The sequence below is a fragment of the Notolabrus celidotus genome, chromosome 20 (genome assembly GCF_009762535.1).
Source record: "Notolabrus celidotus isolate fNotCel1 chromosome 20, fNotCel1.pri, whole genome shotgun sequence".
In the NCBI taxonomy this organism is placed as follows: domain Eukaryota; kingdom Metazoa; phylum Chordata; class Actinopteri; order Labriformes; family Labridae; genus Notolabrus; species Notolabrus celidotus.
Genome location: NC_048291.1, coordinates 10301191 through 10361213, shown reverse-complemented (window position 1 = coordinate 10361213; position 60023 = coordinate 10301191). Strand labels below are relative to the sequence as shown.

Here is a 60023-nt window from a genome sequence, read left to right as displayed (position 1 = left end):
GACAAGCTCAAACTTTAACAAGCTAACGGTGACATTAACTTCTGAAGTGACTCACCCACTGAGTCCAAGATGTTTAGAGAGCTAACATTCTGATTCATAGCAGGTGGGCTGCAGGTATTTTTGAGTTTATTCAACACCTGCAGTGATCGCACTGCAGCAGAATTATCAAGTGCTTTTACGCATTAATAAGAGAGACGTGGTGTGCATTAACACACAGCTATCTAACTTCATTGATAGTTTAAAATTCCAGACGAGCAGACAGGATCAGTTGGAATCTAATGTGAATAAATCAGAGGTGTCAAAAGTATTCACATTCATTACTCAAGTAGAAGTATAGATACTAGGGTTTAAAAAGACTTCTGTAGAAGTTGAAGTATCAACTCAAGCCTTTTACTGAAGTAAAAGTGTAAAAGTACTGGTTTCAAAACTACTTAAAGTATAAAAGTAAAAGTAATGAAGGGGGTAAAAATGTCATTAAGGACAAAAGCTTAGGCTTCGCCACAGGGGCCTATAGTGCACTACCCCCCCCCCCCCCAAAAAAAAATGTCGATGCTCATTGAAAATGAAGGCATTTTTGTACAATGCAAATACATTAAAGAACCATACATGTGTACTACTGAGCAGGTTATTTTTAAAATTTAAGGGGTAGAAAGTACAGATAATTGCGTGAAAATGTAAGGAGTAGAAGTAAAAAGTCGGCCGAAAAATAATGACTCCATTAAAGTATAGATACCCAAAATATTACTTAAGTAAGGTAACAAAGTATTTGTACTTTTTTACTTGACGCCTCTGGCATAAAGCAAATGTGTTTTCTACACATTCAAAAGGTCCAACACAGTCAGTTCAGGTTCAAACAGTTAATAGTTTGAAGTCAAACAGTGCCCTGTCTTATGATACACAATAATATTAATAAAAAGGACTCGACCCAGACTCAGTCTCAGGTAATAGGGACTCCATTTGTACTCAGCTTGGACTCTGACCCAGACTTGACTTGGACTTACATCGTACTTCCACCAGATCAATGTCCGGTCTGTTTCCAATCCGCTGTGGTCTGGCTCCGTGCTCTTTTGTCTGTCAACACCCACCGGAGGGGGTGTGACGAGTTAACAAATAAGCAGGGTGGAGAGTTTCAAAGAAGTTGACGTGGAAAACTACAAAAAATGGAAAGTACAAGAGAAACATATTCACCATTGCACTGACAAGCTCTTTTTTCCGTTGCTTAGTGCCGCTCGAGTGGCTGCTTGTTGCAGCAGCTCTCTCTTCGTTTTTCTTTTTCGACTCTTTTTTCATATCTGTTTAATTATCTTTGTATTTGGAGCCTGTCATGACTTTTTATAGCTCATTTGCTGGCCATAGACACCAAACTGGCTACGTTTGCAGTGTTTTTTTTTGCTATTTTTGTTCCTGTGTGTGTCTGGAGATCCTGCGTGCATCCATGGTAACATTGTTTACATACGAGATCAGCTGTTAACAGCCCGTAGCGTGTTGATGCTAGACGATGTTAAACAATGCTAGGCCCGTTGTTCCCTGCGAGCTGAGGAGAAGGAGGCAAGGACGACGTGCTGGTATTGAGGTGCAAGCTAGAAGGGACAACATCGACCTGTCTTTCCACCCACCGTTATGGGGACTGTTGGATCTGTCCACAATGAGGTGGACGAGCTAACCCAGCACCAGAGTAGCATCATGCTAACAGAGCTAACACCGGACACAAACGCCACATTGGAAGGATTTCACCTGCTGTGGGCGGACAGGATAGGGGAGCAAGACTGAACTAACTGGTGAAAAAGGCCAGCCCAGTCCTGGACCCTGTGGAGGTGGTGGCTGACAGGAGAATTATGACCAAGCTGTCGTAAATATATATATATATATATATATATATATATATATATATATATATATATATATATATATATATATATATATATATATATATATATTCTTGTTAAATTCTTATACTGTACACCTTTTGTTTGCTGCTGTAACTCCATGAATTTCCCCATTGTGGGACGAATAAAGGAGTATCTTATCTTATCTTGATTTAGGGGGCCTTAAATACCACCCTATGTTGGGCAATCTGATTTGAAGGACAGTCCCCTGCCACCCCAAGTCACCCCCCCTGGACACAGCCCCTGCTGATAATAAATAATCAGAGCAGTAATATATTTTATAATGGCATTCCATGGTCTGACCTCTGAGTCCTGACGCCACATCACTTCAGCTGCATGAGAGTCTGACTCAGTGTCGTCTCAGGACGAGCCACAAGCCTCTCCAGCCTCGGAGTCTCTGCATTGTTTGGCAAAGAAATAAATCAGCCTGGTGGCAGCGCTCTTACATCAAACCTTAAAAGGCTGTCAGAGACACCATGAGAGATGCCACCAGATGAGATAAAACATTTTTGATATCTCAAGAGTCATCCTGCTTATTCAGTTGGTGAGCAGAGTGAAACTGTCTTTTCTTAATGTGTATGAATCATATAAAAATACCCAGTTCAAATGTACTTCTCAAGGCTGGATGAAGGCTTCTAGATGTTGCAGAGGTGGTTTATTGTTATTATGGTACTGCTTTTAAAAGTCTCAGGCAGTTTAACAGTAGAGAAAAGCAGAATATGACATGTTGTAGTTGCTGTTTAAATGGTTAAAAAATCCTGGACACAAAGCAATCCATTTCAGGTACCTCTAGTTATATAAGTATACAGTATGCGGAGGGGTAGAGTGTGCTTAACGTGAGAAAATGAATCAGCCCATCTGATTTCTTATGTCATCCTTGTAAGATTTCATTTCGGTTAAAAAAAAAGAGTAAGAGATTTATGGGGTGCCGTTTGTAAAGTTGTGCACACTGAAAATAACAGCAACATTTCTCCACATTTAGCTCCAGAACATCATAACAACGTAGAGTGAATTTTTAAAAGTCACTTTTTTTAAATCAAATTTAGAGGAATATTTGTGATCTTCTTCACATTTAATTTTCTTGGGAAAAATATATTAAGTTAAAATCATTGTTAAATCCAAACGGCGCCCCATAGAGCTTGGGGAACAATCCTTAACAACAAAATGTATTTTTGTTTGTAGCCCCTCAGTTATTCCTTATAATTTCTTATTTTCCCCACAACGTCCGCCCATAAACCCACATTTGACTGTCCCACATCACCTTACCTCTTTTTTGTAGATAGACGGTTGAAGCTTTGCTACAGCAGGTGTAATGAGTGCATGCAGCGTCTCTGAGGCTCATATGTACAGTTTCAGATCCTGTTGTTTTAGAGAAGAATATTAACGTGACCCTCATATAAATGGCTTCAGGGTACGGGTAATCTAATTCAGCTTGAGTAATGTTGCCTGTCATTAGTGAATGAATACAGTCGGGCCTCTCTGAAGGCCATGCAATCTATCTGTTATGGGTAAAATTAGCCACAAGTCAAGGTTGTTTTTCATCCTGGATTAGAAATCTGAACTGAGATGATGGCAGGCGTATTTGAAGCTGGTGGCTGCTGAGTTTAGACCTGTCATTCCTGATTTCAGCATGTCTTTCTTTCATTGCTCTTACAGTGCTGGTACAAAGGGTAATGTTGAAAACAGTGTATTGAGCGGCACTCACAGGTGAGTCACAGATGCTGTTTTCGCTGATGTTGTTTTCCTCTCTACTCTGTTAAACTGAGGTGAACCTGAGGCTGGTATGTCCAATAGGCAATCTCCAGAGTGGAAAAATGAGGTTAATCTGAAGGTGCAAACACGGCAGTTCCTGGAGTGGCCACATGAGGCTGGCTCCAAAAGCCTCATAGAGAAATATCAAACCTGACAGCAGGATAAAACATGTGTAAAGCTTGGTGCAAAAACAGTCGAGGTCTCTCGCTTTTATAGGGATCACTTTGTATATATCAGTCATTAAATTCAATGAAAGCTTAAATGTACGAATAGATAGGGGTGCAGATAAACTACCTGTCAGTGTCACCTCAGCTCATATATATAGGCGTTTTTCCACCGCAGGAACTTTACCCCGGAACTAGGGACTTTACCCCAGAACTATGTGCGTTTCGACCAGAGGAACCAGGGTCTAAATTTAGTTCAGGGGTAGATAATCTCCCCCCTGAAAAGCCCCTGCTTGGGGGGTAGTACTTTTCAAATGTCCTGCGACTTTCGATTGAACGTAATGGTGTTTGTGGAGTTGACACAGTTGTTGAAACACAGGGAGTTCCTGGGAATGCATACTAGTTTAGTTTTTTGTTAAGATTTCAAAATATTATTTAATATAAATTTTCATTCTCCATATGTCACTGGTCTGATTTGCACAATCTACCCGGGACTTCAGCCCGCGGTCGAAACGAAGACAACGATGGGGGCACAGGAACCTTTTAGTTCCGGGGAAAGTAGTTCTGGGGGCTAAAAGACCCCGGAACACTTGGTCGAAATGCACCTTAACCTAATCTTAAACTCTCAAACGTTTTTTGTTTTGTTTTTCTGTGGAAAAAAATAGACAAAGTATTCCTCTTCCAGCACAATTTTTATTGCACAACTTCAAAATCTAAAAGCATTGCGAAGGTATTTGACTTAATTCTTTTTAGAAATACTGCACTAGACTTAACAGTAGCCACATTCACACAGCATGTCCAGATAGACATCTTATGTCAAGGTACTTGAGGCAGAAGTTCAAGGCCTGAATTGCTTGAAATGAGTAGAAATGTCTGCCATGCAGTAAGCAAAGTTTACTTGTGAGATTATTCATGCAGTGATAAAAGGCTGTCCTAAAGATCTATGCTCCTGTTTTTCTGTGGATGAAATTCTCACATTACTTTATTGTTATACTAACAAAATTGGGGGACTGAGATCCCTATACGTGGGTTGTTACCTCATTCAGTGTTTACCATAGAACGATATTTGAACAATGGCCATTTCGTAAGAATTAGGATCATTTTCCGCTATCCCTCCTATGAGGAGACAGATGGGCAAACGATGAGTAGAGCTGTTCTTTTGAGTTAGGCTACCTAATTAATCCAGTAATTTATCCTCCACTCGCTCTCAAACCAAAGATGTGAGACAGTGAGAGGCTATTCTGCTTAACTTCCCTAAATAAACCAATCTGGTCAGCTACTTCCACATACAGGGTACTTCTCATTACATCAATTTATGCAGCTTTGAGTCCTTGTATCCTCAGGGGAACAGGATCGAGAAGAGTGGGGGCTTCTGGAGGAGCTTAGAGTGAGTACACACGGGTGAATCCATGGTAAGTCTTTTCACCAATAAGCCTGTCACATTTACACGTTAGTTTTACAGTTCTGATCTGCTGAGTAGGGTGTGTGTGCAGACTGAAGCTGCAAATTCAGGACCACATATCTGGGACCCTTGTTGTTAGCGACGGCACCTGGTGCATTGGATTGGATTGCATTTTTAGTGTCTAACTGTAATCAAAACTCTAACCCTACACTGCAAAAACTGAAATCTAAGTAAGATTGAATATCTCAGATAAGGGTGAAATTTGCTTATTTTTTGCCTGATAAGATAGTTTTTCTCTCTAAGCAGTTTTTATGTTCCAGTGTCTCACTTGTTTTGAGTGTTTTGGTCCTAAATTATCTCAGTAAGATATTACAGCTTGTTACTGAGATTTTATGACCTATATTGAGTAATACATGCTTGAAACTAGAATGTCAACTGTTACAAAGCTGTTTCATCAACACTCACACATATAAAACTGCTTTAAATCAAAGTAATAATTTCTTATTTCAAGCATGAAATAAGAAATCATGACTTTGACACAATTGTATCTCTTCACACAATTAAAACAAATGACAGCCAAATGTAATCTCCTGTTTTATTTTCAATGAAACAATAGAAAATATGTGCTACAATATATTAGTACAGTTGGCACAGGACTGAAAACTGACACTTAATATTTAAACATTTAACATTTCAAACCGTTTCAATCTGAAATAATTACAGTCAGATAAGTTCTTCCAAATTACAAGGCAACCTATTCTTAACTTTTGTCTTTCCATCAAGAAAAGTAAATACGTTTTTAGTATAATTTTGCTGGTTTCAAGAAATGTAATGCCTAGTGCATGTCATGTCAAGACAATGGCATTAGTGCTCGGACTTAGCCTAATGGTTAAGTTGCGCGCCCATGAAGCGGTTGGCCCGGGCCCGAACCCAGTCTGTGGCCTCTTTCCCGCATGTCATTCCCCCACTCTCTCCAACCTTCCAGCACTATCTACTGTCCTCGACTCTACAAATAAAAAGTGTTACAGCCCAAAAAAAAAAAGATAATAGCATTACTATTTACTTAATTTAAGAATATATAACATATAGAGAAAAGAAGTCTCATATTTTTTATTTCCATCAAGAAAAATGCACTTGTTATTAGTAAAAATAAAAAAAATTCTGGGTTCACTGTGGTTAGATATTTTTACTTGTTTTGGAAAGTCTTGACAAGCCACATTTTCTTGTTCTGTTGGCAGATAATTTTGCTTAGTTTAAGTAATATACCCCACATTTTTGTATATTTTTGTATTGTGTTTGAAGGCGGGCTTTTTGCAGTGTTGCAAAAAAAAAAAACACAAGGGTCCTTGCCCCAGAAATGCAGTCCTGAAACTGCAGACTCCGGCTCTGCAGAAACATGACATTTTATCTGTGACAGTGATACACATCTCAGATATATACAGAATAATTTCATCACATTAGGTTGTGGCATCACATAAGCAGGAGGTTTGTTTTATATTTCTTTCTAACTATATTTAACAATAAAATGGACATAAACTTAAAGAAATACATTCTTTTGCATTTTATTTGTAATGGTTTGTACCAAAGCTTTCCATCATGTTAGAAGATTTAAAACAATGAAATTAATAGAATTAACAACTCACAACTATTTGAAAAGAGGGTTTCTTGTATAATACCTCTTATGACTATGAGATATCCATCCATCTATATGAGATATAAATTAAAAGGTTTAAAAATAGTCTTTTAATGAGAGGTTTCTGTACATTTGTACCTGTAGGTTTGACAGATGAGCCAGCTGTGCAGTTTGTCATCAGTACCTGACATTGCTTCAGTCTGACGCTGAAGAATGAAGGATTTCTCATTTGACAAATTGGCCTCCTCTGTCCTTGTAGCTCTCTTTCAATTCCTCACAGGTGCCAAGCTAAGGTGCTAAGAATCAACGTGAGTGAGGGATGCAAGAGGATACATTAGTGAATTGCAATGTGTCTATACAATCTGATTCTAAACAAAGCATTAATGTAGTAAACTGAACATAACCCCCAAAAATAAAAAAGGAGAGGCCAAAAGCGCCACCTGCACCCCCTGAGGTACACCAACATCTCTCCCCTGTAATGCCACCTCCTCATCCAAATCGACACCATGATGGAAACTAAGCTAAACTCAGCTATGGATCGAATCAAAAGGAGACGCAGGAGATGCCAATCATAAGTTCAGCAGAAGTGATCTGATATCTCCCTGTGATTGCTCTCACAGTTCTGGTACTTGTGTCTTTGTCACTGATATTTCAGATAACGCTAATGTCAGTGCAGTGAGTGGCACGCACAGGTGACTCAGACAAGCCTCCCTGCCAGATGTCACTTTATGTCTCTCATCCTGTCTTCCTTGAATGACACACTCACCTCGTCTATGTCATCTTTTCTATAGTAGTCCTCCCTGCTGCCTGTTGCTTGGAGACTGCAGCTCTGAGGTGTTCTGGTCTCTCTCTGTAGTCTCCAGGGGACAGTGAGGAAATGAAGCAGGTCAGAGGGTCACCCAGTGAGACGGGGCTGTACCAAAAGACACCGTTATTACACACTTAGAGATGAGCGGTCGCCCTCACCGCCTCAGCGAGGTCCTCGGGGAGAACAGGCAGTTTTGCAAAACGAGCATCCAGGTGGAACGTGATAAACGGTCTCTCATCTCCTCTGAAACCTGCACAGTGGGAACCTTTCTTTTAAAAAAAAAGGTAGTGAGTGAGCTGATTTAAGTTTAATGATCAATTTCCTGGTTCAGTTGGCTGCTGATGGTGTTTACAGAAAGCACTTTGGACCCCTCACATTCCGTTCTTTAAGAAGTGTCAAACGTCAAACTCACTGTGCTGTTTCAAGTATTGACACACAGAAGAGAGGAATATTCTTGGAATAATTAAGTATGAAACGTACAAACAATCTCCTTCTTCTACTGTTTTTCACACTAACATGAGCACCAAACTTACAACTTCCCCCTTTACTTCTTTAAGGTCTTGGCATTTAGCGTGTTAAAAACCCAGAGCTGTGTGAGCGTTGTCAGGGCTGAAAATGGGCCAGAGTCCTGTTTAAAGTGGGGCACAGAGGTTTATAAAAAGCATGCCCATTTACTGAAGGATTACATTTGGAGAAGGTTGATTGTGCCTTTGAGATGTTTCAGGCGTTTACAGTTTTTTCATCCTCAAAGTGAGTGCTGTCATTTTCATTTAAAGCCACCAAAAGTGAAATTTCAAGTTGAATCAAAACTGATATTTCTGTGCAATATCAGCCACCTGTAGAATACTTTTTAAAGCTTGCTCAGCATACAATAAGTGAACCCAGAACACCCAGGCCGGGATTTCATCAATAACAGGGATATGTAAAGCTCTGAAAATTGAGAACTCTCTCTCTGCTGCCAGGCGTAGTAAAACTTCAACTGACATTTCTGATGTCTTGTGTTGAACCTTTTTTTCTGTCTTTCTGAATCTGGATCAGCTGCTGGGATCAGGTGGGACCTTTGTCTCAGAGCTAAACCGCTGATTGGCTGAATAAGTAGATCAGACGACAACTAATAAAGGAAATCTCCCTCCTCGGAGTCCCCTGGCACACGGCGCCCGAGAGACACAGAGCTGAAAACAGATCAAACTGAATAAAGAAATGAGAGATGTGACAAAGTGTTACTCATTACTGATAGTTTGGTAATGTCATTATTTGGCATGCCCATGAAATATTGAAAAAAAACTGTCAAGGTGGCTGGAAGTTCTCCTGAGATTTTCTTTGATGTTGTAGTTAGAGTGAATCTTTGGTCAGAGTCTAGACTTCAAATAAAAGAGCCTGAATCAACATCAGAATGGCCAATATTAGCCGTAATAGATGTTAACACATCGCAATACATCTTCATCCAGAAGGTAAACGGTCTAAGTTTACCAAAGGCAACCAGGGAGGGAGAGGAGGAGAGGAGCGACTAGGAAACTAGGGCACTGTTATCTGGCCCCTTTTTACTAACCACCAGGCACCAGGCAGAGAAAGAGACAGAAAGAGCTGAGGACAGGAGAGACGAGAGGACATCAGAGGTGTAGTGAAGCTGGAGATAAGACAGGGGAACATCTGGAGTCAACACACCTCGTCAAGGAGCTGAAGACAAACATCAAAAGGGAACTTGAGTGTCTCAGGTGTTTTTTCACTCTTTCTATAGACAGCCAAACACACACTGAACACACACACGCACGCACACACAGACACTACTTTGGAGCAGCAGCATGTTTGAGGAGCAGGCGACAAAGGTGAAGCTCACGTCCGTGGTGATCGTGGTGGGCATGTCAGCGATGCTGGCGGCGGTGGTGACCGACCACTGGGCCGTGCTCAGCCCACGGGTGGAGAAGCTCAACGCCACCTGTGAGGCAGCCCACTTTGGCCTCTGGAGGCTCTGCAAGAAGAGCATCTTCATCGTGGAGGCGGACCCTCAGGGCAAAGGCTGCGGCCCCATCAGTTTACCTGGAGGTATGGAGACTTTTGATTCTTGATTCTTCTGTGCTCGTGGCTAAGGTGATTAAGCACTTAATGTATTCTGACTTTGAGGAAAAATGCAAGGGCTTAAAACCTTGATGTATTATCACCCTGAGGAGTGTTTATTTTGTGAGAATAAGGACAAAACTGACCGTGGTCATAATCAGTGTAGCATGGAGGTCACAGCGGACCAAAACAACGACAAAAACGACTTTAGAGCTAGAAACAGTGTTTTTTTTCTGCAGCCACTCCCTTTTATTTTAGCTTAAATGAAGCCTTGAATTTGACGTTTTTTTTTTACAACAACAGAGAATCACCCTTTTAACAATATTTGTTCTATGTGCACAAGAAAAATCTAACCTTGAGGCACACACACACACAGAAAAATTATTTTAATGGCTATCAGATTGGTAGAAAAAATAGACCTGTAACAGTCATGTGTGTTTTGTGCAATTGACAGGTGCTATATAGATACACATTGTTATTATAATCAAATGTAAAGGAAGAGAAAGTGAGCTTTTTTCTGTTCACTCTTCTTTTTGTCCTCTCATGTGTCTGTCCCTTCCTGTTTTTTCTGTCCTACTGTTATGTGCATGTTTGTTGCATTCACACACATGAAAAAATACAGTAAGACAAAAAACGTGTCTTTGAACTAATTTTGAAACAGTTCTGTGGCCATTTTCTCACTGTACCATCATTATGTACCACAGAGATGGATAATTAATCCAATTAAGCGCAGTCAAACAGCTGAAGTGGGTGCGTAATGGAGAAGCGTTGCTATTCTTCACAGTTAATGTGACAGAAACACAAAGATGCTCTGTCTAAGCTGATGGATACTCAGTGTAAGATGAGAAATGAAATCCATTTTACCTCACATCAACTAAATCTCCTGCAACATTTACGGAAAGCACTTCCTCCCTGATCATCGTACTGTCCGACTCTATGTATTCATATTTTACATTATAAGATGCTTTTAATCTTTTATTTCTCTGGCTCAGTCTGACAGTCATATATTACATTTTTTTTCCTCTCAAAAAACACTAATATGCCAGCATTACTATCAAAGCTTCTGTGAAGAGTTTTTAGCTTTAATGAAACAAGATGAGACCAATATTGATGCCTCATTATGCCCTAAAAAAAGCAAATCAGCGCATCAACAACAAAAGTGCCTATTTCTATTTACTTATTTTTAAAGCCTGGATCTTCTGATTAAGCGTTGGTGTCAAACCAAGAGATTAATTTTACACTTTGGATACAGTGTTTCAAGGCTACAGACTCTGGGAGAGAGAAACATTGAGTGTAAAAAGACACTAATTACACATGTACAAGACAAAATCAGCGAACGCTTTGTCCACAGGGGGCGTTAAAATCAACACAAACTGAACATTTCTCACGCTTTATAGATAGATCTTACCGAGTGCTGGTTTGATTAAAAAGATTCCTCGATTTGAGATGACAAGTGATCAGCAAGGGGTGGTGCTACATGTTGTAGTAAATCAGTTTTCAGTCTGTATACCTTATAAAACTTAAAGCAACAGTTTGCAGAGCTAAGCTTCATTAGCAGGACCACAAACTCCACATAGTGTAAACCAGGGGTTCCCAAAGTGTGGGTTGGGACCCCCTGGGGGGGTCCTCGCCAGACACAAATGGGGGGTCGTGTGATGTCTTCTGGAATGTTAATTTTTTTAAAGTTATCTAAAAATAGTACATTTTGCCTACTATAGTAAAAAATATCAACAAAACTAGTAAATACATTTCAATTAAACCTTGAAATAGATAATATAATGAGTTTTCTGCCTTTCTTTTTTGCCACATGACTCCTAAGTTTAGAGCTGGTGAACAGTTAATTAACAAAGGCATAAGTAGTAGCAGGTTCATTCATAACAGCACAGGAAACACAGACACATGCTAATATAGGTAGGGTAATTTTCTGCAGACCAGCGAAATGTAGTCACATTAAATCACATTTTGAGGGACAGTGGGGGTTGCGAGTCTTTGGCACCTATATTTTGGGGGTTGTGGATATGGGACTCCACACCTCACTCTTACATACTCACAATTGTCACTATTTACTCAATCACATTCATTTACTTAATCATATTATATCATATTAATTTTACTCATATAGCCAAATATACTAATCATCACGAGTGTTTAGATACAAATATAGCGTGTACTGAAACCATGCAGCTTGGCACCACGGAGAACTGAGACCTGTACAGTATTGAGGCCTCTGTCACCCTGAACATCTGAGAGAGTGGAAAAGTACTGAGAACCAAAGAACGCCATGACTGCATGTCTGATAGCGAAAAACCATAACAACAAGAAGGACCTGAAGGTCGTAGTCACAACGACATATCAAAAGTAAGACGTAATGTAGCCAAAAACAGGAACCAGGGCCTTGGGAGAATTCCATGCATCAGCAGACATAGGTTCAGTATCCCAGGAATTAAGAGGGGCAGGTGGCAGACCACACGTAGCTGATGTGCATTGGTGAATGATGAGAGAACGTTATCCTTGAGGGTAGACAGGAATGTGTGTGCGCTAACTTTCACGTTTCAGGACAACTTCTCAGGCCTTGAGGAGTATGATGGGAGTCAGAACGAGGAGGACGTGGACGCGCCTCGGGCCAATGAGGGGGAGGCAACGCCCTCAAATTATGCACAATTCAAATTCATCCTATGTGTTAATAAATACTGGGTCAGGGAAAAAGTAGTCAGTTCAGACTTCGCGAACTGAACAGCACTGTTGTTGATCAGGGACACGATAGTCAGACCCAGAGCTCTGTACACTTTGCAATTTCTACTGGTGTTTAGAATAAAGCTGATTTTTGAAACTTCAATACCTCCTCCTATTTTCTTCATCAAACGAACACGCGAGGACCAGGCATTCAGAGAGGTCCTCCAACAATTGGTGACCCCGACGTGATGGAGAAGGAGGAGTGAGAAGTGCAGACTGAGATTTACCACACAACGGGCACGTGAGACGAGTGACGGCAAAACCAGGGTAGCTACCACAAAAAAAGAGGTAAGCAGACACCTGTTATAACAAAGTCCTGCATTTTGGCCACTCTAAATTTACTTTTGCAGTCACTCAAACCCACTCGTCCTAGTTTAATTGAAAAAGAAAACCAGTATAAGCTGCAACATAGGCTAACTCCCTTAAGGAGGAGAGCAAAAGGGGGGCCTGCTGTTGAAGGCGCTACAGCTGGCTACGCCCGAAAGGTGGGAACCTGGGTTAGGTGAGAGTCCTAGCACGTTAAACCAACGGTTTAGAAGCCGTCCCGACTCTGTTGAAAAGAAAAAGTTAAAAAATAAAAAAAGTAGAGCAGAGTAAAACAAAGGTGTGGATTAAAGAAGCACCAAGGCCGCCGGTTCCTTGATACCGGAAGTGGGAACCACCGAGAGGGAAATATTGGTATCCGGGGTGTCCCAAAGGTTGAAATCCCTGGGGCAGGTGCCACTCCTGCACGAAACATGCTGTATTAGCGAGAAGTCAGCGCCGATTGATACAGCAAGTACGAGGCTAGTTTAATTACTGTGTAAGTGTGACCGGCCAATAGCATTGAGAATTGGTATATTCTTACCCTGCTAAAAGTACTAATTAAGGGGTTGTTGTAACGTGGGAGGCTTCGAAGGATCAAGCACATTTGAAGTGAGTCTCTTCACTGCTGATCCTGGTTTCTGTGGGTGAAAGGGTGGTTTGGATACAGGAACCGTGTTGTCTAAAAGGCATCTGTCGCTTGGGAATTGACCCCCAGAGTGAAACCGGACTGAACCAGTTCAGCCTAGAAGTTTGTTTCACTGAAGCGCAGGTGCTGGTCAATGAGCTATTCACACGAGACCTGTATGTGTTCGTAACCATAACAGTATAGAGTGTTGTAGTACATTTACAGTGTATGAACGTGAGTTGAATTATAAAATATATAGTGTTGTAGTACATTTACAGTGTATAAACGTGAGCTGAATTATAAAATATATAGTGCGGTAGTACATTTGCTGCGTGTAAACCGTACCCTAATTATAAACTATATAAGTAATAGAATATATATTTGTAGGGTTTGAGAGAGATGGAGGGAAAATTTGATAGGGAGTGTGAAGAATACGGGGGGTGTGGAGCAAGCTCAGTCGGAGAACAGTGGAAGTTAATTAGACTCCAATTGGCTAATGGGCTTCCCAAAAAAGGCAGAGAGAAGCAGCTGAAGGGTTATGATGACACATGGCTATGGCTCCAGGAGCAGGGTCATGTCCCAAATGATGAGGAACCGGTTGAGCTTTTACCACACCTCGCCAAGGCTGAGAGAGTACTGGTAGGACAGCTCCAGAAAACCCAGGCCGAAGAGGATAAAGGGGGATGGAAGATTAGGAGAAAGTGGAAGGCAGAATTAGCAGCCCAAGAGGAGAGAAAAGCGGCAGTACACATGATGACACTGACTTGTGCGGCGGTAGTAAACAGTCACACCCCCACACAGACTCTGACACAGACGGAGACAAAAACAGGGGCGGTGGGAGGTGCTCCTCACGTGGGGCCGCAGCCCGCGCCGCGCTCGGCGGGGGCGGTGCCGGGTGCTCCCCCTGCAGGAGCACAGCCCCCACCGCTCTACCCCGACCTAACGTTACGACAGACGGAGCCAGATCATAGATGGGCTCCTGCCTCTCCCCCGCGTTACACAGAGAGCACACAGAGAATCATGCAGGCTCCTGCAATGAGAATAAAGGGGGGGGATCATAGATTTAGAGCAGGACATAGAGGCAGGGGGACGCCTCCAAGAACTGCAGACTTTATGGAATCTGCAGCAGGAATGTATACGGGAAACTACACTGGCCATACAGGAGCGTCAAGCAGAGCTGTCAGAACAAATACAGCAGATAGAACAAGTGCAGGATGAGCTGAGGGATAGCGGTCCCACACAAAAGCCAAAAGGGGAGGACATTCCTCCCATAAAGCCAGCATACCAGTCCACGCCACGCGTGCCTGGGTTACCTCAAGTCACAGGGGATGGTGTTGCCCCCGCGCCCTCCACTAGCAATCCATTTATAGATAGAGCTTTGAGGGAGACAGGAGTTCAAGCTGGTACATGCAGGAATCTGAGAGCACTTCCCCGTGACAGGGAGGAAGATCAGAATACAGAGAGCGAAGATCAGGACTATGAGTTAGATGGTTGCTACATCGACGATGACGAACAAACATACGATGCTGAGTTTGTGGGCCGATTGGTTATGTACAATCCAACTGACCCGCCGCGACGACCAAACAGGGGACTAAGTGAACGCACACCTTGCAATGCTCCTGCACAACATGACAATGAAACAGAGAGACGCCCGACCCCACCGTTACCGGTGGCGAGTCACACTCGGAAATCTAAACCCTGTTTAGCTCCAGGTCTCGCTCTCCCCATATTAACTGCGAACAATGGCAGCTCCGCCTATAAACCTTTTTCCTTCACGGACATGAATTGCATTTCTGAAAAAATGCCTACACCCACTGAAGGGGGACAGGGGTGGATGACTAAATTCTGTCAGCTGACAAACGGCTGGACAATAGCGATGGGGGACTGGAGAGCATTAATTGGCCGACAGCTTCCCCTGCATGATCAACAAAAAATTGAAGCTCAAGCTAAAACAGCAATAGTGCCAGATGATGCATTATTCACGACCTATGCTACAGCCATAGGCACTGCCATGCGTACCATATATCCAGTGCTCGAGGGAGCATTACACTCTTTAACCTTAAACAGAAGAGATAAAGAGAGCATGCCTGAATTTTTCATTCGGTGTAAAGACACTTGGATCAGTGTAGCTGGAACTCATCCCAGCTCGGACAGGCTGCAGACAGCTATGTTCCGGAGAGCCATTTTAGAAGGAATGCCAAGGTCAGTGCAGGCACAAATGCAAGCTAACCCTGATTTACTAGGATGTGATGGAGACAAGTGGGAGAAGCATTTAGCTCACTATGTGCGGCAAGTGGAAGAAAAACAAAAAGTCCATGATGCTGAGGTGTCAAACAACACAGCACAATTGCTTAAGATGCAACTGGACAGCGAGAGGCGTAAATTATAGGATGATAAAAAGGCCAATAAACCAACCACTCATATGATGCAGCAACCAGTGGCTCCTGTGCCCACACAGGGTCAACATGCTCCTCAGCAGCTGGTTGCTCCTCCTGCAACTGCGCCGGCGTATCCGCCTATGCAGCCCATGTGCAGACAGCCTCAGCGGCCGATGGGGTTCGCGAGGGGTGGTTACAGGCAAGGGGGACGCGGACGGGGTGCACCTGGGGGTCAGCCAATGCATTGCTTTACCTGTGGCGTGATCGGACATATCTCCAGATTCTGCCCTATGACACCGTGGCACACACAGCAGGGGTATGCGCCTGGACAGAGACCCTCAAAAGAACAACAGTATCAGCCGCCCATGCCCCAAGCACCCTATGCAGCAGCCCCTGCACAGCATCTATTTTGTGCAGCCCAGACGGTATGGTTGTGACTTTTCCAAATGGACAATCTTTCAACTGCTCTGTTAGCAGAATTTCCTCGCAGTCCCAGATGTTTCTGGGTCAGGACAATTCACCTGGTGCAGAGCCTCAGTGGGCTGACATCTATTGGGGGCTGGTGCAACCTGAGACAACGAAAGGGGGCGGAGTTTCGTCTTTGTACACTGCTTGGAAGCCCTGGCTCCACATGTTGCATCCCTATGCTCCTCCACCTGACCCGCTCCACGTGACTCTGTTTTATGACCGTGACGAGGACTTGGTGTATCGTGAGGCTTTTGAGGTAATGGAGGGCAGGGTAGAACCGGTACACTCAGCGTGCTTGTATGCGGGTGCAGAGGGAATAGTTGCAGCAGTAAATTTGAGTCCTGAATTGTCACAATATTATGAAATGGCTGAAGTCTCCTCGCCACACATCACTCTCGCTGTACATACTGAGCATCAGGCCAAAGAACTGGGTCCCATGACCAAAAGGCTGTTAAAAGCTTCGGACTGGGAACCCACTCAACTCCCACACGTGTCTTATTCTCCATCAGAAAAAGCATACTGAATCTCACAGACGACAGAGGACACCGTCCTTTTGGAACACCAACAAATTGAGAGATTTCATGGCAGAGAAAAAACTGATCATCCAGATGCTGCCGGTATGCTAAACGCCATTCCTACCTCTCTTTGGTCTTCGGGCCCGACAGATGTAGGTTTTTGTTCCACTGTCGCTCCCATAACGTTTGATCTAATTTCTACTCCTGATTCTAGACCAATCTGGCAGAGGCAGTATCCACACAAAGCTGTGGCAGAGGAAGGCATTGCAGACACCATTAATGGCTTATTAGCTGCTGGTGTCCTGATTGATAACCAGAGCAATTGGAATACGCCTATCCTGCCTGTCCAAAAACAAGATTCAGGAAAATATCGCATGGCACATGATTTGAGGGCAATTAATCGCATTGTAGCGACCCCTACACTGTCAGTACCCAACCCATATACAGCACTGTCTGCTGTCGCCCCTGAGCACAAATGGTTCAGTTGTATAGATCTGGCTAATACATTTTTCTGTCTTCCGCTCGATCCCTCGCTGCGTGACATTTTTTCTTTCACGTATGCGGGTCGTCAGCTGACATACACGAGGATGCCGCAGGGGTTTGTGTTGTCACCCGGCATTTTTAATCATGTACTCAGAAACTTGCTGACCGATCTTCCCCTACCACTGGGCTCGGTGTTGGTGCAGTATGTTGATGATTTGTTAATTGCGTCCCCCACAGCACAAGATTGCCTCGCTGCTACGGATGTAGTATTGCGCAGATTGCTAGAAGTCGGTTTCAAAGTTTCACAGAAAAAGCTACAATGCTGCAGACAAGTTGTGTCTTTCCTGGGCAGGGTAGTCTCTCACAAAGGAACAGGGGTGTCTCCTGCCCACAAGGATGCTATCTTGCATCATACTAAGCCACAAACCGTGAAGCAAATGCTTTCATTTCTGGGCCTTACAGGCTACAGTCGTCATTTTGTGCCGGAGTATGCGGAGCTTACAGCCCCTTTGCGTGCTATGGTTAATGAGCAAGGCATGCGTAATCTCGCTGCATCATTAATTTGGGACGTGGTCGCTGAACAAAGTTTCATCACACTAAAGCAGGTTCTCTCGCACACAGCCACCTTGGCAGTTCCTGATTGCACCTTACCCTTCTTTTTGGATGTTTCTGAAAAACCACACTCAGTCAATGCGGTGCTTTTTCAAAAAAAGGGGGGGGAGAGACAGGTGTGGTCATATGTGAGTGTAACATTAGACGCAACAGAGAACAGACATGATTGATCGGGTGAAAGGGTACAGATACCTCTTGGTGGCGGTGGATGCATACACCGGCTGGCCTGAGGCTGTACCCGCTAAAAAAGAGGATGCACAAACAGTAGTGAAGTTTTTGATTAACCACTACATTCCCACACATGGTTTCCCTAAAAAGATTCGATCTGATAATGGCACACATATTAAAAATAGACATCTACAAGCAGTAGAAGCCCAGCTGGGTCTAAAACATGCCTTTGGAACTGTGTATCACCCACAGTCTCAGGGAAAGGTAGAAAGAATGAATCAGACCCTAAAAGGTAAAATCAGCAAAGTGTGTGCACAAAACAAACTTAGCTGGGTGGATGCTCTCCCACTGGCTTTGATGTCAGTAAGGAGCTCAGTTAGTTTGCGGACAGGATTCACACCATATGAACTTAGATGTGGACAGCAGTTTCCTGGACCAGGAGCTGGTGTTGTTATAGCACAGGAAACTCCTTTCTTGGCCTATAAGCCATATTATGATCAGCTCACGGCCCTTGTTTCAGCATTTTCCGCCCAGATCGCAGAGATCAGAGGGGGTGAGGAGAAGCCGCTTCCCCCGACCGACGCTGAGTGGGTGCTCCTGAAGGTCATCAAACGGAAGTGGACGGAACCTAGATGGACAGGGCCCTTTCAGGTGACGGAGAGGACAACTCACGCAGTTCGACTTAAGGGGAAAGGAAACACCTGGTTTCATTGGTCATTGTGTGCTGCAGCAGACCCTCCTGCGAGAACCCGAGCAGACATTCGCAGGGTTCTGAAAGAACAAGCATAAACTGTTCCTGGGTAGTAGAAAAAGGAGACATTTTATTATTTAGCTTCGCTAACACTAAGAGTGTAGAGTCATTAGGTGTGAAGGCATAAAACAACTTACGTTGAGAGAAGTTCTGCTCAGCTACATGGAAGGTAACGGACTACACTAGATGGCGCTATTTTGGCTTAATATTCATTAATTCTCACTATTATGATTGTTATGTCGTGTTGTTGTTGTTGTATTCCCTCCCCTGAAATATCTTGCAGTGACGACAAGTCCGTGGAACCTCACCAAGTGACCACGAGAGATTCCAGAAAAGACACCTAGGTGGTTGGGTAAGTGAAAAGGTGTGCTCGTCTCGATGGGTGTTTCCCTGGCTGGTATGTTGTGTGTGGTGGTGTTGGTTGGATGCTGTTGTATTCCCTGTATTAGGTCTCTCTGTAACCATGCCATCGTGGCCGCATTTGAGAAGCAGGGACCCCACGCTCGCTACCAGATGGTTGCGCTACCAGAACTTGGGCATTGTCGCAGAGGTGCCTACACCCTGGCAGTGGCTCCGCATGGGGATTCCGTGTGAAGTCCTGGTTTGTTGGTCTCAGGGAGCTGAGACCAAGAGGGGGACTTGTGGATATGGGACTCCACACCTCACTCTTACATACTCACAATTGTCACTATTTACTCAATCACATTCATTTACTTAATCATATTATATCATATTAATTTTACTCATATAGCCAAATATACTAATCATCACGAGTGTTTAGATACAAATATAGCGTGTACTGAAACCATGCAGCTTGGCACCACGGAGAACTGAGACCTGTACAGTATTGAGGCCTCTGTCACCCTGAACATCTGAGAGAGTGGAAAAGTACTGAGAACCAAAGAACGCCATGACTGCATGTCTGATAGCGAAAAACCATAACAACAAGAAGGACCTGAAGGTCGTAGTCACAACGACATATCAAAAGTAAGACGTAATGTAGCCAAAAACAGGAACCAGGGCCTTGGGAGAATTCCATGCATCAGCAGACATAGGTTCAGTATCCCAGGAATTAAGAGGGGCAGGTGGCAGACCACACGTAGCTGATGTGCATTGGTGAATGATGAGAGAACGTTATCCTTGAGGGTAGACAGGAATGTGTGTGCGCTAACTTTCACGTTTCAGGACAACTTCTCAGGCCTTGAGGAGTATGATGGGAGTCAGAACGAGGAGGACGTGGACGCGCCTCGGGCCAATGAGGGGGAGGCAACGCCCTCAAATTATGCACAATTCAAATTCATCCTATGTGTTAATAAATACTGGGTCAGGGAAAAAGTAGTCAGTTCAGACTTCGCGAACTGAACAGCACTGTTGTTGATCAGGGACACGATAGTCAGACCCAGAGCTCTGTACACTTTGCAATTTCTACTGGTGTTTAGAATAAAGCTGATTTTTGAAACTTCAATACCTCCTCCTATTTTCTTCATCAAACGAACACGCGAGGACCAGGCATTCAGAGAGGTCCTCCAACAGGGTCACGGGCTGAAAAGTTTGGGAACCCCTGGTGTAAACCAATGGTACCACACAGAGGTACACAGCTGCACAGAAACTGCATATGCATTTTGTCGACCAATCAGGAAGACAGAATATCAGCCTTTTTCCCTCTGAGAGACCCCCCAAAAACAGACTGTATTTGATATACTGCTGTGAATTATATCCCTGGTTTATTGTCAATTTTAGCTATCAATGGAAAATTAACAATGGAGAGAGCACGGTAAGACAGAACTGTGCAATTCATACAGCAAAGCTTCATAACGCATGACTTCGAGACGCTTTCCAGACTATCATGCTCGGAAATTTTGCAGACTTGTCCTTTCACATATATATCCCTCAAAGCAGGAGACAGAAAGTTTACGCAGGAAGAGGAGGAGGAGGTGGAGTCTTCAATAATGGTGACTGTTTTTTTGGTTAATATCCTTACAAAATGTGTAAATATGCTTCTGCAATACAAATATAGCAATAGAAAACATGCAAAAAAAACTGAAGTGGGCAGTAAAGAATATATATATAGAAATGTCAGCCCTCCTGGACATTGTTGGGAGATTTTAAGGAGTACAGTGCATGTGTGAAAGCATCTGTAAGTCTTACGCGTTAGGTTTTGCATTTAAAGCAAACATCTCCCAAATATCCTTGTAGCTTTAATTATCATCATTGTTTAAACAGAGCCAGCAGTGGGATGAAGAGCGTTTTCCTGGCCTCTGGCTGTGTGCGCGTGCCTCGCGGCCTCGCAGACAGATTTCACTGCGACTCCATCATTGACATAGCCTCCAGCTCCCACACCTAAGGATCAGTACAAGTCTTAATGAAGTGTGGCTTCCTGCTCCAGCTTGTGAGTTAGAGTACACCTGACAGGGGACTCAGCGGGGGATGTGGAGAGGATTGGGGAAGAAAACCAAAGTCTGCTTGGTGTGATAGAGGCAGGGATGCCTCCGTTGACAAGCACTTTTATAATGTATGAAGAAGAAAGGGCTTTCAAAGAGAGGGATGACTGGGGAGAGTTGTGACAGCTGCCTGTCATAAAAATGTGCTAGAACACCTGCTTGGTCTACGTGGCGACAGAAATGTTTATCTGTTAAGACCAGTAGCTGAAGATTTCATTCCTCCGTGGATGAGTCAATCACCTGTGGAGTGAGCAGAAGGGCATATTGGGGCTGACAGACTCAGCAACAATCCAGCTATAACCTCCACAAGCTGACAGAAACGCTAAAGAAGTGCATATCAGTGCAGAGTCCCAGCTGCCCCTGTGAAAAGCAGGATTAAATAGAACTGGAAAGCCTGTTTTCATTCTCAAGTAGTCAAATACAGAAGCTTGATCGGAGCACCATTGCTTCAAAATATGATGCTGACTAACATCATTTCTTGCTGTTTTCTTGCTAAGATTTGAAGTGGAATTAAGGTGGTGAAAAGCATGAAGGTCTGAGATGGTTGGAGGTCACAGGTGTTATATGGGTCAAACAGACACAGGAAGTTCATTAAGGAGACTGGTGTTTTACTCCCAAGACAAAAAACCAAATGTAAATAAGGATTTCTTTACGTTACATAACATCTCATCTCAAAACCCATCGGCAATCATCAGCTGTCAGGGTTTAGGGTTTAGCCAGTGGTTAGGGATGAACGACTTCCAGCCAAGACATCCTTTACCATGGGGTATTCACATCTGCAATGTAAATGCTGTCATTTATGGTCCATTAATTCCTACAGAGTAGTTCAGTCTGTTTCAAGTTGGCCTCACTTCAATGGCAGAAGCCCTTTCATTTTACCAGGATGAGATGAGATGAGATGAAATGAGATGAGATAAGATGAGATGAGATATTGATCCCCTTTGTGGGAATTGCTCTGGTTCTAGCAGCTTAGAACAAGGGACAAGGGAATATGACGATATACTTACAGAGTTAAAATACAAAAATATTGTAACGTGAGACTTTGATGTGTGGTGGTTGGATCATTGACGATGGCTAACTTTCTCAAGACCACTTTACCGAAGCCACACTTGATCGGCATCACAAAAACACTTCCTTGTCACTCAATCACTTGTCACAGAACTGACCAATCCGAGGCTAGGAGGGCAAAGCTCCAGGTAAACGTAATGAGAACCATAGTAGTACATTCAACATGTTATGGTCACAGCTACAAGAAGCTGTAGAAAATATTCTAACCTGGTACATACAAAAATAATGACTTTTGTTAAAGTTTATCTGAATATTTCACTGTATAGATCATTTAAACATATTTTAAAGGGGACATATCACGCTTTTTTCATAATTATATATTGGTCTAAGAGGTCCCCAAAACATGTCTTTAAAGTTTATGCTCAAAAAAACACTTTGAAATCAGATTTTGGCATGCCTGAAAAGTCCTCTTCTTCATTCCTCATCAGAACACTCTGTTTTCCCTCTGACCACGCCCCCTCCGGAAGTGGATGTGCCTCGGCTCTCCAGCACGTTGATCTAATGTTTACATGTTGGCTGAATATACACGGCTGCTCAGAGATCGCGTTACTTCAACCATCTGAATCTGATCCTGACGGAGAGGCGCCTGTAGCAGGGCCTTTCTGAACGATTGGTCATAGATTTAGTGTTTCTTGTTGTTTTATTTATCAGTATGTAGACGTGTGTCTTGGTACACAGCTACGAACATGTAGCTATGTGGCTGTGCTAACTAGCGCTAGCACTTATCCATGATAAATAAAAATCATCCACTAGATCTTCAAATCTGCAGACGTGGGGAGTAAAACCGACCTCTGCCAGAAAGGCAGCAGGACCTTTTATGAAGGATTGGTCACAGATTTAGTGTTTCTTGTTGTTTTATTTGTCAGTATGTCGACGTGTGTCTTGGTACACAGCTACAGCTACAGCTACAGCTACAGCTACAGCTACAGCTACAGCTACAGCTACAGCTACAGCTACAGCTACAAACATATAGCTATGTGGCTATGCTAATTAGCGCTAGCACTTATCCATGACAAATAAAAATCATCCACTATATCTTCAAATCTGCAGACGTGGGGAGTAAAACCGACCTTTGTGTTTAGTAAGACAGCCTACAACTAGCACGCCTCCCTCCGAAGCTCATTGTTATCACACATTTGTGCAGGTAATGAAAAACGGAGGAGGGATTCAGTAATATTTTATACAGTCTATGGGCTGAACAAGCTCCGAGCTCTGACTCCGTGACAGACCGGATATTGTTGTTACGTAACAAAAACACGGAAGTCTGAAACGTCTCGTTTCACACACATTTACAGAAAGGTGTAGAAATCAAAACGGGCAGAATGGATTTTTATCATTCTCGGGGGGTTTGTAGACATGCCAGGGACACATATTTCAGGTAAAGAACCATTAAAAAGTCAATTTTGCATGATATGTCACCTTTAACCTTAACTTAAATACATGAATTAACCCAAATTATTAATTGACATACGCTTTTTTTTTACATATGAATAGCTCACTCCTATTACCTAACCAATCAGTTATGGTGTCTAAAACTTATCAAATAGTCAGCATATTGCACTGTAACACATCGTATTATGCTTGTTGCACTTTTTTCACTTTTACTGAGAGATGGCACATGTGACTTAAGTGCGTGTGTCAAACTGCCCCTAAAGAAGTACCAAGATCTTCATGTTCTTAAATTTAGGGCCATGCACAGAGCTGTAGGTTTTCAACAGCTGGGTAGAGGAATGCTTTTCTGATCATATGGTAGAATCTTCTGACAGGCACATCTTGTAATCACTTATAGCAGCAAAACCTCTTCAGTCAAGTGCTGTTTTCTCAGACACCCATATTTGCTTACGTAATTTCAACCACAACATTGTTCCTGAAAGTGAGTCATTCTCTCATATTACCTGAAAATGTCAAGTGATTTGGCATGTGAGGACACAGCTCTGCTGTTTGCTCACATTACAGGCTCAAAAGATTTGATTATAACAAGCTTGTTTCTCTCCATTTGTAGCCCTGGTGTCCGCCAGAAATGGATCCGTAAATACGATGGTGTGTCCCTAAAGTCCTCTTTGCTGTGTTTGGCATATAATATGACGATGACATTCATTGGATTTAAACTGGTCATTTTCTTGTCCAACATCACAGAGTGGTTTTCGGTGATGTATGATATTCTGTGACTTCGATAGAGCTGACCATCCCCTTTCTGTGGCCAAAAAAGGAGACAGAAGGTCAACAAGCTTCACTATAACCAGGGATTCCACTACTGGCACCGAGCTGGACATTCTGTGTAGTTTAGTTTGACAGAAAAATGAACCAGAGAGAAATGTGGGTGTACTTTAATTTGCTTTCCACTGAAGGGTTGGCTGCATACAGGACTGTGGGGCAAATGATCAAAAAGACTGGGCAGCAAAGAAACCTCATAATTAAAGCACCAGCATGGGGTGAAAAGGACCCTGACTGCACTGCAAAGCAAATAGCGTCTTGGCCCTCTGGTGTTGTTTGCACATATTTAAATCAGCTCGCAAAATTGGCCTATTTCTATTCAAATGAGCCTCATCGTAAATAACATCAATTTCACAAATAATGCACCAACAACCACAACCAGTTTGAGTGAAAATATTTGGGATTTAGGGTCAGTTGTAACAGCAGCAGTATTCTGAATTAGCTCTCCAGGCGTGAAAATCAACTCTGTGTGAACACTCCCTGGTATTGTAAAATTTCAAATGTGTTGTAGTATAAAAATAAAAAATAAAAAATCCAGATTTTTAAGGATGTCAGTCTTTTATGGTCAACAAAACAGCAAACCGTGAACAATGCAAGCTCACAAAGGCTTAATAACAGGATAATTCTGACTGTTACAATGTATATCCTGTAAGCTAAAACAGATTTATCAGTCATATTTAAAAGGAATCGGATGTGATCATGTGTGCAATCCTTTAAAATTACAATAACATGCAGCCTATTGGGTCAGCTTTAGAGAAACATGTTAAGATGCTCTTTTCATGTTCGCCCTCTTCGTGACACCATATTTCTTGGCGGTCCGACAGTTGTTTAATGTCTCTGCTGCATTTAAAACAGTTTATTTTTAAAAGGCATCATAATGCTGCCACAGTTTAACTTGTCCAGCAATTGAGCAATTGTTTTACTGTGTCTCTTTATCTTTAAATACCCCTGGCATCGTAGTGGTGAGTGATGGCTGGCCTCAGTTATGAGGCGTACAGTCATGGCCAAAAGTTTTGAGAATGACACAAATATTGCATTTTCACAAAGTCTGCTGCTTCAGGGTTTTTAGGTGTTTTTGTCAGATGTTTCTATGGCATAATGAAATACAATTAGAAGCATTTCATAAGTATCAAAAGCTTTTATTGAGAATTACACAGAATTCATGCAATAAGTAAATATTTGCAGTGTTGACCCTTCTTTTTCAAGACCTCTGCAATTCTCCCTGGCATGCTGTCAATCAACTTCTGGACCAAATCCTGACTGATGGCAGTCCATTCTTGCATAATCAATGCTTGGAGTTTGTCAGAATTTGTGGGGTTTTGATTGTCCACCCGCCTCTTGAGGATTGACCACAAGTTCTCAATGGGATTAAGATCTGGGGAGTTTCCTGGCCAAGGGCCCAAAATTGTAATGTTTTGTTCCCCGAGCCATTTTGTTATGACTTTTGCTTTATGGCAAGGTGCTCCATCATGCTGGAAAAGGCATTCTTCATCACCAAACTGCCCTTGGATGGTTGGGAGAAGTTGCTCTCGGAGGACGTTCTGGTACCATTCTTTATTCATGGCTGTGTTTTTAGGCAAGGTTGTGAGAGAGCCCACTCCCTTGACCGAAAAGCAACCCCACACATGAATGGTCTCAGGATGCTTCACTGCTGGCAAGAGACAGGACTGATGGTAGCGCTCACCTCGTCTTCTCCGAACAAGCCTTCCTCCAGATGCCCCAAACATTCGGAAAGGGGATTCATCAGAGAAAATGACTTTAACCCAGTCCTCAGCAGTCCAGTCCCTGTACCTTCTGCAGAATATCAATCTGTCCCTGATGTTTTTACTGGAGAGAAGTGGCTTCTTTGCTGCCCTCCTTGACACCAGGCCTTCCTCCAAAAGTCTTCGCCTCACTGTGCGTGCAGATGCATTCACACCTGCCTGCTGCCATTCCTGAGCAAGCTCTGCACTGGTGGTGGCCCGATCCCGCAGCTGTAACACCTTCAGGAGACGGTCCTGGCGCTTGCTGGACTTTCTTGGGCGCCCTGGAGCCTGTTTGGCAACAATTGAACCTCTCTCCTTGAAGCTCTTGATAATTGGATAGACGGTTGACTGAGGTGCAATCTTACTCGCTGCTATAAACTTCCCTGTTAGGCCCTTTTTGTGCAATGCAATGATGGCTGCACGTGTTTCCTTGCAGGTAACCATGGCTAACAGATGAGGAACAATGGTGTCATGCACCATCTTCCTTTTAAAGTGTCCAGTCACTCAATCATGACAGATTGATCACCAGCCTTGTCCTCATCAACACCCACACCTGTGTTAATGTGTGTGACACCTGTGTGTCATTGAAATGATGTTAGCTGGTCCTTTTGTGGCAGGGCTGAAATGCAGTGGAAATGTGTTTTTGGTGATAAAGTTCATTTTCAAGGTAAAGAGGGACTTTGCAATTAATTGCAGTTGAGCTGATCACTCCTCATAACATTCTGGAGTATATGCGAATTGCCATTATAAAAACTGAAACAGCAGACTTTGTGAAAATGAATAATAGTGTCATTCTCAAAACTTTTGGCCATGACTGTACACTCGCTTTACAGTTACATGGCTCCATCCAAAATATTGCCCCATTAATCACTAAACCCTAAATATACGACGATCCCACTTTTTTCAGATGTATCTTGAGGAGAAAAATGTCTTATATTACGGTCAATGCAGTTAAAAGATCATTTTGGCTCAATGTCCAACAAGTCTGTGGGGCAAAATAAACTCAAGATTTATTTGGATATGTATTTAGAGAATCAATCAGTCTTTCTTTCTTTCTTTTTTTTTCTTTTCTTTTTTAAAGTTGTATTTTTGGGCTTTTTTTCGCCTTTATTTGATAGGACAGCTGAAGAGAGACAGGGAATGTGGGGAGAGAGCGGAGGAAGACATGCAGGAAATGTTTGTGGCCGGGAATCAAACCGGCGAACCCTGCAATGAGGACTATAGCCTCTGTATGTGGGCCGCTTAGACCGCTAGGCCACCAGCGCCCCCAGTCTTACTCTTTTAAGTTACAGTGGCAAAGTAAAACTTCCTTTTCACAGGCAGAAACTTTGAGCGGAGCCAGACTCGGAATAAGCTTGCATGATTTTTGAATCAAAGAGAAACCTTGGTAGCTGGTCACTGAGTTTCTGGCCTAATGAATTGACGAACTATGCCTCACCAGGGTCACTTCTTTCTCTATTGGTGTATGTTGAAGGTCAAATGTTTTGCACGTAAGCAACACACGGCGGTGTAAAAAAAACCTTGATGTTGCAAAGTGCACTATAACAGATTCTTTATGAACAGAATACCCAAGCAAGCAGCGGTGATTGGACCTAATAACATATATTTGCATTTTCCCAAACAGAGGGGGAGTAATTCGTCAGGAGGCATGTACACAAACACTGTTTCATACACAGCACAATTACACTGCCTTAGTAAAGAGGTTGTATAACAACAGAAGCAAAGCGGTGAACCCAAATGACTTTGGAAATTAGCTTCCCACAAAATGACGCATGACAGCTTGAGTGCTGTAAAATAAGGTGAACCCTTTGAGAATCCCATTGCGCTGCTCGGCTGGGAAACAGAGCACATAAATGATGCTTTTGTGTGCTCAGTCATGTATGTGCACAAAAAAGACAGAATTATACGAGATGTTTTAGAGAATCCAAATGGTCAAGCAACATATTTTCTGATTTTAGAGTGGAGCGATTTCACAACCAGAGCATTCACACTTTCAAAATAAATCCTCCTCCTCTGTATCTCTTGGTGACATGATGCCTGGCCCAATGCCTCCAAATTGATAACCTTAAAAACCTTGAGCCACCGAATTCAGATTCTCTACAACGAAAATGTTTCTCTCCTGTCTGCCCGGTTCTTGCTTCGGCTGCAGAGTTGAAACTGTGGAGGTGTGTGGCTTATTTAGTATTCTGAAAACAAGTTGAAAATTTGAATGAATCACTCTACATTATGTAAATTTGAAAGAAAATACACATTCAGAGAACTACTGCCTTCACTTCCAGATTGAGAAGCTAGATGCGGTGTGTGTGCGGACTAAGATGGTGCCAATCAGACTTGTTAATATTTTGATTTAATCTTGAAGACCTGGCCACTCACGCACATAAACACACTTACGCTTGCATACACATGCATGTTCATGTAGGACCAAGCTGCGATGACTCTCCTGTGCTGATGTGTCCCAGTTATCACAGCTCCTGGTGGAATAGAAATTTCACTCCCACCATCACCACCACCAGTGCCGCCACCCGTCCTCTTCAGATTGACCCAGAATTAGTCGGTCATTCTGCTAGAAAAAGAACAGCCATCACCTAAAAAAACCTGTTCTCTATCGCGAAAGATACAGACACCATTTTCAAGATCAAATTTGAAATGTCTGCACAGTTGCCATCATCATTGAGAAAAACACAACTTTGGAAAAGTAGGTTGGTTTAAGGTAGAAAAGGTTGAAGGAGGAAGAAAAACACTAAAGAAATGAGGACAAAGCAAAGATGGTGAAAGAAGATGGACCGGTATGATGACAGTTGGAAAGGATGGCGAGGGAGGAAAGGGTAGAGGCGAACCTGCATATCAAAGCGAGGAGGTGGCAGGAGAGTTTAATGGAAAGAGGCGAAACTAAAATGACAGGCGATACCTTGTTCTAATCACTCTACCCCCTGGAACTAAATCTGCCCATTAGCCAAACTGCAAGGTCGATTATACACACCTTCATCTCCTCCTCCACTGTGGATGTCCACCAAAGTTATGATACAAGCCAGATTTTACTTTCAGAAATATAAAATGTCTGCACTCATTTTGTATTTTGACTTAAAGTTCAAAGAAAAATGTGTCATGAAGATAGGACTTGGCAGCTAAAGTTTTTAAATTCTCTGCTCTGTGAAACTGAGGCTGAGACAAAAACAATGTGAGGTGGCTGCATCCTGATGAAGCGAAGCTCTGTTTCAGCATTAAGATAAAGAACTGAGGAAAGAAGAGATTTGTTTTTCTGACAATCCAGTTTTGGAGAAGTTTTGAGCTGCTCCTGCCATTTGGATTAAATTTAGTCAATTAAATTACTTGTTTGCTTGCTTGTTTGTTGGTCGTGCCATGCAGCCCCTCAAATTGCAGTGAAACAATGGAACAATACAACACCGCTGTTTTGCACCTTTTGAGAACAATGCACCAAACAATTCTGCAAAAAAGCCCAAATAATGTGGTTCCACGTTATTTCCAGCAGTTATGATGGCAAGTAAAGCTTTCTTCTTCCCCTTAAGAGTAAATAATTCAAATCTCTTTGGTACATTTTTTTCTCATGATGTCAAGCAAACATAAATGAATCTATGAAGCAAAAATCATCTGCAATTAAACAACAAATATAGAGCACACATAGACTTACCTTTCATAAGTAGACACTGGGAGGTGAAGTGAGTTGATCTAAACTGGTGTCAAAGGCCTGGCTACTCCAGGTTCCTGGTGGGAGGCTGGTGCAGGTGTAAACTGGTTGACACAATCCTTGGCAGTCAACTGTGCCCAAAGAACGTGACAGCCCGGCCTTCAGTTTGTTACGCCTACAATTTGTCTGGAAATAATTCTTGGGAAGTGTGTCCTAGTTTTGCCAATGCACTGCCAAAGCATGCCTTGTTCTTCTTCATGGACACACTGCCTGTGTTGCTATTTAAAAATTGATAAAAATTCTGGGGTGCCAGTTTGGCTCATTTAGTAGCCCACGTGCCCAATGTACAGAGGCTACGGTCTTGTTAGCAATGGTCATGGGATCGATTCTTTATTCCTGCATTGTTTGGTGAGGCTATATATTTTAAATCTCAGATTTGTCATTAGTAGGTGCATTTTTTTTAACAATAACATCCTTGGTTCAAGCTAGTTCATTATGCGCTCTCCTGCTTGGCACCAAACAGCCAATAGACACATTTTAACTTTTAAAGACACAGAGACAATTTTACATGCTTTTATCTCACCACGCCTGGACTACTGTAACAGTCTTTTTAGCTGCTTGCACAACAAATCCCTTGATCATCTCCAACCTGTACAGAACTCAGCTGCCAGGGTTTTAACCAGAACCAGAAAATGTGACCACATCTCTCCAGTTTTAGCTTCCTTGCACTGGCTCCCTGTATGTTTTAGAATTGATTTTAAAATGTTACTGATTACTTTTAAAGCTCTACAAGGACTTGCTCCGAGCTATATAGCAGACCTTTTAATACCCTACGAGCCAACGCTTGCACTGAGATCCTCGGGCAGAGGTTTACTGTGCATTCCAAATTCTAAAATGAAAACGAAAGGGGACAGGTCATTCACAGTGAGGAGTCCGACACTCTGGAACCATCTGCCCGAGGTGATCCGGTCTGCTGAGTCAGTGAGCTCTTTTAAATCCCTTCTTAAAACATACTTTTAACACAGAGCCTTCCCAGATTTTATCTGAATTTTATTTGACTTTATTTTATTTAAGCAGTCTTAAGAAATATATTTTAAAATAATTGTATTATTTTATAGTTATTTTAGGGGAATTTATGTCTTTTAAAAAAATGTTTTATTTCTTTATCTTGATTTCTGTGTTTTTATGTTCTGCCTGTTTTATTTTGCTGCCCATGTAAAGCACTTTGTAACTCGTTTTTTGAAAAGTGCTCTGGAAATAAAATCATTATTATTATTACTTAGTGTTAGCATGTAGAAGCTAAGGGGTCGGGTATTTCCTCTAGAAGATGTTGAAGACAGCATCAGAGACAAAAAACTGCTAAAAAAAACAAACATTGGCCTTATGTTTAGAAATATGCTGTAAAAATGTGAGGTAACATTGTTCTGTAAATGTCAGATGTGTAATTTAACAACAATTAGCTGACTATGCCAACTTGGAGGCAATGCTATGTCGGTGCTGTGAACACAACTTGTTTTTCTTCCATCAAATATTCTAAAATCAGGAAAAACTAGATAGAAATAGTAGAAATGTGACACCTACTGTAGGCTACATCTGACTCAACTTTTCTGTAAACAACTTAAAAGCCAAGCTCAATCTGACAGCTTGGCAGGCGAGCAACAGTAACTTTCTGTTGCCTGGTCTTGTTTCATACTCCTCATTTCATCATTACAGAGCAGATAACTGGAGGCCTTTTTAAAGCTTCCTTCCTCAAAGGTCTCTCTACTCTGTCTTTGTGTGGTGGGCAGATAATTGGCTTCATAGCGGCTGGAGAAACACACATTAGCTTTGATTAGCTTAGCCCCAGAGGTGGGCACACCTAATGAGAGGAGACTAATGAAAATAATATATTTACAGATCCAGGATGCACTGCGATCCTGTCTCCTATTCCCCTTCTCCCTCTCTCCAGCCTGTCAACCCCCTCACACACACAAGCACATGCTAGCATACTACTACACACACTCACACATAAGTATGCATGCTCTCCTCTTGATTTGCCTTTACATGGGTAAATAGATAGGGCTAGCCAAAACCTGCAGCAGCCTGTTGCTAGGTTACCTGTTTAGTGATTATTTCTCATCCTGGGTTACAAACAGCTCCTCTGTTGCCTGGTACACACATACACACACATTGAACATGAACACACACATACACGCAGACACCGGCACCCAAACAGAGAGAGAGAACATGTCTGTTTTATGGGTTTAATCACAGCGAGAAGGGTTGTTCGGAGGAGGAAAGAGGGGACTCTCACTTGGCCTCAACCCCCTCCCCACTAACACCTCCGTCCCCCTCTGTCTCCACCCAGACTGCCTTTATAGAAACAACAAACAGACTGATGGATGTGTGTGCAATGACTGCATCCAGAATTGTTTGGGTTTGTTTTGAAGATTGTGGTCAAAGGAGCAAAATGCAGAAATGTTTCATTGTTGTGTAGAAATGGGTGTGAAGTGGCAAACACAGAGAGCAGAGGAGGATTTGAGTCTGTATTCTAGGATGACAGCAAGTCACAGAACACTGCTTTTTTGAAGGATGAGCTGAATGTACATCTGATCAAACAGTGGAAGATGAACTGCAACAGTTGTGTGCACTGACTCTATAAATCTAGAAGAGAGATATACACAAACTCTGTCCTTCAGTTTCAGGAATGTATTTCAACCAAAGAGCAGATGTGGGAGGTATGAAAGTGCAAACATTGTAGTACTGTATGTAAGTAGAGTCTGTACTCACAACTACTATCTAGTCCTCACATTTTAAAAGAGGCTCAGATTATTCCTCAGTGCCTCCATCAGTGCATAATTAACAAAAACAGGCGAGACAGCTCATGTTGTAAAAGTTTGAAAAGCAAAACATTATTTGTGTTTGGCGTCTAGGCTCCAACCTTATCACTCTTTGAGTTTTATTTTTACATGCAAAAATTTGAGGAGTGATGAGACAATGGCCTGCAGATGGATACAGTGGATGTGGTGGGGCTGAAAGTCTAAGCGCAGCACATGGTGCAGGATCAAGGTGGCGATGGCCGAGCACCGGGACACAGATGAAATCATGTAGCTTTAATAGCCTGCCAAATTAAGAGGATTTGTCATGTTATTGTGAGAATGACGCATGTCAAGTGAGAAATCAGTGCAGCTCCAGTAGCCTGCCTGAACTAACTTGCAGGCGTCCCTTTGTATGTAGTAAAATGAAAAATAAATGAAACACATATCAGGACCAAACAGATAAGAGAGGTAACCTTAACAGTGGGAAGAGGCGTCTTGTTAAAGTGATGTTCATGGGTGACAGGGAGATTTTCCAGCTTTATTTGTATGTTTGAAGTCAGATTGATAAAATGGGCTTCCAGATATGACAGGAGGTTCAATTATCTTAGCACAAAAACAGCTGTTATGAGTCTCCTACAGAAGTGTGCTTTTCTCTTTTATAAATATGTTTCACAGCCTGTGCTTTTCAACGTCACCATCAGTAAAGATTTTGATTTAATACTAGTACTTTTACCAGGGACACATTTTTTTTACAGAAATATCTTCACTTCTACTAAAGTAAACAGTATGTGTACTGTACTCAGACACAGGCTGAACCCTTTGACCTCAGTTTAAACAGCCAGGTCACTCCGTATGTGGCTTTGACATCACTATTGACAGAACAGTTCAAGGCTTGTGCTGACAGATGTGGTCAAAGGTATCTATTGACATCTTGAAATTCTGGAAGAAATCTATGTCTGTGAAGCCAGTCATGACGCCCGGATACCACTGCTTCTGGCTCCAACACATCCATTCATACTGACATAGCAGCCATTGCTTAATACAAAGTCATCATTACAATGTGATCCTCTTCCTCCTGCATCACAATCATCACCATAATTCCTCCTTACATCAGCTGCTGTCAGGTTTACTCCTGTAAACATCGTGCTGCTAACATCATTGTTGCTGCTCATGTAAGTTAGTTCAGAGCTGCGAAAGTAAATGTACAATATATTGTACATATGTACAATATATTGTACATTTACTGTATTCAAAAAGCTCAGAGAGCAAGAACTCCATTCTTGAATACGTGTACTTAGAAATATGTCATTATTTCAAAGCTCTCTGGTTGTATATTTTTTGCTTTTTAATGAGATGCATTGAAAGATTTAAAGTTTCATTGATCTGTAATTCAGTCTCACAGGGCTACAGATACCACCTGAGTCACCTGCTCTCTCTCCCCCTCATGTTGCAAATTCCTGTTTCCACTCTCTCTCTCTCTCTCTCTCTCTCTCTCTCTCTCTCTCACTCTCTCTCTCTCTCTCTCTCTCTCTCTCTCTCTCTCTCTCTCTCTCTCTCTCTCTCTCTCTCTCTCTCTCTCTCTCTCTCTCTCTCTCTCTTCCTGTTGTCCTTTGCAGCAAAAAACTGCTCCTACTTCAAACACTTCACCTCGGGGGAAGAAGCTGAAGTTTTTGAAGTCAAGACCCAGAAAGGTGGGTGTAAAATACACAAACACTACCACCAGGTTTCAACTAATTTGCAACAGGATTTTAAAAAAAATTATAATGCACGCTAGTTACTTTTTTTCAACACAACAAGCAAACGTTTGAACACAAACTCAGAATCATGCACACTGCCCCTCAGATCAGAGGAGAAGAAATCTGCTCCAGCATCCCCTGGTTTTTATCTTCTCATCTTCCCACAGTAGGTTTGATGTTTTCAAAGTAAACACATTTTCAGGGAGCTGCTCCTTTGTTCTTGTATATGCCCACCGACCTTTTCAGCTCAACGCACATAAAGAAGTATGAGCGGGCATGCAGACACTTATTGAGGCAAGAAATTAAAGATTTCAAATGCTTAAATCCATGATAACAGAAACACAGTTATGTCTAAAGAAATAAGGTGACATTTTTTGATATGAGATAAGGATATTGAATTCATAGTAAGAAAAACATGATTTTGTAAAAGAGAAATATTCCTGAACATTAATTAACAGTATGGATGCTGTTATGCATGGGTATGGAATTCCCCAGGGTTCAATATAAGGCCCCACTTAGTTTTTCCAGCACAATAATGGTTGGTTCTGAGGATAATTTTTTGCAGTTGTTGAAAGTGGTTAAATTGTTAAAGTTGGAGCCTCTGTAAGCCACTTTCTGGTTGTGTTGATTTGGCAGCCCCAGTGGAAAAAGTCATATGACATATCTAATGATAAAGATGCATTGATTGGCGGATGTGTGATCTGTTGACAGACATGGGCCCATTGGCCAATAATGTACCATGTTTATTCCCAGTAGTTGAGGTGCATCTTTCATGTTGCATACGTTTAAGTTTAAGTCACTTTTGTACAAGCTCAGATTTGTTTTCATGGTCAGACCATAGACTGTATAATAAGTGGACGTAGTATCAGTGATGTCACCCATCTGTTCCTGAAGCGCTATTTTGAAGCAAATCATCAGCAGGTGCCATATTGGAACACAACCTAACTCCGTCCGAGCTAGTGTGAGGGAAAGAGGCTGGCCTTAAGCCTTTTCACTAACAGCTACAGCCCACCTGTCAGTCAAGTCAGCCATGTCCTTAAATTGGCAAAACACTTAGGTTTAACTTATTTAAGATTAACAAATTATAAACCCTCCCCCCATATAATGTGTGCAAACAGAGAAATTAGATACTTAGGCCTAAACTGTTTTTGAACTAGGCAGTCAACATGTGTATTATTATTGCTGCTTTTTTGATTTGGTGTGTGCGTGGTTTCCGGTGTTTCTGCAGCCAGCCTCAAGCAGACGCTCGATGAACTGCAGTTTTTGGCTCTTCCACATGGGCTTCATATTTTAAGACTGGAGGTGGCCCCTTGGGTCAAATGTAAAAGGCAATGTCGGCAGAGTAAAAGTATTACACCATCTCTGAAAAAGATCAGCAACATACAGTTTTTAAAATGTGTTACAGTAACATTTGAAGAGGAGGGACTGCTAACAACCTTTAAAATACATACAATCTCACAGGTTATATAAAAAACAGACACAAAGAGGTACAATGATGCCACTCTCTCTCACAGTCAACCTGCTTGTTTTGAATGAACAGACTACCAAGAGCAGAAATGACACTGCATTTACTAGATAGAGAATACCGACTGTATTCTGCATGCACTCAGCTCTGTGTTAACCAACACAACAATCAAATCATTGAATGCTTAACAGCTTCTACACAGGCATCCATGCACAGACTCACAATCTATAAACAGACACAGAGTGAGTGTAGGTTAATTTACACCTTTTACTTTCTCCAGTCAGGGTGCTAAAATGAAAACAAAAAATGCTTGGAGGATAATTTCTATCTCGATTTGAGTATTAGACAGAAAGAGTAAGCTACATTATCTTTAACAGTCAGAAGAGAGGAAGGGAGGGAGGCAGGAGAGGGAGAGATGTAATCATCTTGTTATGAGCCTGCAGCATCTTATCTGTTATGCATATGGCATCATTGGCAATCTGGATAAATTATGGTTGTTTTGTAAGTGAGGCTCATTTAGGGGCTAAACATCTTTGTCAGTGCAATATCGAGACAATTAGTATGTGTACAAAACTGCAACCATCCCTTCTGCTCATATACACTCTCTCAATTTCTGCATTACGGGTACTCTATTTAACTATCAGGACACAGACTACATTACTACAAGTCACTATGTTATACTTTTAGCGAACCTTTATATAGCCAAAGTATATAATTGCACAGTGTTGGGCAGCAACGGTGTTACAAACAGCAGAATTAGTAGTTTAACTATTCTTTAGTAGCTTGGTGGTAGCGTCCCTGTTTTCTGAATCACATAGCTTTTTTGGTAGCTTAGCTGTTTTAAGATAAGATAAGATAACATAAGATAACATAAGATAAGATATTACTTTATTGATTCTCCAAGGGGGAAATTCAGTTGTTGCAGCAACCCAGACATAAGTACAATCAAGAAAAAGTTCCAATTAGTAAAATAAAATAAGTAAAAATTAAAAATAGATAAATAAAGATAGAATACAATTTAGATAATTACAATGTTACAGATGGAATTTAGATAAATACAAATGTCACAAATGGATTAAATAGTAGTAATTACAGGCAGTATTAAAAATGGTTAAGTAGTAACAGGTTTATCGATCAGGTAGTCCAGTCGCGTCCACACAAGCTACAATTTTCAACAACAAAGTTAAGTGCAGCAGAGTGCACTGTTGCAGACTCAGATCAAACTGCTGAGGATGAGTACATGACACCAGCTGAAATTGTTTTCTTGATTTTACAGTGAGAAGTTTAGAGAAGCTAATGTAATGAGTGATGAGATCTCTTTTCCTCATTCTAGTCATGCTGCAGTGTTTTTGACCTGCTAAAGAGTCTTTAGAGACTAATTAGGGTAGCTTATAACGAAGTAAAAGAAACAGATTTTGTATTCGTCCTCCCTTATGTTCTCATATATCCCTCCAGTCATACTGTGTATCAATTATGTGCTACCATTTCTCCAAAAAATAGCAATATTACAGTAAAATTGTAGCCCAACTCATCCTGGTCCTGTCATAATGCTGCACATCACTTGTTTTAAAATGCTGTAAATTTACAATTTTATGTGCAACAAAATAACTCATAGTGCCCATCCACAAGAACACAGTGTACAAAGTGTGGATTCGTTTTCTTTGTACTGTTTATCATGACAATTTTAATCTCCCCTCTCTCCCCAGAGTACAATATCTCAGCAGCAGCCATCGCCATCTTCTCCCTGTTCTTCATGATCCTGGGCACGCTCTGTGTCATCTTCTCCTTTGGGAAGGGCCGGGACTACCTGCTCCGGCCTGCTGGGATGTTCTTTGCCTTTGCAGGTCAGAAATGTGGGATGGTGTGAACCACAGGTCAGGCTTTGGTTAGTTCTCAGCATCATCATGGCACTTCAGCTAATTCAAAGTGAACAAGGCAAAATTTTCCCTGACAACTTCTTAGGAGTTTTTAATTGCTGATTGATTTGATGTAGCTCTAAGGAGGCTTCATGTCAATGTTCCCACCAGTGTTACATTGATAATCAATCTAGGTAAGTCTTACTCAACATTCTTACATTTTGCAATCTAATAACTGCAGGACTCTGACATTTTCCAAATGTATAAAAATGCATGAGACACTTTGAACAGAACACAAGTTGAAGTGCAAAATAAGGTTTAGTGTTTACTGTCAAAAAAAGGGTCAAACACTTGACAGCTGTCAGAGATTGAATACAGAGCCAGTGTGGGAAAAGGCAAACATCCAAATATACAAGAGTCAGAGGCCCAATCTCAATGTCCACCCTCAAGCACTCACTGACTTTGAGGCGCATTCCCGCTCAGTCTGGGAGGGTTTAGGGCTGTCCCACTGTCAACTCTTCAAGTGTGTGAGTGTGGGATCTCTCTCAGACTTTTTGAGCCCTTTATGCCCCCTTTCCATAAGTGGGCATTTTTGCAGACTTTAGACTGATTTATACTTCTGCATTGAATCGACGGCGGAGCCTATGCCAGGGGTCCACGTAGCTCCCGTACCTACGCAGAGGCCTATGCACGTAGCTGATGTGTGCCTCCTCCAAAATGTAACTACCCGTAGAATCGATGCGGCAAGCCCTGTGATTGGTCTGCTCGGTGGCATTGTGTTTCCTGCATTTACATGTCTGTATGATAAACATCACCATGTATCAGCTGTAGATTAACCTAACATGCTCTGAATCGCTGTGGAACAGTAAACAGTAGGGATGCAACGATATCAAAATCTCACGGTACGGTATCGTCACGGTATTAAGGCCACGGTATTATTGCGGTATTGTCAAAAAAATAAGATGACTTTGGAAAAAATGTCATAGTGTGGAAAATTAAGTGCCAGGAATGATAAGGATAAACACACTTACTGTAATTGAACACAAACATAAAGCTCAAATGTTCTAATCACATTTATTACTACCAACTAGGGCTGTCAAAGTTGCTCCAAAATGACATTCGAATATTCGCTCTAAAAAAAACCATAGGTTCGAACCATTCGAATATCTTTATTTGCGCATTATGTCAATAACAGGTGGACAAACTAATACAAGGAGACATAACTACTTGTATATGTATTTTTATTTAAGATATAACATGCCTAAAACATACCTACACATTACAAAACAAGTAAATGACCTAATGGTCTATACCGTAACACCTTTAAGACCGTAGACCTCTTGCTCACTCGCCCCCCTCCCCTCTCTGTGCGCAATGCGCTCAGTGAGTGCTGAACAGTCTATGGTGCTGAACAAGACTTGTGCGAGCAATTAAAGGTCCCGACTCTTGTCCCTAATATAGGCAGGCTTCATTCAGTGATTGAAGCAAATATTATTACCATTAATTGAAGTTAAAGTTAAAAACGAAAAGTAGTCCACTTACATTCTTGGCGCTTGTATAAAAAAAGAGGAAAAACTGCATTTTATCCCAGTGTCACTGATTGTCGGGCTCTTTTAGTCCACTGTCAATGTAGGGTCTTAGGCCTGACAGGTTATTTGTCAAAAACACAAGACAGTCCGAATGTGAAGAGGGCCGATCTCTTTTTATTCACTATGTTCCGAGCGGAGGAAAAGACGCGCTCAGAGCGCACTGAGGATCCGGGGACGGAAGATTTCTCTCTGCCATCTGCATCATGCTGTGCATGTGTGACTCATGTGACCTGTCCCTGACCTGTCATGCAGTGCGCACACTCTCAAAGCAGCCGCCGATGTGTTTTTTTTCCACAGTCGAATATTAATTTTCATAATCGAATCTCCGATTTTTTTTAATATTCGAATTTAGAATATTCGTTGACAGCCCTACTACCAACAGGTCTTTTCAAGTGCAATGAGCAGTGCAGGCACATCCAGTGTTTCAAGTAACAAGCAAATAAAAAAAAAATCTCTTTTAAATCCCTCATTGTCCACCACTGAAAACGGCTGCAGGGGGATGATTCATCAAGTGCCTTCTCATATTACTTGTATTCCCCAACTCGTAGATGATCGCGGTCTGGCAGTGTCTGCAAACAGTTTTTTTTGCATGTCCGTCATGTTTTCTGCTCGATCGTTTTTGTTTCCTGCAAACCAAAATGCGTCCATACTTCAGTTTAAACTTCGCAGGAGGTTCCACTAGTTTAAGTTTTCCGCTCTGCTCCCCCTCTGTACTTTCTGTCATCTCTTCCTGCACTGCGCAGGGGATCATGGGAGATGATGTTTGCTTCTCAGACCAGCCCACTCAATGGCGCTAGAAAAAAACTACACTAGCGGGAGTACTCCGATACTCGCGGGAGTACTCTTGATACCGTCACATGCCACGGTATTATTGTGAGAATTTTGATACCGAAATACCGCGATATTTAGAATACCGTTACATCCCTAGTAAACAGGGTGCATCTCAAAGCTCTAAACGTCCATCCTCGCGTCTCTTCCTCGCGTCTCTTCCTCGCGTCTTAGTCCCGCTCACCAGAGATGCGAGGAAATGAAACCAGAGGAGAGAGGAGAGAGATTTGTATTTAGAGAAATGAGACGTCCTCTCCTCCGGAGCGTCACGTGAAGCGACGTCGGTTTGTGATGACAGCTTTAACGGCTGTTTGTGTCTGCACACATGTTCACTGTAATAACTCTGATTAATATAAACAGTAACAGAGCTCTGTCTCTGTTTTTACCTGTTTAACACACACTTGCACATGAAGAGAATCAGCTCTCTGTTTATTCTGTCCTAAAGCATCACGGATCGATTCACCGGTAAAATGCCTCAATATTAAATTATTTATTACTTCAAGGGAAAATATAAACCATGCAACTCTTTTCAAACCCTGTGCTCATTAATGATCAGCCTCATATGAAACTGTATTAACCTGATAGGAAACATAAAAAGTGTTTTTACTAACAGACAAACTTTACTGTCAGACTTCTCTTCATGAAGAAAATTAGAACAAATGGGGAAACTAACAGGAGGAATAACTGATCATTGATATATATTTTATCAATGATATTAGACTCTATTACTCTATTTCGTTAGACAGTGAATCTGACAAAAACAATCAGATATAACATCCATCCTCTGTAATGTTGAATTTATGATTTTGCGATCAGTATATATTGAGTTTCGGTTAAGTCCGAGCCGCTGCAGCGTCCAATCGGTGAGTGATGTCCGATAAGGGGGCGTGTCTGTCAGAGAAAAGACTTCCGCAAAGTCTGCTCTCGTGTTTCCTCGATTATCCCTCCTCGGATCAGTCTCCTCGCTCCTCGCTCCTCTCTCCTCCAGCTGCGTTTAGAGCTTTGGGACGCAAGTTAAAATGGCGCGTCGGTAAGTACTTCTGGTTCGGCCGAGGAGCGAGGAGTGAGGAGACTGCAGTTTAGAGCTTTGAGATGCACCCACAGAGATCGTAGCGGGGCCGGAAGCAGGCGACCGGCTATCAGAGAGACCACACTGCCTTCAAGCGTTTCGGCGGAGAATTGCTGCGTGACGCGGACACATCGCAAAAGTATGTGGTGCTCATGTCCGCATCAGTCCCTGCTGCGTGGGGGCAACACAGAAGTATAAATCAGCCTTTAGCGTAAGAGAATTACCCAGAGTTCATAGCATTGTGATGTTAAACACAGGATTCCCAGGGGAAGCCAGCAAGCTTAGAAGGGTAAACGGGCGCCGTAACATGAAATAACAAAAGTGCGACAGTAAAAAAGAAGCATGAAAGTTGCAATGAAATACAGTATAATTTATATATTTATAGTTATATAGCCTATTTATATATTTTAAATTGTGTGGTTAAGCAGTCTGTATGGTAAGAGCCTGGATCATATGACAAGTCAATTCCTTAACCGCCTTTAATTTGAGGAAAGTAAAGATTGTGCAATAAAAATTCCTAATATCGCTAAGGTGAGCTTCATGACGTCATGCAGGTCACGGCTGGCACCTGCCGCTCTAGATAATCAGCAGCAGTTGTGTGTGACAACAGATGTTTGTAATCAAGGTACCAGAGCAGGGGCGCTGAATGGAGGAGAAAAGTTGGGACGATTCTGAGGGTTCATGACTTGAAACTATTAAAAAATGTGTTGTACGGAAACGTTGGAGCACTGTTTGCTATTTTTCATGGGGCCCAAAACCCCCTGGACAGTTTTGAAAAGTGAGGCAAAGTTTTAAATGTTTTTAATTCTCATTCTGACATTATTTTATTCAAGAGACAAAACACAAAGCAGTTATATACGCCTACCTAAAAGGCAATGGCAGTTATATTGACAGAGAGCATCATGGAGGTTGTAAATTTCAACTTTTGATTCTTTTTCTGACTCTTGAAAATAGCCATCAACGAGAGTCATTTTCTTGAGTTGTTTGGCATAAGAAAAAACTACTTTGAGTTAACTCTTGGGAGTAAATTTAGTCTATAGTAACTTTAGTAAACTTTCCTTCTGCAGCAGTTTGTTTCCCTGAAGCTTTGCTCATTTCTATTTCAGTTAAGTTCAGCTAATATGCATTTCACAAACATCCATAATAGTTTGTTTTATGCACTGAAGTTAGTATGAGAGATGTTTTTAAACATTATGTACAACAAGATCAAAATGAGAAGGGATTCAAATTGAATTCAGAAATTTAATTGTGCTTTCAATTGATTAAATGTTGTTTTTTTTATTCGTTAGAAATGATGTTGTCAAATCATCAAAATTACCGTAATTGCACGTCTGGAGATTATGGAACTTATTCTGTTGAAGTGTTTATTCTGGATAGTTTGATTTCCCATCCAGCTTCACGTCTACTGTCACAGATTCAAAGCTAAATAAACTGAGAATCTATGAGTGTAAATATGATCAAACTGTTGTGTCAACACAATCACTTCCACTGAAGTGAAGCATCTGCTTTTCTTTCTGTTTTGGCACGCAGGTCTCTGCATCATCATTTCTGTGGAGGTAATGCGTCAGTCTGTTAAGCGTATGATCGACAGTGACGAGACCATCTGGATTGAATACTACTACTCCTGGTCCTTTACCTGCGCCTGCGCCTCCTTCACTCTCCTCATCCTCAGTGGAGCTGCCCTGCTACTCATTTCCATGCCCCACATGCCGCGTAATCCCTGGGAGACCTGCATGGACGCCGAGCCTGACACCCTAGATTAGAGACAGGTGATGCAGCTGGCATGTCTGAAGAAATGATACAAAATACAAGTGTTTTGCATCTTTAACCCTGTAATGACTGATCCTCTCCAAAATACTTTTACAGGTGTTTTCCAAATACTGAGGTTTGTAGCTTGATTTTCAACCTCTCCATTGATTTCAGTTTGTGTACGTAAAATATTAAAGAGCCACAGAGAGACTTGTAATGAAGTTCACATTATCTAAATATGATCAGGAAGGGATGCTTCTTTGCTGGTGTGTTCAAGAGCTGATGAATACTCAAGTAATATTCAACAGTCATCTCCAAAACAGCATCTTCTTCCAAGAAGGCATTTTCAAAATTCACATCATCTTTTTAAGAAAGGTCTGTGTTGAGTTATTTTTGTTTGGTGTTTGGTGCCTGAAGCAAATTCTTATCTGCTTACATTTGCCTCTCTCAGATAAGTGAGCAAAGACACAAGCTTAACTGTTGTTTATTAATCTAATTTTGCCTCAACACAATAACAAACAATGCATAATTGAAACAGTAAAGAGAGATCATTTTGTATTTATTTGTAATGTTGATTTTACAAAGATACACTAATCTTCTAATTCTGAGTTTTAATTTGAATATTTCTAAATTCAGACACTGAGTGAATATTCAGCGAACGACACCTTTTTATATGGTGACGATATCAATTTCAACTTCATTGAAATGCAGTTTTATCTCAAAATGAACTGTCACCACTGAACACCATTAACTTTGTTTAACCTTCATTCACTTGCAGTGATAAATTATTCATATCAAACCTTTTTTTCAGCTGTTTCTACTGTTTTCAATACAACCTTTCACGTCCTTTCCAGCACACAAAAAAATATATAATCTGCAAATGAAACAATGAAAATAATGAGAACTCAAAAGTGCAGAAATATGAAACTATTTATATGGATTAGATTATTGTGGCGAAGCTTGTACAGCTACATTCTTCATACTACACTATCAGCCAGATGTGACGACAGTGCTACAAAAAACAATTACGGCTTTATGATACCTCAAGAATTGACCATTTCACCTGGATCTGGATACAAAAGACAACAAATGACGAACAAAGACTTGACTGCTTCTGAAAGAAAACCAAACCTTTTAAAAAAATGATGTTCCGTTGGGATGTAACACTGATCAGTAGTCATTTGTAATAATAGGCCTCAGTGGATGCAGTCTCTGTTCTCTGAGGATTTTCTTCAGTCAATCTGAGCCATGATTGTCCAAAGTGGGACCATTATCTCAGGTCAGTGTTCATGACCCCTGGTGACAAGTCCAGCAGCTCTAATCCATAATATTGTCCCTAACATGAGCTTAGCCTTGGAGTCATGCTCTCATTTTTTCTTTACAGACACAGCTTGCTGAAGAGGTAGAATTAATGTAAATATGTTACCACACAAATTAAGTTTCCTGGAATGGCCAATGTTCAATACGACTTAGTAACAGACACTAGTGTTGTAGTACTCAAGACCGGTCTTGGTCTCGAAACTGGTCTTGAGACCGCTTATTCAAGGTCTTGGTCTCGGAATCGAAAGCATTTTTACTCAGTCTCAGACTGGGCGGACTCCGTATTTTATATCAGAGACGTCTAAGTTGTTTAATTAAGCAATAAATGGAAATTTAATAACATGCACACAACTAATGAGAAAAAAAGGCATGATTAAATAATCCTGCTCATCTACCGCTACGCCCTTGTACCTCTCCTGAGATCACAGGCAACAGAAAAACAGTTTTACCTTTAATCTAAAGCCAAAGTTAAACTAACGATGAGGAAAATGAAACTTAAGGAGTCAAAAGTCTCTCACAGCACGTCAAAAGAAAGGCAACAAAGACAAAAACAAACCTTGTTTGTTGCTGTTAATTGTATTTAAAGCAAACTTAAATAAAATAAACAGAAGTCTTTTATTTTGTTAACTCTCATGATGATTTTTCATTGATATATACGGTCTTGGTCTTGTCTCAGTCTTGCCCTGCCTTGGTCTTGACTCGGTCTCGATCCCTAAATGTCTTGGTTTTGTCTTGTTCTTGGTTAATGTGGTCTTGACTACAACACTAACAGATACTAAAGCAGGTCTACAAACTAAATCTATTCTCCACCTGTTGATGCGCTGTAGTAGGAGGACTTATCTGCAAAAAAATGGTACTTGTGTTTTTTTCTCCAAAACCAAAAATGAAGACCTATAGCAGCATAACTAGGAAGTAGTCTAAGTCTGAACCAAGCTTTATCTAAAAACAAGGTTTTAAAAGGAACCCCGTGTAATGACACATGTTGACCTTATTGGAATGACATTTTTATGTGTATGCAGAACAACAAAACATAATAGATTACGACATTGGAAAAAAAAATTGTTAGGTTCTATTAACTGCTATGCCATTATTGTTAGTTTAGCTGTGACCAACTTGTTGCTCCACTACTCCTTATGCAGGGACAACGCATGAAAAAAAAAAACAGATCAGCTTTATGAGCAGAAAATGGGACTTGTAAGAGGTTTATCTGCTGCAAAGCATTGAGAATGAATTTTCAAAATTTCCAGAAAGTTGCTATGTGTGTGATTACTGCAGATGCATTAGGAAATATACATGATCTATCCAGGTGTGAACAGCTTTGCCAGAGGCTGTCCACTTGTGATCAGATCAACCAGGACACACCAACGCATGAATACGTAGTGCTCATGATGTAAACACAGAAAGATAAACCAGGCTTTACCTCTCTGATCATTCTCATTTTGATCCACAGTGAGGGTAACTTCTTCGCCATAGTCCTCACTTGCACCAAGGTTAAATAAAAAATAGATTCACAGACGTCACTGCTGCAGGGAAGGTTGTGAAGGGAAGAACAGAGCAGCCATAGCTGAGCATCAACTTGATGTCACAGGGTAAATAATGTCAGCAGCTAACAAGTGTATTTATTCTTTAGATTTACTTAAAATTTAAAAATCTATGTTGTTGTTTTCTTGTCCTTAATACTTACAAAAGATAACAATGGTGATCCAATAAGTTCAACATGTCTTATCATGCTGGGTTCCTTAAGACTAATTTTACAGTCAGGAAGTGTCTTCTGCCTCCTGGACCCGGGCCAGTAGATGACTCCAAAGGAGGGGGGATTGATGTGTGAAGGCTCTACCTCCAATACAACTTTAAGAGGCGTATTACAGATTTGCAAAATTGCAGTACATAATTGGACAGTTTGAAATTCATAACAACAGTAGGTCTGAATTTATAAATGTTGGATACCATAAATACACCTTGAAAGGCCGTGGATGATTGCTTTGTAATTTAGAGAAATTTAGTAGCACTTGATTTTCAATATATATTTGCATTGATGTATTTTATATGTTACTTTTATTTGAAGCCATACAATTCTTACTTTCTGCTTTAATTTAAAAACACATTTGACTTAGTCTATAACATTTAGGACAGTATTAAAAAGATGATAATTTTATATTCCACTTTTTTAAGCATTGTTTATGACTGTAAATAATGCCATTAAGCTAAAAACTTTCTGTTCTGTAGACAACTGTTTGGCTGACGTCAGAGCAAATCTTTTTTTCAGATTGACAGACTGCCTTTTAAAGGGCTTATAAAGTCTTCTTATGTTCAAATATTAGATGAATTTTCCTATTCTAACACAAGCAATGAAAGTCATGTTTCATCAGAAAGCAGACATTTCCAATATCTTCTTTTCCTGTGCAGATTGAACATAACACAGGGGCCTCTTATTGTTACCAAAAACATCATTTACAACTAACATGTTATTTTCTGTGAGTCACTCTGGCCTTGATTTCATTCAGCAGGTACAGGTGAAGTGAAATTAAAGCTCCAGATATGACGCTGCTTCACACAGAACCACAAAAAGAAATTATTAAATTTAGCCCTGATGTTGTCTGCGAGGAACATTTTTCTTTTCACAATCATAACCGTCCTCTGTTATTGTACAGGTTTGTATTTTACAAAGTTTAAGTGACACCTGTACATTTTGTTCATATTTTATATTATCCCAAATAATCAAACAATTCTTACCATTGTATTCTGCTGGATGGGAGCAAACCATTGACTTGTACTTCAATTAAATTAGACGTAAAAATACAATTAAGGCTCTGTGAGTTTCATACACAAAATGCGTACAGTTTTGCATATTTTTTGTAATTACCATTATAACTACACCTGATTTGTTTTCTATTTTAGATTTGTGGATCATCTGTATAACTCTGTCATTGAATTTTCAAAAGAACCACTCTGTCACATTCACACCAGACATGAACAACCACACAATTTGCGCATCAGAATTGCGTGTACACGAGTGCTCAAGACGCAAATATTTGCAAGAGGGAGGGGGGGTTCCCAAGCCACACTAGTCTGTTGTTATCGAACAAGGTTGAGCACATTGAATGGGGAAGCCTGTTATGCTAAAGGGGGCAGAGCTAACTTCCTACTACAATTGATAGCTGACAGACAAACTTTTTCACAACTCACCAGATAATCCTTCTCCCTCTCTGTCCTCACAGTGTGCTTCTGTTTATTCCTGATCCAATAAAAAGTAGGTAGAGTCACAGAGTTTGGGGAAGCTGCACAGAGATAGAATCAAAGTGTCCCATATATTCCAGATAAGTGAATCTCTGCTGGTCCATACGTCACACCTCACGTCACTGAGTGATCTGCACGCTGATCGGCTATCTTGGCGTGATGGATTCGCTGGAGTTCAGATATCTCAACTCCCGCGAATGATTTGGGTCATTTGCGCGAATTGCGCCATTCGCGTCGCCCAATTGAAGCCATTCGTGCTGCCAGACCACTACTAGCATCTATTTGCGTCTCTACATTGACTTTACATGTAAGTCATTTGCGCGAATGATTTTATTCGTGTTTGGTGTGAACACTCCATTTAGGTACCATTGATATTGATGATGTTGGAATGACTGCCTGTGCATAGGACAAAGGAACCTGGGTGTAACATATGTCTTCATTTTGGCACGGATTTTTCAACATGAGCGTACCATCTCTCTCTCCAATTTGTAAATATATTCAATCACTTTTGTTCCCCTCTGTTTTTAATTCTGTTTGCACTTTAAGCAGCTTTACAGCTTTTCTCCATATTGTGTTTTATATTTCTTTATTTAAAGCTTAAGTGAGTCAATGGATGCATATTTATCCAGAAAATAAAAATGCTTTTTCAACTATTTTCTCTTTTACATCCATGTGTCACTGACTCAGAGCTGCTTCAGTTCAGGAACCTCTCGGCTAGATAATGTGTTTGAATTGAAAGACATACCTATTGGGAATGCACCAGAGACGTGCAGGTCAGGGCTCTTCACGAGTGGATGTTGTAGATGCATGAAGCAGACTGAATCATTCATGAAGAAGCCTTCACCTCAGAGCGCTGAGAGAAGCAGACACAGCTGTATTTCCCCCAATGGGGAATCCATAAAGTATGTCTTATCTTATCTTATCTTATTTACTCTCCGCCTCCTGAGATGGTTTTGAGTCCTGGAAAGCTCTCATCATGGTTAATACTGATGTTCAAACACATTACCTGTTTTAATACCTTTGATATATTATGTGTTTAATTAACCCCTTTAAATAACACATAAATATGTATGAAAAATGTTTTGTCTTACACTGTGCATCAGGACAGGCTAGGTCACAGCATAGTTTGTAGAATGTAACAGTTTTTAATGACTGATATCTGGAAAGACGTGGGTTTGATGGTGCGTTCAATTTGCCCCAGAGGTCGGATCCAAGCTGAGAATGACGTCACATCAGGGTTGACCTGGTTCCAGTTATGATTTTAAAACAAAGTCAGAATTTGCTAATGTTGTTATTAGCATTATTAGCTCATACCAGGCAGTAACAATGCATTAGGTGATAATAAACATGCAATAGCAACATGACAACATGTGCACAGATTAGACTTTTGGTTGAGTCAATAACACAAAACAAAACTAAGTTGCTAAGAAACACTTTTAAAAGTACTGCTTTTTTACAGTTGACACAGGGAGCAGCCATCTTGGATTTACAGCACAGGGATATTGAAGTTCCTCCGAGTTTCTGAGTTGGAATCCTGACTTTCAGGAGCTTTATGGATGATGTATTCGATGGGAATCTCAGAGTTCCTTATATAAACCCACCTTGTCAATCCTAAATTCTTCAAGCATCTGGAATACCATAAGTTCATGGGCGCCTTCTTACTTTATAAAGATGTATAAGGGTCTAATGTGAATTATATTATTTAAAACTGGTTTCAAACCAGGTTCCTAGTATTGTTATTCAAGTTTCTGAAAGCCATTTTAAGGTTTGATGTGGTCAAGCTCAGATATTGTTTACATAAGTTATTCCGTGAACCTATCAAAAGAGGTTTACAAGGAAGGAGTTAAGTACTATAATAATGTAGCACAAGCCTATGATGCAGAGCCAACACTGAGAATGGATTCACAAGAAATTGGGCTGTATTGCTACATGTGTGTGCTAACAGCTAACAGTGGTGAGGTTTGCAAAGAATTTCTGTAACTCACCATTCATTGACCAATTCAGATGAATATTTTCTGATGGCATGACCTCTACTACTTTTTCTGATCCTAACTCAGGCAGCTCAAACAAACTGATCAGGGCCTCTTATGGCTGCACTTATTATCACATGCATCGTTGTTGTGTGCAGAGCCAGACAATTGATAATCAAAATGAAGAAGAAGAAGAAGAAGAAGAAGAAGAAGAAGAAGAAGAAGAAGAAGAAGAAGAAGAAGAAGAAGAAATTCCCCTGTGAACGTAAATCTCAACAGTTTTTGACAGTTTCCGTCAAGGTGCAGTCACACCAATGCCTCCAGTTCTTCTCACCTTTGTGTCACTTTGTTGATGAGGAAAGCTGATGTTAGCAGGAGTCATCCAATCCTATGAGTCACTGCTACGAATGTTACGCTGTCAGTCCCTTTCCTGACCTCTGACTGAGTGCTGTCAAAGCTGTTACTATTCTCTGCACACAGCAGTACAGTACAAGCATTTTCCATTCAGCCGTGTCCCTCTGAGAGAGTGAGTTGGCAGGGAAGGTTCAAAATCACAGGGTTTTGATTTCTTCAAATCTGGTGGAAAAAAAGAACATGATATGAAAGAAAGAGGAATGATGGACATGAAGCAGAAGTGATGACAGAGAAACAAATAACACCCTCAAAATGTGCAGATGGACACGGCTTGGCTGTGAAAAGTGGTGGAGAGAACATGATCCTCAAAAGAGCCGTAAAGCTCTGTCAGCAGCACAGAGGAAACAATGAAAGTAAGAGCACTAAGACCAAACCTGAAGAGACTTAAACACACTTTAAGACCGAGTGCTCAGGTGCAATGTTATAACAGTTTGAGGCAAACATTAAATGGTTGAAATTAAGTGGCAACCTTTGGCCTAAAAATATGAGTCCAATGCGGAAGTGTTAAACTGCAGTTCATCGTAGATCCGCTTGAGACTGGCTCCGGAAGTACCGGAAACTACAAACACATGAATAGGAAAAAGACGATATTTACAGCAGAAATAAACATGTTTACAGCCAGGTACAAAAGACGAGTGTGGTCTGGATAGCTCATTTCTCAATCAGCTCACACTGTGAGGGGGATTAATTTTTTTCTAACGCAGCAATTTCGAAGATATTGAGATTACGAGTCTTCCAATGAGAGGCACAGCTGACTGCGGGAACCCTGCAGCTGTTGGCTAGGAGGCTCAAACTCCACCTCTTTACGTCACACTGGCTCGACAGGAGCAATATGGCTGCCGCCGATGATTGACCTCAAGCTCTTCAGAAACAGATGGGTGACGTCACGGATCCTACGTCCATATTTTATACAGTCTATGGTTGAGTGTGTGTCTGAATAGTTTGTTTTTTGGTCTGTTCAACAAGCCTTTTCACACATGCACAAAACTTCATAGAATGTCCCAAAACTGTATCTGTGAACATTTTTCAACACAACTTTGTGAATAATTTCTCATAAAATTCTGCAAGAAGTCAGGGAGAGAACAGAGGAACTGCTGTATTGAGGAAAATTCACAATGAGCAAGTGGACAGTGATGACCAGTGAGCATGCAATGAAGCTGCGTTATAATCACCTTTGCTTGCCAGTATGTTCTCTTCCACTTATGTTGTGCCAGTTGGTGACCCACAGGGGTTGACTGATGCTAATTTCATGGTGTTTTTGTGGCTGATATCCATTCTTTACCCAAGAAAGAAGCTGATCTACTCTACTGAACTAAGCTCTCCACCTCAGGGAGACAACTACACCCACACTCAAGTACTACTTTCACCCTCTTTCTCCACTCTGTATATGTATGACTGTATTCTCCTCCAGTCGTACCTGCTTTTCTCTCTCTCTCTGACACTCTTCCAGTTTCTCCTCATCATCAAATCACACATTTTTTTTGCCTCCCTCTGCTGACAGCACTCTCTTAGCTTAAAATCCCCAATTCTCTCCTTTCTTTTTGGCACTTCCTTCCTTTGTCACACATTTTTTCTTCATTTTTGTCGCTTTGTCTCTTCATTGCCTGTCTGCAGAATTTACCCCCCACCTTTCAGCACCTTGTTTCCCTCATTAATCCTCTTATTTTTTGTTTTCCAAGTCTCCCCCTCTTTTCTCCTCCACTCCTTTTTGTCATTTTCCTCCCTCCTCTTTGACGCTTTCCTCTAGAGGAAGCGACAGTGAGCCATTGGTTCATCTCCACCTTCCTTTTATCAGCTTTTCCTCTCTGCCTCCCTTCTTCACCTCCCCGCCCTCCCTCTATCTTTCTGCTCCAGTGCTTTCTCAAGCAGGCACTCTGCAGCCTAATGACTTGGATCGGTAGTGACTGTTGAGAGGAGATAGACCTGTAATAAGGCAATCCAACCCAGTGCTAGAGTGTAACGTGCTACCCGAGCTCCGTCTGTACAAAACTATACTCTGCTCTGGAGGAGCAGACAGAGACAAGTGTGGAGATGAAATATCTTCTGGGTGTAGAGTGCTGGAATAAATCACATGCATTTGCTGCTTTGATACTGGAAATAAAGGAGACAGTGGTTTGATTTAACAAGAAATATGGAATTTACTCAGACAAAGGAAAATATTACAAAGAGCAAGGGTGAAGGAGTATTTCCTAATAAGAAAACGACTTACAAAGGTAGAATTTTTTTCAAGTGAGGTTGTATGTATTGGCCACAGGGATTCCCAGTCTGCAAGGCGCCTTTGTTGAGAAAACTGCAGGACAGTGGCACAGAGGCGAGGCCACCGACCATTGCGGACAAGGTCAATTTTATCATGTAACTTAGCTAAGCTAATTATAAGAAAGTCAGACTCAAACACTAATTTCAGTGTGAGTATATGCTTTATTTAGATTTTTTTTGGTGCTTACTTTGCCACCAGAAAGCCAATTTGTTTGGAACTGTTTGCAAACAGTCGCTTTGGATAAAAGCGTCTGCTAAATGACATTGTAACATTGTAACATTGTAAAACAAAAGTATTCCTCAACCTGCAGGAGAGGGGAGAGGCAGAATAACATCTTTTTTGTGCACGTCATACAGCTGTTTCAAATTGTAGGAGCATGCAAACACCATACCCGAATCAACCACATGCCATGCATGTTAACACCTGAACTGATATCTTCAATCAGAAGGATTTTAATCATAAAGTAGCAATATTGTCCGTGTAAACGTGACAACTGTGTCAAACCGTGTGAAAAAAAAAATTGAGACTCTCCAAAAGAAAGTCATACGTGCCCTATCATGGTCTGATTACATTTCTCCTACCGGAACACTTTTCAAGCCTTATAGTCTTCTGAGGCTTACTGAGTACAATTACCTCCAGAATGCCTGTATAATGTACCAAGCAGTCCACAAATTGAACCAGAAATGGTGTGAGCTCATTCCAATCTACCTAAAAACCTACTTACTGGTAAAAAACGAAGGTTAAAATGTACCGGTTTTAGCATTGTATGCAGAGGGCCACAGATATGGAATGAGCTTGACAATGGATTAAAAGTGTCACATTCCATCTCCATCTTCAAGAAAAAGCTAAAATTACAACTTCTGGCAATTAATTATTAATGTACTGATCATATCAATGCACCCACTAATCTATGTATGTAACCACAACATTGGGAGTGTTTGTTATATGTCTGTCAGTATGTTGTTGTATCTTGTCTGTTGCCACTTTATTTGTGGGAAATTGGGCCCCATATTAAAAGCTTTAAACAGCTTCCTTGGGGTCACTCATTTCCACACATCCAACCATTGTGAAACGTTTACTGAATGTATATAGCTGTATATTTGTGATGATGTGTTTGACTAAACTGAAGTGAACTAAACTAAACTAAACTAAACTAAACCAAACTAAACTAAACTAAAGGTTATATATGCTATGCAGCTCCGGTTTGCTACAGGTATAAATGCCTACAGTGTTTTCAAACATGACCTGCCACACCCTTGGACAATCTGGCTAAACCTTTTATATAAGAAGGCATTTCTCAACCCCAAAATCTTAGCTATTTTTTAAAATTTGCTTCGGAATTTTCTGCATTTTTTTTGTTGCTGTGAAGCACTTTGTAACTTTGTTAAGAAAATTGCTATATAAATAAAGTGTATTATTATTATTATTATTATTATTATTATTATTATTATTATTATTATTATTATTATAACTATTTTTATTACCTTTAAAATGATTACTATTAAATGATTGTGAACCAGACAAAAAATGTTGGAACAGCATGCCTTTGTGAATTTTGTTATACATCATGTGACAAACCCGTTCCACAGCCATAAACATCTCTGTAATGTGTGCCATTCACCATGTCAGAAGTAGGTCTAGCAACACCATTAAATGTGACGGTTAAACGGTAAACACATCTGTGAATCCCAATACTGTTTCCAAGAACACAAACTACCAGATGCCAAACACAATGAAATACTGTGATGAGTGTGGTAAAACATACAGAACAGATTAAACCACTCACAAGTGTCCTCCTCCAGTGTGTCTATATTACACAATGTAGCCCATGAATGTTGTAATCAGCTCATTTAAAAAGACCTGCAGAAAAAGTATTTTCTTTTACTTTGAAATGCAGTGTAGCAATGGCAGACACAAAGCCAACTTCATGTGCCCAGTGGACAACGATGGTGAGCAGTTCTGTTTTAGCACATTGAACTGTGTGAGGTTATTTGTGAAGGGATTCAGAAGGCCAAGATACCATGGGTACACTTTTATCACCCACAATGCTTCAGGCTTTGACAACTACATTCTTTAGGAATATTTTGTGTCCCTTGGCATCATCCCTGAGGTGACCATGAAAGGCAGCAGTCGTGTTGATATATGACACGGTGCTCTGATAGGGCTGAATAGACTCCAATGTGTTTGTCTGAAACACCTGTTGCCATGGGTTTTGAGGATCTGGAGAAGAGATATTTTCTCCACATTCCACACTGTTGAAAGTGAGTTCTACAATGGACTACAAGTACCCTGATCCATTCTTTTAAGGTTAAGACTGTGACAGTGAGAGCCAAATTCATGAAGTGGTATTAAACAGTCTGCTATGAAGTGTTTAACTTTCAAGCTGAGATTCGGCACTATTGTGCTAATGAAGTGCTGCGCAAAGCATGCATGATTTATCATGAGACATTTATCAAGTGAACACAGCTTGATCCATTTGCTTTCCCGACACTTGCCTCAAGCTGCAGTTTTTAAATCATTTCCATTCCTCCCCAAAGACACACTAGCTCTCACTTATAGGGGAGCTTACACCAAACAGAAAATACATTCAGAACTGGGGATTTAGTGACTTCAGTATGTAGCTCAAACAGAAAAAATCATGTTAAAACATGCTCTCATCAGGGTGAGAACAACAATTTTGCCTGTACTTTCTCTGCTTTAATGCAGCAACAAACACCTGCTATGAATTTGCAGGCTGCATTTTCCACAGCTGTGTGACACAGAAATGCAATCTTGTCACCCAGGAGTCGTTGGAGGGGCTTGCACATGCTGATAGACATGCTCATGCACATATAACAGCAGCCTCTGAGACCATCAAAGGATGCCATCTCAAGAAACCAAACAGTTAAGAAGGTACAGGTGGTGTACAACAAATGCAGGGTGTTTCAAGATTACACCATACTGCCCCGTGGGGAAAGTGTTTAAATGGGAAAAGTCCATCCATCCATCTTCTTCCGCTTATCCGGGTCCGGGTCGCGGGGGCAGCAGTCTCAGCAGGGAAGCCCAGACACTCCTCTCCCCGGCCACTTCCACCAGCTCTTCTGGGAGGATACCGAGGCGCTCCCAGGCCAGCTGAGAGACATAGTCTCGCCAGCGTGTCCTGGGCCTTCCCCGTGGCCTCCTCCCAGTCGGACATGCCCGAAACACCTCCCCAGGGAGACGCCCGGGAGGCATCCTAACCAGATGCCCGAACCACCTCATCTGGCTCCTCTCGATCCGGAGGAGCAGCGGCTCTACTTTGAGCCTCTCCCGGATGTCTGAGCTCCTGACCCTATCTCTAAGGCTGAGCCCAGCCACCCTGCGGAGAAAGCTCATTTCGGCCGCTTGTATTCGCGATCTCGTTCTTTCGGTCACTACCCACAGCTCGTGACCATAGGTGAGGGTCGGAACGTAGATTGACCGGTAAATTGAGAGCTTTGCCTTCTGGCTCAGCTCTCTCTTCACCACGACAGACCGGTACAGCGCCCGCATCACTGCAGACGCCGCCCCGATCCGTCTGTCAATCTCCCGCTCCCTTTTCCCCTCACTCGTGAACAAGACCCCGAGATACTTGAACTCCTCCGCCTGGGGCAAAGACTCCCCTCCGACCCGGAGAGGGCAGGCCACCCTTTTCCGACTGAGCACCATGGCCTCGGACTTGGAGGTGCTGATCCCCATCCCCGCTGCTTCACACTCAGCTGCAAACCGTCCCAGCGCGAGCTGGAGGTCACCGCTCGATGGAGCCAATAGGACGACATCATCTGCAAAGAGCAGAGACGGAATCCCAAGGCCACCGAACCGGAAACCCTCCGCCACTTGGCTGCGCCTAGAAATTCTGTCCATAAAAGTTATGAACAGAACCGGTGACAAAGGGCAGCCCTGGCGGAGTCCAACCCCCACCGGGAACGAATTCGACTTACTGCCGGCAATGCGAACCAGACTCTGGCTCCGACAATACAGGGACTGAATGGCCCGTAGCAACAAGCCATCCACCCCATATTCCCGGAGCACCCTCCAAAGGATACCTCGGGGGACACGGTCGTAAGCCTTCTCCAGGTCCACAAAGCACATGTGGACTGGTTGGGCAAACTCCCATGCCCCCTCCAGCACCCTCCCGAGGGTATAGAGCTGGTCCAGTGTTCCACGGCCAGGACGAAAACCGCATTGTTCCTCCTGTATCCGAGGTTCAACCAACAGCCGGACTCTCCTCTCCAGCACCCTAGAGTAGACTTTCCCAGGGAGGCTGAGGAGTGTGATCCCCCTATAGTTGGAACACACCCTCTGATCCCCCTTCTTGAAAAGGGGGACCACCACACCCGTCTGCCACTCCAGAGGCACCGTCCCCGATGTCCATGCAACGTTGCAGAGGCGTGTCAACCAGGACAGCCCTACAACATCCAGAGCCTTGAGGAACTCGGGGCGGATCTCATCCACCCCCGGGGCCCTGCCGCTTCGGAGCTGTTTGACTGCCTCCGCGACCTCGGCCCCAGTGATGAACGAGCCCACCACCAAATCCCCCGGCTCAGGTCCCTCCTCGGAATGCATGTTGGTGGAATTGAGGAGATCCTCGAAGTATTCCTTCCACCGCCCGACTATACTCTCAGTCGAGGTCAGCAGCTCCCCATCCACACTGTAAACAGTGCGAACAAAGGGCCGCTTCCCCTTCCTAAGCCGTCGGACAGTTTGCCAGAACCTCTTCGAGGCCGACTGAAAGTCTTCCTCCATGGCCTCACCAAACCTCTCCCACGCCCGAGTTTTCGCCTCGCCAACCGCCCGGGCCGCAGATCGCTTGGTCTGCCGGTACCTGTCAGCTGCCTCCGGAGTCCCACAAGCCAGCCACGACCTGTAGGACTCCTTCTTCAGCTTGACGGCACCCTTCACCTCTGGTGTCCACCAGCAGGTTCGGGGATTACCGCCACGACTGGCACCAACAGCCTTGCGACCGCAGCTCCGGACAGCCGCCTCAGCAATGGCAACGTTGAACCGGGCCCATTCCGACTCCATGTCCCCCGCCACCCCCGGAACGCGGTCAAAGCTTTGCCGGAGGTGGGAGTTGAAAACCAACCTAACAGGGTCCTCCGCCAGACGTTCCCAGCAGACCCTCACTGTTCGTTTGGGTCTGCCAGGTCTGTCTGGCATCCTCCCCCGCCACCTGATCCAACTCACCACCAGGTGGTGATCAGTTGACAGCTCTGCTCCTCTCTTCACTCGAGTGTCCAGAACATACGGCCGCAGATCAGCCGATACGACTACAAAGTCGATCAGCGATCTGCGACCTAGGGTGTCCTGGTGCCACGTGCACTTGTGAACACCCTTATGTTCGAACATGGTGTTCGTTATGGACAAACTGTGACTCGCACAGAAGTCCAACAACTGAACACCGCTCGAGTTCAGATCAGGCAGGCCGTTCCTCCCAATCACGCCCCCCCAGGTCACGCTGTCATTGCCCACGTGAGCATTGAAGTCCCCCAGCAGGACAATGGAGTCCCCAGTCGGGGCGCCTTCCAGCACCCGTCCCAAAGACTCCAAAAAGGGTGGGTACTCTGAACTGCCGTTCGGTGCATAAGCACAAACGACAGTCAGGACCCGTTCCCCGACCCGAAGGCGCAGGGAAACAACCCTTTCGTCCACCGGGGAAAACTCCAACACACAGGCAGAGAGCTGGGGAGCTATGAGCAAGCCCACACCCGCCCTCCGCCTCTCACCCGGTGCAACTCCAGCAAAGAAGAGGGTCCAACCCCTCTCGAGAAGGTTGGTTCCGGAACCCGAGCAGTGCGTAGAGGTGAGCCCGACTATATCTAGCCGGTATCTCTCAACCTCCCGCACCAACTCCGGCTCCTTCCCCACCAGAGAGGTGACGTTCCAAAAAGTAATCTGATTAAGTACATACTTGATTTAGTACATACTTCAACAAGTGCATACTTTAAGGACATACTTGATTAAGTACATTCTTAAAGTACATTCTTGAATTGGTACATACTTGTTTATGTACATACAGATTGAAATGTAGCAGGCCCATACTAGTAAATACTTAAACAAGTACAATATTGATTCAGTACATACCTGAACAATAGACACTTACAATACTCATACTGTGCTTTTGAAGTACACTATCCAAATAGTGGAAAGGAAATAACTACACAAGTTAATTCATCCAAGCAGCACTGTGGTGTTAATGATAGGCCTGCTACCTTTCACTCTGATAGTTCCAGGTTCAAATTCCACAAAGGACTTCCAATGTAGGATGGAAAAAAAAGTTTCTTCACAATGTGGTTGAGCTGTGCTTTTTAACAACAACAACAAACTGGTGCAATGAAGGCACAGAAAAAAGCGAGCACCAGCAAGGAACCCCTGTGGTGTGATGTATAGGGCAGCTGTCTTATAGTCTGATGGTTCTGCGTTCAATTCCCACTAAGGGCTTTGAATGTAAGATTGTAAAGCAATACTTTCTTCACAATGAGGTTGAGCTGTGCTTTTAAACAACTACAACAAATTGGTCGAATCACGGAGGCAGAAAAAGGAAACCACTGCAAGGCAGCTCGGTGGTGTTCTGGATAGAGCTGCTGCCTTATAGTCTGATCGTTCTGAGTTCAAATCCCATTAAGAACTTCAAATGTAAGACGGAAAAAAACATATTCCTCACAATGTGGTTCAGCTTGGCTTTTAACCAACTACCGTATTTTCCGCACTATAAGGTGCACCGGATTATAAGGCGCACCTTCAGTGAATGGCCTATTTTAGAACTGTTTTCATGTATAGGGCGCACCGGATTATAAGGCGCAGAGAATAGAAGATAATGCAATCAAACGTTTGACTGGGGTTGCGTTATGCATCCACTAGATGGAGCTGTGCTAAAGGGAATGTCAACAAAACAGTCAGATAAAGTCAAACTTTATTAAGCGTCCTGACAACTCCGTTCACTCTCATGGTAACGTTGTTCAAACGTTAATGTGCATATTAACAATATCTCCCAGCCTTGCTCACTCTTCTCCCAAACGTGGAGGGGAACGTTTCCCTGATTCAGTAAACACGTAGTAAAAGAAACAGTCTGATACCACTAAATCAAACGTTAGTGCATAACTCAACATTGTTCAGTTACGTAAAACACGTAAAGCTCACTTTTTCAGTTCATTCCCTGTCCACGAATCCCTCGAATTCTTCTTCAGTGTCCGAATTGAAAAGTTGGGCGACTACGGCATCCAACCTGCCCGGCTCCCTCTCGTCATTATCCGAGTCAGTGTCGCTGCTGTTGCCTGGCAGTTCAGAGATTATTCCTGCCTTCGTGAAAGCTCGGACCACAGTTGAGACTGATATATCAGCCCAGGCATCCACGATCCATTGGCAGATAGTGGCGTAAGTCGCCCGGCGCTGTCTCCCCGTCTTGGTGAACGTGTGTTTGCCTTCTGTCATCCACTGCTCCCACTCAGCTCGTAGTCTAGCTTTGAACGCCCTGTTGACACCAATATCTAGCGGCTGGAGTTCTTTAGTTAATCCACCCGGAATGACGGAGAGCTCCGAATTAGTTTGCTTCACTTGTTTTTGACAGCATCGGTGATATGGGTGCGCATGGAGTCGTAGATCAATAGGGACGGTGCTGTGTGGAAAAAGCCACCCGGTCTCTTGACGTAAATTTCTCTCAGCCACTCACTCATCTTTTCCTCATCCATCCATCCATCCCTTCCGGTTAGCTTTGATGACGACGCCGGCTGGAAAGTTTTCTTTTGGCAAGGTCTTCCTCTTGAAAATAACCATGGGTGGAAGTTTCTGGCCATTAGCCTGGCAGGCGAGAACTACAGTGAAGGATAACTTCTCATTCCCTGTGGTGCGTACAGACACCGTACTGGTCCCCGTTTTCTCCACAGTG

General features: G+C 42.3%; 1 protein-coding gene and 1 long non-coding RNA gene across 4 annotated transcripts; one reads left to right on the top strand and one right to left on the bottom strand.

The window, feature by feature from the left end:
* Window positions 1-9447: 9447 nt before the first annotated feature.
* Window positions 9448-43709, top strand: LOC117832201 (voltage-dependent calcium channel gamma-1 subunit-like). Its single transcript, XM_034711224.1, has 4 exons — window positions 9448-9688; window positions 34268-34342; window positions 37559-37696; window positions 42725-43709. Exons 1-4 carry the CDS (start codon window positions 9448-9450, stop codon window positions 42955-42957), a joined length of 687 nt encoding a protein of 228 aa, XP_034567115.1. The 3' UTR covers window positions 42958-43709.
* On the bottom strand, window positions 42051-48369 carry LOC117832202. 3 transcript variants are annotated; one of them, XR_004635163.1, is made up of 3 exons: window positions 48246-48369; window positions 42831-42981; window positions 42051-42742 (listed from the first exon to the last, which is right to left on the bottom strand). It is a non-coding gene; the product is annotated as an uncharacterized LOC117832202 (long non-coding RNA). The 3 variants fall into 3 exon arrangements; XR_004635165.1 differs by having other exon boundaries at window positions 42831-42948; XR_004635164.1 differs by lacking the exon at window positions 48246-48369 and adding an exon at window positions 47450-47486.
* Window positions 48370-60023: the final 11654 nt, after the last annotated feature.

Excerpts from the sequence above, each read along its gene's own strand:
- LOC117832201 (XM_034711224.1), top strand. The coding sequence starts at position 9,448 with ATGTTTGAGGAGCAGGCGACAAAGGTGAAGCTCACGTCCGTGGTGATC. Across the intron at positions 9,689-34,267 it reads CCCCATCAGTTTACCTGGAG|CAAAAAACTGCTCCTACTTC; the intron begins GTATGGAGACTT and ends TGTCCTTTGCAG. Across the intron at positions 37,697-42,724 it reads GATGTTCTTTGCCTTTGCAG|GTCTCTGCATCATCATTTCT; the intron begins GTCAGAAATGTG and ends TTTGGCACGCAG.